Genomic DNA, 67358 nt, shown 5'->3' on the forward strand with positions numbered 1-67358 from the left:
CGAACTTCGCACTTGCTTACGTCACTGTCATGAGACATTCTCGCAAAAAAACCACGGTTTTAGTAACGCAGTAACGCAGCGTTCCTACGGGAAAGTAACGGTAATCTAATTACCGTTTTTGCAATAGTAATCCCTTACTTTACTCGTTACTTGAATAAAGTAATCGGATTACAGTAACGCGTTACTGCCCATCTCTGTTCACAAGCCTACAAGTGACATGCCAGTAGCTAAGTCCATCTTTCATATACAGTGCATTATGAAGTACTCTGCTTTGTTTACCGGCTTGATGCCAGCATCATGTGACTGTTGTGTGGGCTAAACAGGTCCCTTGACAGTTAAGGGGAACTACAACTAGTCACGGTTATCTGTATTTTTTTAAACAGTTTTTGTAAAGTTAAAAAATTTCCCTTTTGGCAGATGTCTAAACTGTATTATATTATTTTAACTTGCCAAGGTGAGTAAATCCTGTTTTTTTTTGTATCAGTGTTGCAGACAGCCACGGCAGCTTGATTGTGGGCAGACAAAAGGGCAAAACCTTGAAACTAAAGCACCCAAACTGAGCTCATGTATGATTAACACCGTAAGTTGCCAGCTATGCTGTCTTCTCCTCTTCTTCTTCTACTACTACTATTTCACCCCATTAGGGATTGCCAAATCTCACTGTATTCCCACATCCACAAGTCTTCTCTGTGGTCTTCCTTTTTTCCTGCTTCCTGGCAGCTCTATATTCAACATCGTTTGTCCAGTATATCCACTATCCCTCCTCTGCACATATCCAAAACATCTCTGTTGGTCTTCCATGGTCTCTTGTGTTCTGGGGGCCTCTGGATGTCTGGAGTTTTGATCTCCTCCATACCCGCTTCACACCCTGGAGGACGGGGCTGTGGCCCCCCCACACTCCCTAGCAGATCATTACATGGAGAAACCTTTGGAATGCAAGCATGCTGATCCACACAGGTATGCACACATGGGTATTCACAGACGCGGACTAAAGCTTTCTTGGCTGCTGCCTCAAAGCACACTGTGCGCTGTCTATCTTGCGTGCTGCACAATATCGTTTATTATTTAGTAAATATTGATATCTATGGCTAGCTAGTTTATTGTGATGGTGCTTTGTTTTCTCTATTATTATGTTGCTCTTTGTTGTTTGCTGTCTCCTCTGTTTGTTTTTTTTGTTTGTTTGTTTTTTTTTCTCCATACAGGTGACCCAGGAGTTCTTTTTTTTTTTTTCTCTCTCTTCCCCCCCCTTCTCACCGTCTCTTCTCCCCTTTGGTTTTCTTTCTTTCTCTCCCCCTCTTTCTCTCATTCATTCCCCCTGTCCTATTTATTAAAAAAAAAAAAAAAAAAATGACAAAGGATGAACTGAAGCTCTGCCATCACGTAATGTCGCATACTGCTGTTTCTGATGTCATTTAAAAAAAACAAAAAACAAAAAAAAAAACATCTCCGCCTTTCCTCTTTAATTGTGCCTTCAAACCATTAAACTTGAACTGTCTCCCTGATGTACTAATTTTTAATCTTGTCCATTCTGGTCACTCCCAATGAAAATATTAGCATGTTCAGCTCTGGAAGCTCCATCGACTTCCTGTCTTTTTGTCAGTGTCACCGTCTCTCAACCATGCATCACAGCAGGTCTCACTACTATCTTGTAAACCTTCCTTTTCACTCTTGCTGCTATCCTTCTCTCACAAATCACCCCTGATATTCATCTCCACACATTCCTGCCTGTAATCTCCTCTCTTGTGCATTGTCCGTTAGTTTGGATGTTTGATCCCAGGTATTTAAACTCATGTATGTTCACCTTTCCAACTATCTGCCTTTTTATTCCTTTCAAATGACTTTCATTCCTCTTCTCTCCAGACGATACCTCCACCTCTCCAGGCTCCCTTTCACTTACTCTCTACAGATCACAATGTTGCAAAAATCACAGTCCACAGAGACTTCATCAGTCAACCTGTCCATCACCATCACAAACAGGAAGTGACTCAGAGCAGATCCCTGATGTAATCCACTCCCACTTTGACCCCATCTATCACTCCAACCACACACCTCACTGCTCTTTCTTGGCATGAAGAAATACTGTTACTGTTACTCATCAGCCTTATCCCTCTGTAGCTTCTATAGCTCTGCACATCACCCTTATTCATGTAGCCATGCAACCTCATCAATATATTTATTAATCTTCAGGCACTGGCTAAGCTAACTTTAAACCTAAACCTAACCGAATGTATTCGTTGACATATACATATATACATACATACACATAAACGGAAGACTGACCTTCCCATTTAAGTGTTATGCAGCCGCCCCAACTTACTGCTGGGCTTCACTGTCACCAAATCATTTAGGGTGGATTAGGAGCAATGTAGCAATGAGAGGCGAGGAGACACAGTCAAGGATAAGTCAGGCAGGGAGTTTGGATCCCTGCAGTCTGCCTCCAAAAGCCGTCACCTCACCAGAGGCTCCAAACTGCGACATGTCACACCACATGACACAGAGACAAAGACGTGAAAGAGCAAGAGGAACAAATCATGAGGAACATATCGTGATGGAGGGAAAAGAACGAGGTGATTACAAAAGAAATATATAGTGAGGTGCAAAAAGAAGTTACACAATTGTAACGACAGCTTGACAAAAATACTCCCACCTAACCTTGAGTGTTCAACAAGGGCAGCCTGTCTGTGTGACATTGTGAAGGAGTCAGCGCAGTGTGTGTGTGCGTGTCACCCACATGTGTCAGTGGTAGTTAGCGATGTGGAATTGTGTGCCTGTGTGTGGGGCACAGCAGTGGAAATGACACATCACTCCATCAGCAAAGTGCTACTTTGCAACAATCACCATTAAAGAGATGATGCTCAGCAAAACAGAGACGGTAGAGGAGAGTTAAGAGGAGGACGGGGACCAGCAGACAAAGACTTTCCTACTGACCCACAACAGGAGGAGCTTTGTCATTGCTGTCCATCTACCACGCTGTGAGACACAAATAAAGGTACTGAGTGGCAGCTGTTGTACATATAATGCACAAGCCTCTGCTGCTCATTTACATTTCTCTGCATTAGTAGTCCAGACTAGACACAAGTCTTACAGAAAGAAACACTGACAAAGATGGCGGATAGCTGACGTGAATAGAAGCAACACTGCACTGAGGACAAATGCTCATAAGGCAAATACTGAACCAGGATCTTCTTTTAAAGCTGCACCTCGTGTCCACTCCACCAAATAATGTGTCCATTATGTTCCCTGTGATAATTGACATATTATCTATCTTTAATGCTTTTTTTTTTTTCATTTTCGTTGGCAGGTGTTGGTAGAAGAAAATAGCTTGTGTATGAAACTGCTCATAACATGATTTCTGGAAAGAGACGTTTCATTTTGTTTCTGTTTTTCAATTTTTATTTTTTGGGAGTTTTGAGCACCATAAGGCAGGTGTCATTTGGTTTCATTACATTTAAGATGTGAAGGTTCTCAGTCATCCAGGTCATCGTAGTCTACTAAGGAGTTTGGAAAGAAAAGCATCTGGACTTCTTTACATTTATTGAACTTAAAGAAGATGATGCAGACATTTCTTTGCCCAGCATCTTCAAAATTATGCAACTCCTGGGGTGTATGATTAGGATCTAACAAAAAAAGGGTTATGCAGTTGCCACTTGCTTCACCCTATTACGCACAAGTTATCCTTTGGCACTGGCTGACTTACTGGCTACTGTAATCTGGTTGCAATGAGGGAAAAATTGAATTTTAGAGATCTACAAAGTCCCAGTTAGGAGGTCAGATTGATGGTAGCTTATATTGCTATTTAGACACTGTAGGTTTGCATCTTGTGATAACCTTTCTGTTTTGTGAAGTTTTTTTTCTTCCACTTTTCATTTCTTTAGTTTTCCTTGAATCCATTCATACCTTTGCTTCTTCCCTGCTTTAGATTAGGCAAAAGCAGGACATGGTTAGGCTCAGGAGAAGACACCACGAAACTAACCACACACACTGAAAAAATCACAAGTCAGGAGTGAGTCCCATCTCACTAATGTTACAGTCAGGTGCATTAAAAGCTACCTTTTGTTTAAATGAGGCAGTTCTGTCACTCACACAAAGCAGCAATAATTGCATTGAGAGCGAGAACAGGCTGGCAATGCACACCAAAAACAATAATAATAGACAAACAGTGCAACAGAGAGACAGAGAGATAATATGAATATTTAATTCTGGAACAAAGTGTGCACATCATATCATAAAACAGATTTATATTTCAACAGTTCTTAACATGAACACACTTTTGCTTTGTTCCACAGGAAACTGAACAAATCAGTTTTGGACTTCTACTTTGTGATGCAGCGAGTGATTGGTGCATATTTACATTTCTGCATTGCCTTCTGTTTTTTACAGCACAGCAGGTTTGAAAGTGCTGACAGGAAAATTCCCCGAAACGTCCTTTCCATCCACTTTTTTTCCTCTAAACTGCTCTATGAAAACGAAGACAGCAACCAGAAATAAAACACCGTCTCGCACATCTGAAAGCATGCGAGGCATCTTCTGCTTCCTGTGCTGAAATTCAAGCGAAGGCCATTCTCAATTAAAATTTCAGCAGACACAAAGAGCCATAGAAGCATTCACATACAAGTCTGGCTGGTAATAAAAGAGACTTTATGGCAGAAAGTGATGCATGATCATTTCTTCTGTGTTATTAAATCGATGACTGATCTGATTATGTCCACCAGCCACGATCCCACTTTAACGAGGTTTTCACTGGTGAGACGGAAAGCAGCTGTCACTTCTCGTTTTGATTTCTGTTGGCAAGGCCCGATGGTTTCTGAAGTACCTGCTGAATTGCTAAAAAAAAGAAGAAGAAGAAGCTTCAGTGTAGTGTTTCTCATGTTTGGCTGTTAGTGAGACAGAATCAGGTTAGAGGTAACAAAGCCCTTCTGGGGTTTGCAATAAAAGAGAATTCCCATTTGCAGTTTCTTCACTGAAGGTGCAAATAAACCTTAAATGGAAGTAAATTTCCTTCAAGAAGAAACTGCCTTACAGACAGTTCACATCTTCTCAGACATTTCCATCTGTTAAGCATAAAGTTTATTTATCTTTAAGTCTCTGAGTTATTTAGTTGCTCCACCCCTGCTCTGAAACTTTTTTTTTCACATTTATTACCTCTACTCCATGAGGCTATGTGATCCGTTTGGTTTGTCTGGTTGTTAGCAAACAAAAGAGTTCATAAGTTATGGGTTTTCATCGTTTTCTTTACCAGAGCTAGCAATTAGCCTAGCTTCCAAGCAGACGAGTGATTCTTTTTTAAGAGCTGATCCAGATCTGTGTTGACATGTGGCATTTTAAAAAATTGCAGGAGATAAACGGTGCTGAAAATTTAGCTTGGTTCACAGGATTCACAGCCTTTCTTGACTCCTGTTCAGCCACGGTTCAGAAATCTATCCACTCTCCCTCTCAGTGTGTCAAAGCTTCTTTTCATCCCACAGATTCATCTACCTGATCAACAAACTCTTAGCGAGATTCTCCGTGACACCTTTTGAAGATTTCATTTGTCTGGCTGACTCACAGGTCACAACGCACAAATTTTCCATTCAGGCTTTTCACAGTACTTTGGCTGAGGACCGAAAAGACTGGACTACGTGAGCTGAGGGAAGGACCTACGTGCCTGCTGGGTCTCCTAATCCTGATGGCATGAATAAACCCACAGCAGAGACACAGAGAGAGCGAGAGAGAAAGGGGCTTGTCGTGATTGGGTGCCCTGAAGCCTGGTCGGGGCATGACGTCGACCTGCCTCGAAACCAGTCCTTCTCCCTGCAACTACAATTTCCCTCGCTGTCTGTCAAACGGATGTCACAGACACTCTGCTGCACACACACACACATCTGTCTCCTTATTATAGCGCACCTCAGGTCTTGACTGCATGCCTCAGAGATATGATGCATAATTTGTTTTGCTATCAGCCCCCTGCTGCCTCATCCATCAGCTGTGAAAGACATTTGTGGGGAATTGCGTTCCTCCTCTGATAAGGCTGCTGTGATGTCAGAAGCCCAAGCGCTGTGGGGATGATGACTCATGCTCATCACCGGAGGAACCCCTCTGCAACCCCACCCCCAACATATCTCCACACACTCAGCCCCGATGGCCTTCTTGCTTTTACCTCCTCATAATCCCCCATGGACTCCCACTGGTGCTCTCTCAGTGCAGTAATTGGTGGCCTGGGTTTGCTTCTCAGCAATGGAAGAGGGGGTGGGGGGGTGAAGAACAACTACAATATGGAGATGAGGTCCAGAGTATGAGTCATGAGGGGAGTGAAAGTAGAGCAGAGCCCCTCCTTTGATATTCCTCACTACAACCCTTCTCTCTTATGTCTTGCCACAAAATTTAAGGACCTCTGGTGTTATGGGAGTAAGATGTGACCTTGACTGAAGTGCAAGCCACTTGGAAATAAAATCACGGCTTCCAAAAGTCACACTTTTATTTATTTTTTTAATTCACAAGCGTATGGTTCACACGTTAGACAAACTGGCGTTAATGGCTGAAAATAAGATTCCAGCATCTGTCTCTGGGATATTTGCTTCATTTCAACAGACTCTTTAAACTCAGTTTCAGCTCCAGAACGACAGAAAACTGTCGGCACCAGCGGCTCTTTTACGTGGTGACTCAGGTATAATCAGTCTCTGGCCAATCATCCAGCGCTACTACGTCAGATGATGAAATCCGTTAAATCTGATGCACCATCTAGATTCAAGTGCAGCACATAATGACTAAGTCGTGATATCCTTCATCACTGCTGAACCCTCATCTTAGTGGAAAGTCAGCTTTTTGATATTCGTTCAATGGCGGGCTGAGAACTACTGAGTTCTAATTCTTGATTCACAAGTTTTTTTTGTCTTTTTAAGTAAAGTTTAGGTTTTTGATTGTCAGCTTAGAGGACTGAACTGTTTTTAAAGTGTTTTTTACAAGCAGCCACTAAACATAAAAAATATGACTGTTAATAGGACCGTGTTATCGTTCGCAAAGGTATCACTTTGCTTTTGATAAACAAAAATTATTGTGAAAATTGTGTAGGATGAAATTGTTTCAGTTTTATTATGAAGTAGACTGATTTTCTGGTTTTCTGAGGAAGAAGTTCAATTCAGAAATGCTCTAATCTGTGATTTTTACTGCAGATCAGACCGGAAAACACAACACACTGCCCTATCATACACAGTAAAAGAACATCTTTGTAGCCCTCGGCTCACGTAGTGGCTCAAAGTGTTTATTTGTGAAATATCTAATACTTGAGTGCAGCCCAGTGGTTCAAAAGAGGAAAATCGACGTGTTGATTCAGTACTATAGGCTCACTGCAGGCTCTCTCTGGGTCCTGTTTTTAGTTTAGATTCAAAAGAAAGTTAAACTCTAAAGCCTGAAATGCTGAATTTGTAAGAAGTATGAACGTTGCCTTTAGATACACAAGGACTAAATGACATTACAAACATCACTGTTATAGGTAGGTCAAGGTCAAAGTCAAATGTATTTATATAGCACATTTCCAGACAGACCATGCTGCACAAAGTGCTTAACAATAAGAAAATAAATGCCATTGAAACAGAAACAATGTATATAAAAAAAAGTACAACAATAAAAGTAAAAGGACAATAAGAGCACAAGAGACAATAGTTAAGTAAAGATGACCTTTAACCTTAGTGGATGGTGTTTAAGAAGCTGGGAAAGTTAAGAACATTTATACCAGAAGACTTGCAAAAGCCTCACTAATATTCTAATAACGACAGCTAATGACTTAGTAGCTAAAGGTTATTAAAAATTTGCTATTTTATTAACCTAAAAGCAAGGGTAAATGCACGGCGGTGCAAAAAAAGAACCAAGGTTTTTTTCATTGAAGTCACAGGCAGGAAATCAAACAGAGAGCAGCAGAGGCAGATTCAGGCCATACCAGGGTCCAGAGAAATAACAAAAGCCAGAAAGTAGCGTAACAGGATATAAAATAGTTCTTTCTTTGATACACTTATTTGTTAAAAGAAGGGACAATGCACATTTATTAACACACATATTAAATCCACTCTGCAACCACAGGTTACAGTGCTGCAATTTCACCCCTTCCATGTTTTTGCTTATTTTCAAGCCTCTTGTGCCACCAGGTGGTTGGTGCTATGCTAGACTTCACTGAATTCAAAATCGCTGTTTTTTCCATGCTTCTATTTGACCATAATATAATAAACAACATCTGGGTCTTCTTTCTTCTGATTGGCTGCCCCTCACAAACACAGAGTTTAAACAGCATCATAAATATCCAAGATTAGAAAATAGTGCCTAAAGAGTCTGTATAGCCCAAGATTATGTCTCACTGTGATCTCTAGGCTGACTTCATTTATCACTGTAACCTCTGTAATGCGTACATGAGATAAATGCTTAGATTTAGAGAATTGTGGGGGGGTTTTTTGTTTGTTTTTTTACCTGATTTGCCCATAGTGTCTGTCGGGCATTATCATCCTATTTTTCTTTAATATGTTGTAAACATTTAAAGCAAAACACCCTGAATGAAAGCTGAAAGTCTTCACTTCAGTCACATCTTGACTGTGTGGTTTCAAATCCACTGTGTACGCACGTCTAATTATTTAAAAAAGAAAAGAAGTTTAAATGTAAAAAAGTCTTAGTTAGTAGATAATACTGTTCATTGGATGTTGGATGTTTTTAGTGTACGTGCTGATATGTAATGTCATATAAATATGTAGCACTGGCGTTGTCTCACAAAATTATATATTCAATCGGTGCGTGTAATGAAAGGATCAGAAAGATGAACTTGAAATTTTATTTATTTTTGAGCTTTTATCCTCTAGGTGGCAGCATTTTGCACAGTATGAAACTGATAAGAGCTCCCTATTAGATACCACACTGACAACAAAATGGCTTTATCATAATGTTCCAGATTAGTTCAAAAGGAGGACAGAAAGGACGTTCTGTCTTTCAAAAGATGGGCAGAAACACGAGTCTTCTCTTTTTTTGCAATTTCATTCTTGTGACACACGCTGTGCCCGATAACTGTGAGATTTACTGCGATGCAAGACCAGCTGAAAGGCATTATATTCATTATATTTTCAACATGCATTCACAAAAGCCATTTAAAAAAATGAGAGTAAACCTGCAAGCGAAGAGTTTGTATTTTACTACTTTGTCAAATACATATAAAGACAAGCTTGTCCTTTCATCATCAACAGTTTCCAGGTTGTTGTTTGACTTTAAAATATCTTTTATAGTTTATAACAGTCATCGCTGCCGATGGGAGTAAATGCTGATGTGGAGTTCTAATCAAAACCCAGATTATCTGTAGCTACAGAGACTTTCTCATGAGAACATCTTCTTATCACACTTACACAGTGCTTTTGTACATCTTGGGAAGTCGTGCTTCGGAATAGTTTCTTACAGGCTCTAATCTCCTAAGAATAATAATACATGCAGCAGATGTTAGTGCAGTGTGTTACAGATGGGGGGCATAATCTATTTCTCCCTGCCAGAGTCCTGTGAAACCATGGACATCGTGTCACAGATTTATAACACATGTACGCTGCTGGCTCTACAGTTTAGAAAAACACGGCCCCTAAAAGAGATGCTGAGCAGCATCACTGAACTGGATCACTTTCTGACAGTTATTGTTAAAAATCACTTTGCATGATGAGAGTTCATATTAATATTGTCGCACAGGGACGTGCAGAGAGGTTTAAAGGGGCGGGTGCTCAAAGTTAAAAAGGGGCACATTGAACCAGGCTGAATAACAACAACACACATTCATCAAGAATCTAATATGGGAAGGGCAGGGCTGTGTTGATCTGAGACTGTAGACATTAAAAAGTCCACAGGAGAGATGGTAGCTGATTAAACAAGTGTCATGAGATAATAACAAAATGCAAAGATTGGTGACAGCGCTTGGAACCATAAGGCAACGAAAAACTGTGACATAAACTCGGCTCTGCCTGTGAATCACTCTTTGCTTCTCTTCTTCCTTCCTTCCCATCATTTCATATATCACTCTCCACTTGCTGTCTATCTGAGAACAAGGCACAACTTGTTATTGCAATAAACTATAATCTAATTATCCACACCTAACAACTCTTGCACTTAATCTATAATAAAATGATGACAGAAAAATGTTATAGCACTGCCTTTAGTAGCCTCACACAGCTCCTACTGTTTCCTCCTCATGTCCTTACCAGCCATGTCTGGACAAGGTTATATCATGAGTAATATTTTTTTAAATCCAGCTAAATAAAACACACACATGCACACACAGTGACATTTTAGACCTTCTTCAGAATACTGTATATACTATGGGCATCCTTACATTATTATTCATTACTAGAGCTACAATAATAAAGCAATGAGGAGGGGGTAATAAATATGAAATAATGTATTTATGATGATTCCATTTGTTTCACTATCCACTCTGTGCAGGGCAAAGCTTATTACATTTTAAACTGTAGAGATACAATAATTTTACTGCTGTAAAATCCAAATTTTGTCTTATTTAAAATATAAATCTAATATAATCTGCTTCTTAATGTATGTTCTTTAAAATACAGCGTGTGTTTTTTAATATATTATAATTATAATAATTATTATGTGGACATGCATATTAGATCGTTTTTTAGTGAAATATAATCCCTCCAGAAAGGCAGGAAATGCCCAGAAACTTTAAAACTAAATATGTTCCCTAAAACGGTGACAGAGCTACAGACCCATGACAGCCTTACACAGGTAGCCAGCAGCTATGACCAGCACTACTTGTGCAGTTAATAAAAGGACAGGTAATGTTTGTCGCGCTGTTGCACACACGCACGCTCGTTTGTTTCAGTTCGTCAAATTGCCACAAGACAGCTTACCAACGTGTACATAATAAGCCAATACTCCTGGGTGCTACACACTACAGTGCACGCTGTACACCTACTTACTGGTTTTGTCGCATCAGTCTGTGTCTCTGAATTAACTTGTGTTTCTCCTACAGCTCCGGACCGCAAAAAATGCGCGTGCTCTTTGTGAGCTCGTTCCCGGCTCGTAACCAGCGCGTTCTGCCGTCGAGGGCGATCATTGGTTAAATGTGATCATGTGACTGATGCAAGCCAGATCCTTTCATTTAGCAAAACTGTGATTAATAGTTAAATATTATTGTTGAGGGGCACAGACAGGACTCCGCACGCACACACACATAAAAAAATAAATAAATAAATAAAAAAAATTTAAAAGTTGCCTCAACATAAGGGCACTTTGGGCACTCATCAGGAAAGGGGCGGGTGCTCAAGCCCCTCTAGCCCCCCCCTCTGCACGTCCCTGTTGTCGCACATTTCAAGACATCCAGTTTGACGTGGTTTATAAAAGGCTTTATGAAGGATGTATATAAACAGAAGCAGTCAAGTTACAAATTAGACTATTTATCAAGGAAAATAATCAACCTGAAGGTCGGAAATTTCAGGTGGGGGGGTGGGGAGGCCTCTGATTTTGATTTGGATGATTATGAGACAACATAATCTAGTTCGGCTTAACAGAAGTACTCAGGGTTCAGCTGGTCTCAAAGCAGATGAATGAGCTGTGTCAGTTTCGGCTTGTGACTCATTAAACTGTAGACTAATCTTCTTGCAACCTTTTCCCAAAGGATTCCTGTTTGCCTGTCAGCTATAAACAGTTCGAGCAGAGTTATCATTGCTTCTTATGATGTTTGATTAATATTTAAATTAATGGAAGAGAGATAAAAATTAGAGAAATCTAAAAGAAATGCTTTTTAGTAGAAGACCTTTTCGTTTTTATGAGCTGCTACAATTATCTTCTGACTCCTGTGATTCATCAAGCCACCCAATAAAGGGCTTCAGACATTTATGTTCTTAGTCACATCTAAGAGACACGCTTTCATTATGAAAATGACACATCACTTGTGGAAAAAAAATTGCTGCTTTGTCGAGATTTGTGCACATGTGGTAAATGGGAATCATGTGATTAACAGGTGACTTGTATTTAACTTGGCGTAAGCCATTTGCTTTACAATACATTCAGCAGTGACACACTTCACAGTATTAAAAGCTCGGTTCAGTCCTTCAGGTTTGAAAATCTTGGTGTTTTTATTTTAAGTATTGCATCATCAACTTACACAGCTAGAATCGTCATCAGAGTGCATGTTTTACAAAGGATGGCCACAGGTTCAGAACAACAGGAGGGCTCCCTACTGCACTTGGGACTGCTTGTTTGGTTGGGCTAACTTGACTTCGTGGACCCGTTTGCTCAAATCAACCCCCTGAGAGAGACTGACACCAGAGTGGAGTGGGGTTTTACAAAGGACACTGCAACTTCCACTTCACGGGGCTGGTGCACTTCTGGCCAAGCTGTCCCCTAACCACCACTGAAACCTTAAACACAGGTAAAAATACAACTTTGTGATGAGGATATGCTAATGAATTTTGCAGCATGGCCAGAAATGTTTTGTCAGACCTCTCAATCAGCTGATCCAGGACTATTCTGCACTGGACTGAACATCTTTTGTTTTTGCATCGTACGCTGGAGAGCTTGTCTTTTTTTAAAAATGACAAACAGCCTTCAGAAGTGTGATATTTACTGAGTATCAAAGTGGCAAACAGCCCACTGACATCTGTGCAGACTAGTCATGGACTAGGTGCCTTTCTAAAGCTCAGCTTTAGTAAGAACACAGAGATCACACACATACATACACCCATGCACACACACATAGTAGACTCACATGAGTGAGGACAGACCTGGCCTCAGTAAAACCAGTTCTTTTAGTGTTGTTTTTGTTTTTAACCCGTCCTGGAATCATCTCGCATCTCAGCATTTTACAACGTGGGACAAAATGACACACATTTTGTGATAAACACTCAGTTTGTCCCATCATAGTAAAACACAACATTGTGTACTGTGTGAGCAGGTTAAAACACTGCAAAGAACTGATCGAGGTCTGAACAAGAAGAGAAATTCATTTGTCGCAGAACACTGAGACCTTTGTCGTGTCAGCAGTGCAGTTTCATAAAACCAACATAAGAAGAAAGCAGAAACAAAGATCAGATAAAGGTAATAACTTAAAACGGGGCAGAATAAATGTAAACTGTCCTCCACAGAGAGAGAGAAAGAGATAAAGAGAGAGGACACTGAGGTGTTCTGAGGTGGTTTTGGCTTTTTTTTTTTTTTTTTTAAATATCTGAGCACCAAAAGTGGTGACTTTCTGATTTAGTGCCAAGTCCAACAACCTCAACAGAGCTCCGCAAAGAGCGTACATGTCGAACTCTACACTGTAACGATGTCCATCAGAGAAACCGAAAGGTTTTGTTCTTTTGTGTTTTTATTTCTTTAAATCCTCAGTCGGAGGAGTTGTAAATGTAAGACACATTTTGTCAACTAAAACAAGTCTAATAGAGACTACAATCCTCCTAATAGAGGAAAGCGGAGTTTTAGACCCCTTTTATTTCATAGCAGCCGGCTCAATATTTGCCAGTAAAGTCTTGGCTATGGGTGAGTCTTGTGCAGAATTAGCTCCCCTCAGCACAGACCCAGAAACAAAGTCGAGAGCATTTCACCTTGCGACAGCAGAATGGGTATAAAGGTTCAGCCTGTGCTCCTGTTTCAGGTCTGTGATGCTCCTCACAGGCCTGGTGTGTGGCTGGGGAGTCAGCCCCGAACAAGGCTGGTGACTCTAAACAGGCGAGGCTCAGCACTAGGAGCAGCTTACGGGCCAATTACATTTCAAGTGTCCATTGAATAAAACAGCAAAAAAATGAAAATGAAAAAAATGGCTACATTTTCTTAACCACTCTCCCACCCACCCGGCAAAAAATAGAAAGAAAAAAAAACAAACCTTAACAATAATCCATAAAATATACATTTTTTTAAAATAAGGAGTGAGGAATAAACATCAAAGAGAAGAGTAAAATAAGACAGAAACAAAATAAGTTAACCTTCTCCCCATTGTGTGTTCTTTGAGGGATTGCAGAATAAATATTCATCATATTCTTAGTTTTTTTTCTCTCACACACAAAATAATGGTTGGCAGCGCAACACGACAGTGGTAAAGAAAAACAAAGCGAACTGCAGCCGAAGTGCAATTCTTAATGCCGGTGGAGTAGGGATGGAGTACATTGACATCATACAACCCGTTTTCTTTTTCCAACACTTCAAACTTTCCCTCCACAGATCACCTGACCACCATTGGAATGCCATATAATATATTTTTTTTCTTTTTACTTAAACCGCCATTCACAAACAAGAGAATAAAAACTGTCTAATTGATTAAAAAAAAACAAACAAACAAAAAACAAAAACAAAAAGAAAACAGTGAGAAACAAAGTCTGCATTTTCCAACAAATGCCATTTTAGATCACTGTTTACAACTGGATGGAAAGTCGTTCTACTGTTTCTATCGAGGATATCGTTCCTTTTACCTCCTCGGGGCGGGGAGCGGGGACAGAGAGGGTAGCGTTTGAACGTTTCCATCAGCAAATTTTATCGGAGGATAAAAATTGTTCTAAACTTTCAATTTAAAAATGCACAATAAACACAGGTCAAACAGCAACAGAGGCAATAGTTCTATCTGTAAGCACTACTTTTTTTGAACTCATTTTTAAAGTTTTATTTATTAAGCTATCTGTATGTACAAAAAAAAAAAAAAAAAAAAATGTGGACGGTCACATGAGTCTTGAGGGAGAAAAAAAAACAAACAAAAAACGGGAAGGAGTTCAAACTGACGAAACAAAAAACTGCACGAGTTATTGCTTGTTACTGCTGGAGAGAAGTTGGACATCTGTTCCAAAGCTTGTAGTTTGGATTTTTTTCCCTTGTTGCTGTTGTTTTTGTGTGTGTGTGTTTCTTCCTTCTTGGTTTGTGCCATTTCTATGGACAGCTCTAAAGTAGATAAGTGCAGGATAGCTTGTAGTAGCTGCTTGTCGAGGGGAAAGAAACCAAAACAAAACACACGCACACGCACACACAAAGTTACAATTTCCACTCTTTGAAAATGCACTGAGCACCCACATCCGACAGGAATGTTTTCTTATTTTTTTCCCTCCGTTTTTGTGGCTTGTTTTCCTCCGTGTGTGGTCGGAAACAATCACGACAGATGCGCTTTGTTCGCTTTAAAAGCTTAGTGGTGGATCTGATCTGCTTCCCCCATTGGTTGGTTGGTGGGTTTATTTCACAATAGCACCAATTCAAGGGTCAGAGCTTCTGTGGTGTAGAGCACAGGTAATATGAAAAGAAAAGAAAAACCTCGATAAGACGAGGAAGAAATTCAGGGCTGCGGGGACGAGCTGTGTAGATATGGCAAAGTTCAGCCTCAATCCAGTCCAGATTTAGCCAGGCCCAACGCCAGAATAATAAGATATAGGCAAACACCCACATTAGACAGAACCAAACAGACAATTATATTAATTAAAGAGCATTTTAGTCATATTTGGGGCTGTGTAATTTGAAATACATTTGGGGATTTTAAAGGTGTGTGGAAATAGCAGATAAAAATCAACAGTTAATTTTATGTTGTGGCTTCAAACTTCAAGATGATGTCTACGTCTCTGCTCCTCCTTTTAAAATAAGATTTGAACCAATTGGCAGTCTGTGTCTGGGTCCCTGGTGTCAGTGTTGGTCGGAGCGGTTCAAAGTTCAGAGGCGAGAAAGAGCTCTCACTGGAACGCCTCCGAAAGTGGGTTGAGCAGCGTGGAGGGGAAGCGTGGGGCAAAAAAAAGAAAAAAAAAAAAAAAAAAGGCTGGGAGCAAAGGGGGGACACTATTAGCTGGGTGCGTGCCAGTCATCGGAGATGAGACTGGATGTGTGTGTTTCATAGGCATGGCTGGATGGATATAACAGATGGGAGGGCAGGCGAGTTTGGCAGGAATGTGATGGTCACGTCGGTGGGGCGGGGCTCTAGGAGGAGAAGGCAAGTTTGACGCTGCAGGAGGAGTAGCCCTCATCACTGGCCATGCTCTGGAGGCTGCTGTGGTCGTCCAGGTCGCTGGTGCTGGCTGTGCTCACACTGTCCAGCTCTCCATGGGAGAACTCCGTGCTTTCCACGTCCACCTCAATCTCCTCTGTAGGATGGAAAAATGATGAAAGGGGAGAAGAACAGATCAATTTAACATATTTCCACTTTCATTGAGGATTATTAAGAAAACTATTCTCTGCTGATACTTTATTTCTGGATATTTTAAGAAACTTCCTACGTTTTATATTGTTTGCCATGTTGTTTTCTCCTTTGGATAAAAGCGGTGCCAGAAATTTGTTTGTTTTGGAGTTTTTTAAAGATACAATATCTTAGAGAAAAGCCTTACTTATACAGCAACATGCTGTACTGTATGATGACACAGTATCTTACACAGTATCTGGCTTGTGCCACAGCACTTTATGAAAACAAAAATACAGAATATGAAAAGAAAGGAGATTGTAGTCAGTTTCATTTTCAGTGGTTAAAATTGTCACCTCACAACCAGGGTGACACACTAATGATGGCTTTAATGCTTCTCTGTTAGGTTAGAGTCATTTTAACATAAAATACAAAGGAAAACATGTCCCTCATACTTGACATCGTTACAAACAAACAGACACCATGTTGGTTTTGCTTCAGTTCAGGAAACATTTTGCATTTTAAATCTGATGTCCTTCATCAGCACCTCGACATGCAGTCTCAGAGGAGCTCTGACCAACCCAACCTCAGTGCTATAAAATTAGACCGACAGCAGCTGGAGGCTCTAGCTGTTTTCACACATGCACTGCAGTCATGACAGAGGTGCATGTGAGAGCACAAATGTCCAGGGTACTCATACTAGAAATGAGCTGTTTTTTAACCTGCTGGCCCCCTATTGTAAAGTCCTTGTGATGGCAGATAGCGGAGCGCAGCTAATACCCTTGTGAATTTATCCATGTGTGAAAACATGTTTTGATAGCCGTGTAGATGCTTAATTAAAAATCATGCATGCCACCTTACATACCTTGATCAGAGTCAGAGCGGTCGGAGCAGAGGGTGGAGCCCACACTGTCCATGCGTATCCTCTCTCCCTCCCCTGGGCTGTTCTGGGCTGCAGCACCACTGCCTCCACTCAGCAACTCCAGCTGACGCTGAAGGTGCCTCTGCTCGCGCTCCAGAGACTCCAGCTGGTACTGGCTCTTCCTGTCCGCCTCTTCAAGTTTCTGGTGAGGTGAAAGAGAAGAGGAGAGGAGTCTTCACCAAAAGATATTATAGACATTGTGTTGTGCTAAATAATCATATTCATGACTTGTAGGGATCATTAGTTATAAAAAACTTTACTGTCTATGACAGGGAGGAAGAAAGACATTCAGCTGCTTTGCAAAAGAAACTCGATCCTTGTTAATACTTTCTGAAGTCTTACTAGCTTGTAAATGAATTCATTGCTTTTCAAGGCTTGCCAATATCCTGGAGAACGCACAGGAGGGTTAAGTGTGTAAGCAAGAGGAAAGCCTCATAAAAATAATGCTGAGAAAAGAGGTTAGACAAATGAATAGCCAGCAAAGAAACAGGCCTTTTTCATACATTCATGTGAGAACACAAATGTCTGAATCAATGGGCTCAGACTAAACGGACTTTTCTCCGCCAGCTCCCCACAAACTCTGGTGTCAGATTGAGCCCATGTGAGAACAGAAAAGGTAATTGTCCAGAGAATTCACAGCCATCGAGCCTCCAGAAAAGGGTGTGAACAAACACATGGACAATGCCCCAGAAGCTCTTTAGTATTCAGCAAATTAAACAAGTTTGTCCCCTCGGATTTTCCTGCTGTCAGCGACGACACCCCTAAATGATTTTCCTCACCTGTCTTGTTTACACCGTGTCGGCTTGTTTACGCCTTGCACCATTATGATACAAATGAAGGCCGTGGCAGGGCCCGATACAGCCACATTGTGATGTAACCTTGCAGCCTTATGTCATGGGTGCCAACATTAATGAGCGTGACTCCCAGCGACAGACCAAAACAATAGGCCATCAATAAGCGATGAAGAGACTCAAGTTGACAGCAGCAGCAGAAGTGCGAGCGGCAGAGCTGGCGGAGGCCCACCTCAACAACAATATCGCCTTTGTACATGTCCTGTCTGTTACGTGAGTGCATGCTATGCCTCGCTTTCCCCTTACAGACTGCTCACTCTCAGGCAGTCACATGCCTGCTTTTAAAGTGGATAACAAAGTGTGAAGTGTTACACTGCCTGCACAATTACTGTGGATTCATTTTATCATAAAGGTAAACACGAGTTTGGTCTTTCCAAGCAAAATATTTTTTCATGTGTGACGAATGACATGACACACCATGTCCTAATACTTTCACCTTTCAAATTATTCAGTGATCTATCTAACAACCCTTCATTTGAATAACTGGCACAAAGCCTTGTTTTCTTTTGGGGGGGGGAGAAGTTCTCCAGTCCACAAGTTCTGAACAGAATTTTACATCAGGTGAATATTCGGTCATTTTCTGAGGCCCTTTGCAGGTGAAAGTGTGTGATGGTGTATTTTCCTTCATGATCATGGCATTCTTCAAACAGCAGACGTCTTTCTGAGCCAATGCTTAAAGAAAATATGTCCCAGAAAATAGCAGTGGGTTTCAGGCTTAATTTTAAGTGCATCTCCAAATGGAAAAAAGTCCTTTCTGGCACCTGCTTTGAATACCTTTTTCCCACTGATCTGTAATTGAGTGCCCAGTCTAGAACCAGTTACACCACAAGAAGCCTGATGTTGAACCCAAGACAACATCAAATTACTCGGGCCAAAATACTTAACGGACTGACCGTTCTCAGGCAAGTTCAACTGAAATGCTTTGCCACACAACACTATCTAACATCTCATTCAGAAATCTGTCTAAATGGGGGCTGGTTCTCAGAGGACACCAACAGGACTGGCTCTGCATGAGCACTGATGCTCATTAACCTTTGAAAAATCTCTCTTCGCATATTTTTAACCCAATCATGAGGCACCAACTTGTGAGTCTTTGGTAATTTGCACCCTTTCTTTTCCTCATTTTTTTTTTCTGACCAAATGAATAATAAGGTTTTCATAGTCAGCTGGTAACCACTCAGTTTAAAAACCTTCAGAAAGGCATCGTCATTAATATCATTATCATTAAAGCTTGCAGTTTCTTTGTTCTGTTTATCACAAAAAAAAAGAAAAAGAAAAAACAGGACCAGCTTTAGCTAAGAGCTGGGTAATCATATGTACCTTTATGTGTGCTTTGGCTTTGTTGAGCAGGCCCAAGGTAGTGTGACGGCTGCAGTCAGGTCCTAGGGGTATGAGGGCCTTCAACCGCTCCAGACACAGCCGCAGGTGAGCTCGTCTACAAAGGAAAAAGTAACAAAGAGGAAACAAAAGCATAATTAGATAAATAAAAAAGGAACAATAGGGCAGGGTGGCTGTGTATACAGCAAAACATGAAATACAGTGTGGTAGTTGTTTGTCTTGTTCAATAGCCTCAGGCAAGTTCATGCAGATTGGGGGAGTTCTTTAAACAAAGCATTGAATGTGTAGCCCATTGTAACTATGTATCAAAGGTCTAAAGGCTCTTAGAGGAGCAGTGCACCCTAACAAATAAAATATGGCATCTCTCTTTACTTGTGATGTCAAGCTATTTAAATTATTCGATTTAAATTATTATTTCGTCTGTAACACCCTTGCTTCAGTAGCTAGATGTAGGCAGTATTCTGTTGTCTTTGGGGTGCTGGCCTCCACCCGTGACAGATTTGGCTTGAGTCTTGATCATCTCAAAATTACGGGTCAACAACGAGGAGGTTTATCATCTGCATGTATTTAATAAATCTAGGTATGGATACTTGTCTCGCCTACATTACAATAAGTTTCATCTGGCGATAAAAGGCATGGTGGTGGTATAATGGCATTTCCAGGACCTCTCTCAGCTCATGTAGTCCATCATCCTGACAGTACCTTATTCTGTGACTGAAGACAAGCCCCAGGTACTATCTATCCTGCTAATGGACCAGAGTTGAGAGGTAAAAAGAGATAATTGTGGCTATAACACAATCACTGCTCCATTAGCAGGGGCTGTCTTTCAGCTAGCCTGGAGGGAAAGGTGGAGAGACATTAGGAGGCAGTAGACTTAGTGGAGCAACCAAGACTCAGAAACGTTCTCTTGGGACGCTTACAGGAGACAAACTCAAGGGACCAGAGCAGGGCTTCACTGCACCAAGTTGCAAGATGGGCTAGACAGCTCTCTGCTATGCTCTTTAAGACTGTTGGATACATGTAAGTGCTGCATAGAGTATATCTGTCTGTGTGCATATGTGTAGGGGTGGGGGTCAGTGTGGATGGTGTTGATAAGAACATAAGAGCAAGCCATTACAGCCATTATGCCAGTAATGTGTGCGTGAGTGTGTGCTTCAACAAACACTGCATGTTTGGGGAGGGAACTAGGAGGAGCCCTGATTCAGGCTGCGTGAGTAAAAGTTAGGAAGTCACAACACACAGACACACACAGCCTTTTATTCTGGGAGTTTGCATGATGACTATCAGGACATCTGTCCATTTAATCAGTTCTATTCACAGGACAAAGCAGAGCCCCCCCGCCCCCTTTTCCTCTTTATCTGCGTAATGTATATCTGCGTGTCTCATCTCAAACCCTCGTCTACACATACATCAGTTGTCACTTATTCACATGCTACTCGTTTACAGCAGCCTTGAGCGATACACGCAGCTGCACCTGGGAGACGTCGAGGACGTACAACAAAGCACAACATGGCCGAATATTTCTGAGAGTGATTAGAGTTCAGTGTATTCTGTTAAAAGCTATAATCAGGATTATTACTGGATTATGTGGAAATAAGGCATTAAGCGTAATTTGCCATGTTTGCAGTCCAACCATTTTGAAATCAACTGAGCTATGCACGTAGTGTGTTTTCAGCTCTGCTGATATGCCAATATATTATTTATCAGGGAGCTGTTGCTGAAGAGCTGGCACAAATATTAATTCGCGTTACACCAACCTCATGCATGTACACACAAGTCTCATTCACTGCTTTTTTCTAGTCTATATGCAAGCATTTTTCCACAGATGGCCATCGGCTGTCTGGTAAAAAAGCGGTGAGGGCAGAGCGGGACACAGTGCTGATGTGTGGGTCTGTCTGTCTGGCTTGTTAGGCATTTAGTTAACAAACTCCAGACATCGGAGACCACAGCTTTCTCCTCCAGTCCCAGAGAGATAAATGTAAATATCTTAGCAGACAACCCCAGATAACCCTCCACTTAAAACCACTCCTCTACTCCTTCCATCCTTCTCTCATCCTGACCCACTGACATGGACCCCCCCCCCTCCCCCCAAAAAAACAAAAAACAAACAAAAAGAAACAAAACAGAAAAAACAAAAAAAACCAAACCATGAACTGTTCTGTTGACCACTATCACCACATTTCTATCACTGGATATTACTGAACTTGTGCTTCTCGGCATGTAAACCAGTTTGTCACTGGTCTGGCTGCTAAATCAATTTTTTTCTTAAACAGCATAAAACCTCAAACACCAAAGGAAGAGATTATGATGATGATAAATAGTTTGTCACCTATTTTATCACTGTCCTTTCCTGCTTCTGACCTTTTTATAACCACCTTTGGTAATGTACTCAACACGAGCTACAGTAATTGTTAGTAGCGTTCAAAACCCTCTCTGTGCCTCTTATTGATAGACAGGCATGTGAAACGCCTGTGTGGCATGCGTTCTTATCTCTGGGTGGATGACATGCTTTACCGTGTAGCACTCCGATAACTATAAATGGCAAAGAAGTCCAAAAAGCATAACAAGGAGCGTCAGAAGAGCAGTATGTAACTGTGAAAATCAAAACTGAGAAGGGTTATTGTTGTGTAATTCTTCACTATCACATTGGACAGGCTGGTAATAGGAAGCCAAACTGGAGGTGTTATCCTCGACAGGGCAGTGTGTCAAAAATGATCGTGTAGTATGTCCCTAAAGCTACAGGCAAGCAAAGATAATGTCAGACACGTTCACCATGTTAGTCACCAACATTAACTCGAACACCAGGCAGCAGATGTGCATATGGTGCAGTCCCTGCACAAGGTGTTCAATTCAGAGCTAAATGACCTTTGAATGTCAGTGTGATCAACTTATTTCCAATCCTGATTGCAATGACCAGCCCTGTTGAAGAGGCTGGTCTTGAAGAAGGGTACAATAATGTGGCTTGAGCCACACAGAAAGACCTCTACATCACTGTGTCAATCTAGATAAAGTATAACTGTCTTACTTAGAGGCTAAAGGTCATAAGTTCCTGGCTACTGTTGATGCCTAACAGAGCAGGTCTCTAATCCCTAAAAAAGGCTTGTTTATCATGTAGACCAGCAGCCAAAGAGCTTAAGCCCTTTACAGCTTACAATATGAGTGCAGGCTTGTGACCATAAATACCTGCTTGCTGCAGGCAGTATCACCTCCACCCTGTTGTAGCTATGTAACCAGCAATAGAGCCTTCTGTTCCCAGAGTTCTTAGAAAAGGCCGGTGCCAGTTACATAAACAGCTATGGATTTACTGTGTAGCCCCATAACTTCATGTCCTCTGCTGCTAATGCTAAGGACTGCTTAAACATATTTGGTTAAAGGATATGACATCACAGGATCACAGGGTGATTCAGTGGTGACTGATGTGGAGTCAATTTCAGTGGAGTTAAATAACAAGAAGTTGATTCTGTTCATCTGGACGTAGCGTTTTCTGTGAGAGAAACGTTTGGTCACTCATCCAAGTGACTTCTTCAGTCTCAGCTGACTGCAGGTTTCCCCAACCTTATAATTGGCTGTGAGGTCAGTTTCTTGATCATTAATATGCAATCACTGGTCAAAGATTATGGGGTTTAAATAGCTCTCCTGAGAGGAACGACCACTTGTTGAGTTCATTTTTTTGTATGTATGAGTAATATTTTTAAAGAAGATTTTATAATGTTAAGGTGAGATGAACATAAAGTCAAGGCTTCCATATCTGTACAGAAGACTGAGTGAGTGCTTGTTTTTGTTACATGGACTAATCAAGCTATGATATTAATAAATCCAATTGAACAAAAAATAATCATCTCATTCATCAAACAACAGATGAACAACGACTAACAAGATCTACTGTGTGACTGGGAATCTTTCCAGATATCTGTTAAGTGACAAAATGTCTAAGTAGACTAAAACCAGCGAAGAAAATAATTCCCTACTTTGCACTTCCAGAGTTTAATGAATGGCATGGCGATGTAGGTTGAATGAAGAGTTCTCCATCTGTGGCGGATTAGATGGCTACCCGTGGCTACCAGGACCTGTGCTACCAACTGTCACGCAGAGGACAGATCACTCAGTGACAGTAAGCAAAACAGCCTAGTTCTGTTCAGTAGAGGGAAATAACTGACAGTTAGGTAGTGAGTTTTCCCCCACACTCTCTTATAAAAATCATCAACAACAACAAGAAATATATATCCTCTAATGCATATGCACATTTATATGAATGCACTCCCATGATGAATCCTAAAAGACAAAGCTTACAGGTTGAACACTTAGAAAGCCAGCCTTTCCTTTTCCTCAGGAGACAGTGATGCACTTCCATGGAATGTATGCATGCAAGTTTGTCATGCTTGGAAGTCTGGGTGTATGAACTGTGTCTTGTGTTCCTGAAGGACCCCAGATGGGTAAGCAGGCAAGCACGAGCTCTGCCTTTTGGCTTTGGCATGTGACCGAGCCGCCAGGCAGCCCTGGGTCACTGCACTGCACTTTTCTTTCATATGCACCCCTCAAAATCTAGCTTCTCTGTGAGTCATGTGCACAACATTGCCTTTTTATTCTAATAATCACATTTCTTTTTTTGGTACTTGCTTTAGTTCAGTTTAATACAGACTTACCTTTTATGTATAAGGGCTAACAACACTTCCGAGTGTAATTTAAATGCTTCTCATCGTTGCAAATGAACAATTAAATTCATGATTGATAAGATGAGAATTTATACTTTAAAATTCTGCACTGCTCTCCTTATATGCCTCTAGCTGTTTCGCATGTTGTCAAAATGCGTCAAACTGCCTCCAATGTGACTGAAGCAGAGTTCTTTTTAAAGAACCACTTTGAAGCGCTCCCCGTTGGTATGGAGGAGCTGCCCACCATTACTCTGACAGAACCTACGCACATCCTATGTACAGCAGCTCAGCACTCGCCTCCCTTTTTCTTGTATCATCCATGCAGGAACACACGTGCAGAAAAGGCTTGCCTTTGGAACAGCAATGAAGGGCACAAACACTGCAGCGCATCCATGCTTTCCTACGTATTCTGACATGTTGCTGTTATTCCCACACGATTAACACGACAAGTGAAATGTGAGGAAATCAGAACTGCAGTGTCTTGGAAATGTTTCAACAATGTATGAGAGAAGTGTGAAGATATTATGACTATGATCTGCAAGTAAAAATTCTCATTTAAACACATCCTCAGTTCCAGCAGAGACTGGCATGTGAATTAAATAACAGGCTTTGTATTAACCACATGGATTCCTCAATAAACACAGGAATCCTTAATGAAACCTTAAATGTTCACATCTTTAACTAGGATCTTCAAGGACTGAACACCTGAATGCAAAGAGTTATAATATGACATCTCAAAGGCACACTTTTGGTTCTGATTATTTCTCATTTAAAGTCCTCTGGAACCAACACAGTTACTCAAAGTGTGACTTATGGAGGGGAAAATGTAGCTGCCCTAGATTCTAAACTTGTGAATACGTAAATAATGGATCACTTCTCGGGCCATCTACGTTGTCTGACATAATTATTGTACATGCTTTTAAAGGAAGTCTCAGATTTCCAGCCCAGATACCAGTCAATGCACTTCTCTTTTGCAAATTCCCCACTCTCTGAAACCCACTTAACACACACATACAGAGACAGACACACACACAAAATCTGACCTACTTCTAGTGCATGTGGAGGGAGAGGATGTGACCCTTCGCTCAGTTATTACACTAATTACACGTCGCCACTGACTGTCTCAGTGGCAAATCTTTTAACGTGACATAAGAAAGGAAATTAAGACATCATTAAACACCCTATTAGGGAGGGGGAAGAATATGACTTAGAGGCAGTTCTTTTGTTCCTTCCTCCATCTGCGGTGTCAAAACTCATTTAAAGAAAATCGTGATTCACATGATGTCAACGATTACTGAAGTGATTACAGTATTTTATAATGCAAAGCCTCATTTAAAGTAGACTAAGCCATGTTCATTGAGGAGCTACATCAACTTCAACAGTAAATGATCTATTTTGAGGGGGAGTGCAATTAAATCGAAACAAACAAAAAAAAAAAAAAAAAAATGTGGCCACAGATGTTTTTTTTTTCCTTCCTGTGCTTTGGACATTATTTTCCAGAACATTCCAAATCCATTACTTCGTGGTTAAAAATAGCAAATGTGAGATGCTTACTGCTTAAGCTACCCAAGCCCAGCCACTACGGCAAATCACACGCAAGGCTCCTTCTCACAGAGGATACAGAGTGAAACCACATGTGGCACCGTGGTCCACACCACAGATGGTGACATGTAATATAAATGAACAGGGCGCTAATCAAATGGAAGTACCTACATTTGTCCCATGATACTTTTGGTGTAACTATAAGAACTGAACAGTTTTAAACAACTAATGCAAAGATTGTAACACTTTAGCCAAAGCCTGATGCAGGTACAGATCATTTTCATTTAGGTTTTTTGTAATTTATTCCTTTCTTTGTGTAAAAGAAACAAATAACTTTTCATTATCAACAATTAACTGTCTTTTAGCCCTTCATTTTACTAGTTTTGAACATTTGCCCAGTGCTTAACTGATGTTACACAGCAGAGGAACAAGGTGTCCAAACAGTGGTAAATGTCATCACCACCACTGGAACAGTCAGTTAGGTCGATTATTGACACTACGGTCACCTGTATATGTTACTGATATATTGGTTCCATTTGGAGTTTACCTTAAAAATGAATAGATATAAACAATATATCACATTAACATGTACATTAATAACTGTGTCCTGCGTAGCTCAACAGCACGAGCATTTCTAATGTTATACAAACAGATACACACAAAACAGTAAGGGAACAACAGTTCTCTGCTGTTCTCCGTGTTTGTTCACCACCTTTCTTTGTTGGGTTTTACTACAAAGGCCACGGTTGTGTTTTCTGCTAAAGTTACCTCTTCTAGTACTCTCTGTCTATTATGCCATCTATGGCTTTCTCTCTTTTTTTGTTTGTTCAGGTGGGATCATCTGTCCCTCCCACATGACTGCTGTCAAGCTGAAGCCAAGGTCAGATGTCTGACCCTACAGAGCAGGGCACCTTACGAAATACCAGTATTTACTAGTTTAACTACTGGAACAGTAATCAAAGAGGCACCAGCCTGGCTGCAAAACTGGAGCCTGTTGTATGTGCTTTAGCCAATTACAGGTTTATTATCTGAGCTATAAATGGCAAGTTAAGGAAATGAGAAGTGCAGATGGAGATGAGCTTACATTTAAGGTTTTACTTAAATGTAAAACAACTAAAATAAAAAACTTGTGTTGATTCATGATTTTACAGATGGTTCAAACATTTGCCCATGGCTCGTCCATAACGTGCTACGAAGTCATTAACAGCTACTGACAATGCACGGGTGCCACAAATTTTTGAAAGCTATATGATTGTGAGATTATAACAAAGCTAAAAAGCTGCACAACTGACAAATTAAGATCCGTGAAAGTTATATTTTACCCATCGCTGATGTGTGCGCTTGTTCGCCACATTTCTACACGAACATGGCACGCACAAGATTAGAGCAATCCTTGCTCTGAAGCAACTGTAGGCTTTTTTTCTCCATTCTTTCTTTCTGAAAGCCTGATGCCTTCCTCATCTCCTCTATGAAACATGGACAGATGGGATGAATGTAGAGAGTCAGAGTGAGATAGCAAGGGTGAGGGATATAAAGAGTGAGGGGGGAAGGGGAGGGTTCTGCCTGTGTAATCTGCCCAGAAACTGGCCATGGGCACAAACGAGCGGCGGTCTACGTGGAATTCAACTGCGCTTAGTGATGGCAGAAGTTCTTTAAAAAAAAAACAAAAAACACATCCTTAGCCCAAAATTCATCATGAACATACATATTGCATGCACATGTGGCATCAAGAGCTGAACCCGCATATTAGTTAACCGAATTAATATTTGGATTTGTAAGTTATTTTTCTGTTAACCAGCGAATAAGCTGTTGGGAAAGGAGCTATGCTGCTCTTGTGGTCTGTTATCCAGGAGGGTGCACACCGTCTATGTTGCTTCCAACTTTCTCTCTGGGTGATCATTATTGTTATGTAAATTTAGACAAAAAAATAAATAAATCACAGCATGCCAATAATCTCTGATGCATTATGTCAGCCAAAATTAGTTAGAAAAATACTCTAACTGATCTTAGCCCGTTAGTATTAGAAAAGTTTGTTTGCCCAGTTGGACAGTGACAGTAGGTGAGGGCTCATAAAGTCACTTCCAGTTTTAATGGCAGGAAAATCTGGAGGCGTTTCTTTTTCACAAGACAGGGAATATATAAAAAGCACAGCTGCCACAAGGAACAGAATTTTGAGTGTACTGATATATATCTAACTAGAAAAGTTTCTTACATGGTCAGTGCCTTACGAGCAAACGTGATTTTTCACAGATTTTTACTGCATTTGATAAACAGAAAGGGATTGCGTCACATTTCCACATACAGCAGGATCCTTCTTGGCTAAGGAGTTAAATAATAATTAAAAAGTATTGGTACGCTACACAAACTATGCCAAATGAGGACAGTCTGGTTAGATGACAGGGAACACAACAAAACAAAAAAATAAAAAATAAAAAATGCAAAGGGTGTGAAAATGCATTGCCACATGTGGGTGGGTGGGAATGAAACTACTGAGCATTCAGGCAGTTTTGACCTCAATCCCAAAAAAAGAGATTCAGTGTGTGGAAAAGAGAGACAATTTTTCCAATGGCAGTAAGCTCACAATAAAAATGTATATATGGATATGAATTCGGAGCTAAAACGAGACTGGAAACCGAGGGCAATAAAATGCAAATGGAAGTTTTAAAAAAATAAAATAAAGAAAGAAATCACTGTAGACCTGCAGAATCCCTGCCACAAATCTAAAGGACACAACTGGTAAATAAAATAGAACACAGTTGACCAGGCCACAGCTGGTGTCATGCTAAACTTGCTGAAACACATTCATGACACATGGCAAAGGAGAGATGGAGGACAGGCTGAAACGAATGAAAACAGATGATACAAAACAAATCACTTTGAGAGAACTGGGATGAAAGCAAAAATGCGTCAATTTACCCTTTTCGAGCAGCAACCACAGACATAAACACGTGCTCACGCACAAATACACACACGTGCAGAGCGTGCTGGAATAGAGAGAGGGCGATGCGCTCTTTGTGTGGCTGGGCCAAGAGACTCTGGGGCTGAAACCCATCACTAACGCACGGATTAGTTCACACGTGCACACTGCCTTTTAATCTGGTCCACTGACAAAGGTTGGACGAGAGAGAGAGAGAAACAGAAAGAAGGAAACTGACAAATAGATGGCCTGAACAAAAAAGAAGGCCACAGAAACAGAGCCAGAGTTGGAGGGCAAAGGAGGAATGGGGGGTGTAATTGACGGGTCGGAGGTGACGAGAGATGGAGGGCAGGGCACTTTAAAAGAGTGATACCACCTGATCTAAAATACTACCAATACATGTGTCTTTGGCAAATGGCCTAAATCCCACAGATTAGATCACGTGACTGTATACCTACACTACTCAAAACACATTCATTTCTTCTTTTAGGGAGCAACCTCTTTTTCCATTTGTCTGCTCTTCAGCTTGAGGACACAATGGCACACACAGTCACTGACCCATCGGCAACCCTCAGTTTCCCTTCAGCCTTCTGTCAGTGGAGGGGTGAGGGCAAAAGCTTTGGATTAAAACTCCAGTATGGCTTTTCTCCAAAAATGGGCCTAGTGTAAAGCCAGGGACATCCAACCAGATGTTGGCTCTGGGGGCAGGTTGGGTCCTGTCAAACAACAACCCCCTTAGTTGTTCATGTGCTTTAATACATCCAATTGAGAGTGGGGGAAGGCATGTCAGCCGAATGCTCTACATCAACCTTTAATGCGCAAAATGTACACGATTCTCTCTCTAAATTTACTTAAAGTCACTGAATCCAGCTGGTGGCATGCAATTCTACTGAAGTTATGCATTAGTTTTAAACATGTGCATTTCATATGACTTTCAGTGCAGGTTTGATGATGAGAAAGTACACGAGGCAGTAAAGGGTGGAGACTTTTTTTTCCTATGCATCTCCATCACACTGCTCTCATTGGTGAAAAATTAACCTCTGTGATTGGTCAGAAGACAGTGGTGTTTTCCCCCTTTTTCCCCAGCTGTGAGGCTAAAAATAGAAGCAATAGTCAGATTTAGCCTAACTGAGTGTGTCTTGCACTTTCAGCTAGCATCCCCTTTTACCTCTTTCTATCCTAAGTCACCAGGCAGATCATTTAACAAGCTTCTTCAGGAAAAAGGAAGGGACGCAGGAACATTTCTTCCTGGAACATTATGTAACCCCAGCGTCACCCATTTTCTCCAAAGTGGCCTAATCAAGCAGCCCCACACAGTTTTGTTAATGGCACAGGTCAAAAAACCCAATGTGTAGGAGGAACATTTTGCAGAGTATTATGGTACAGACTGTGTGTACAGCCTGTACCCTAACAAGACCGAACACCTACAAACTAATAAAAAGAAAATGTTTCTATTTTAATCAGTGAAAATTTAACCAGGTTTTGAGTCAGAGAGGGGATTGTTTGATGGCTTAAACCTGCTGACTAAGCTTCTATAGCCATTCAGCTTTATTCCTTTTGGTCACACCATCCTTCCACAGAGTGCTGTGTAGATGTACTCTTGCAGGATAAAAGCACAACAAGAAGAAGCCCAGACAAGGGGTTAAGGGTCAGAAGAGCCGAGACAAGATGTGAGTGATGAGGAAGCCTTCAAGTGCCTACATATAATCCTCTGTATGGGTCTTCTTTACACCTGTCTACAGAACATTTGTGTCGGGACGAAACAAAGATCTACGGTCTTATCTGACGGCAAACCAGTGAGGATTGCCAGAACATGCTATGTCCATGACACCTTACAGACCTGTTTTCAATCAAGCAGTATTTGATACTGAAATTACAGATAGTAATAAAGGTGTGAGATAATTATAGCACCCCATGTAATAAGATGATTCAAACTGATCATTCATTTGACCAGGAAGTCTTTTAAAGAAGCAGTTACAACAGTTATTGAGCTTACATTGGCAGCATGCCAGTGATAACAAATGTTTGCAAACTTTTTTTTTCAGATTTTAACAGTACTTTATTCCATTGTTGTTTCCTTCTCAGTAAAAAGGTTCTATTTGTCTATTTAAAAAAAAACAACAAAAAACACAATCTGGAGGCTTATGTGGATTTTTCACATTTTTGATGTTAAAAGGTAAGTGCTCCCCGAAAAGATGTATGTGACTGGCCTGCTAAGAATGCCAAACTACAAAAAGGCGTTACTGTCAGAACCCTCAGAAACCCAGCAGCAGGTGCGATTGATATGCAAATCAGAAAAGGCTAATCCAGTTTCCCTCCACTTGACTCAGAATAGTTCACTTATGCTACCAATGTGGCACAAGTGAAATGCAAACGTCTCAGCCTGTCTTATACTTGGCTGAAAACAATACACACATTCCAGAACACACAATTTAAGTGTGAAGATTCTTTCACCATGTTATGAGTGAACTATAATTTTAAAAAGAGAAAATAACGTCTTCATTGCAGCTGGGAACCCTCCACACTAGTCGGTAGAGCAGGTAGACTTCTAGCCAGAGCTACAAATTGACTGTTTGCCAACTGAGTACAGGCTTATGTCCTACTGACAGGGCAGAAATGCTCATTGTACACACACTGAGAGTTTATATAAGGCTTGCGTGCTTCTTAAGGCTCCCTTAATTAGGTGTGTTTGACCAATCTCTCTACTCATCCCATCAGCATCTCAATAACTTCCTTGTACTGAGATACCATCGTTGGCTAAATCAAAGCTTAGCTCGACTATTCAGAACTGGGTCTGAGTGGTTTCAGAGAGAGGGTAGGTGACATGCCTCAGCACATGTGAATGCTCTAGCTGGGCTCACCAGACCAAAGATCAAGTCTCTTAAGCTGCTTTTCTGAGCCAAGAAAAGCTTACAAGTCGTCACGTTGGTCAGAACAAATGGTCCCAGTTTTAGACCCTGCAGCAGGGCCTGAGAATGGGCAGCACTCCCTGGACTCGAGAAGCAGTATTGCTTTCTTCAAGAAACATCAACACAGTCAGAGTAACCCAGGCTTATTCATGTTCGACTGCTCATTCAACCCAAAGGCTGGAACAGCAGTGCAGTGTTTTAAGCCCACTGGTTAGAAAGAGCAGAAATGAATGAGGGCAGTCAGTGGCAACAAAGTAATGTGCCATTTAAAAAATGTGCCACCCTTCTTTAGTGATATTTAGCTTAGACTTACTGGAAAATTAAGAAAAGCTTTCAAAAGTCTGAACACATAAAGAAAAATATTGCTGTATGGGTTGTGACTAGCTGAATCACAGTTAATTTTGTGTCACGCATGCATGCGTGTTATTGCGTGTTATCCACTTTTTACATTTTGGACTGGATTTATGCCCAGACATGAGCAGATGAATATGATTTGGTATGTTTGCAGTTTGCTTTAAGACCTTCAATGTCAGTGGTGTCCTCCTGATAAAATTTACAGCAGAGATAGCAAAGGTGTTTTTTCACATGACTGTCATTGATCAAGCAGTTTTTTTTGTTGGCCAGTAACGGTCTGCATATTCTGAAAAGAAAGTGGGCTTTAAAAGCAGGGACTAAACTAGGTAACTGCATTAATAAAAACCTTCTTTGAACTCTGAAATATGTGATCCCACTCAGCTGGAGACTATATATTGGCCTGAAAATTGTCATAATAGGTGTTGTTTATATAACAGCTAAAGGTAAATCCGACCAAGTTCATGTCAAGTTCATACACTTCACACATACACAAACAAAAGGTGACTGCAAATGAGGCATTACATGTTTAGACAAAAAATAAATAAATAAAAATCAGGACTTCACAAACACTCCTTACATGCCAGGCAGGCCAACCTCTAATGGCTAAGGGTGTTTCTGATAAACATATCCACAGAATCACTCTCAGAGGTGTTTAGCTCATTCTTTGAGGTGCTAAAATACCCTGTGCAGTGGTCGCTTTGCTCACCGCTGTGCCATCATTGCACAGATGGAGCCATTTATAACTGCAATTAAGTTGTAAGAAGCCGTTGCAGTATTCTCCAAAACGATAGGTTTCTCCACTCAGACAATATCACGTCATACACACTGATAAGGAGGAGAAGATGTCAAAACCGGAAGCCAAGAGTTGGCAAGTGTTTTTTGCAACGTTCTTTCCAAAAACTCAAGTTTTTCAAATTACTCCAACATTTGTATTTGTATGTGTCCGAGCTTCTGTGCAGGATTACCATTATAATGGCTGTAAAAACCGACATGATTAGTGAAAGACTGTTCCACAAAGATTGTGTCTTGCAATACAGGATGTGATGTGAAACTTGTCACCAGAGACCCGCGACACGAGCCACATGGCGAGCATAAAAACGGCCTTAGGCAGCTCCTCCGTGTCAAATCAAAAAGAAAAGCTAACATTGGTTTTACTACCTGGGAAAATTTTCTGACTGCATTACAGACCTGGCCTCAACGAACTATATTAAAAATGGATGAGTGGCAGTTCAGGAGGAACTCAGATGATAAGCAATGGTTCTTGTTTTGTTACCTTTTGATTGATGGCTTTATTATTAATCAATAAAACAAGCTTTTACTAGCTATAATAAATCCACAACTGCTCGAGCCCCTACAGATTCAACTCCGAGCCATAAAAAAACCTCTTAATTGTTTAATGTTATGCACATGCTTTACACAACGCGCAACAATAAATCACCAACTAACCTGAGCACTCTGAATTTATAATCAACACGGTTTAAAGAAAATGACTAATAACCATAAGGCCGTGAGATCAAAGCAGTCGAACCACAACATGCAGTCATACAAGCCTTTTACTGTTAAATCCTACTAAGGGAGTGTAATTTAGCAGTGACATGTGGAGGTGAAATAAGGCTGTTAGAAGGTACATGATCAAAGCGGCAGATGACTACGTTATCTGGTCCCACGGTAAGTATCTGGAATGTGTGTGGGGATTTTTTCCCCCCCTTTCGGTGCCTTTTATCCGTGTCCTAACGTCTCTGCTGTCACACTGAGTCTACAAGCCTCAGAGGTTATCAAGAGCTGCGGTAGCCATGCAATGCAAATCATCTTGCCTGCAGTAGATACACAAGTTTGATAAGTGTTGGAAAAAGCTCCACCCAGGCTGGACCATAAAGGAGCTGCTTCCAATTTACAGGACTTGGAATTCTGCTGACATGGAACGAAAGCTGCTTCTGTTGCACGATCATGGTATAAGCCTGACACACTTGGATGAACAACTATGCTCGAAACATATGACTTACATTGGGGCATGTGCTTAAAGGGAATTGGATTAGCTTCTGGCAAAAAGAGAGATTATAAATGATTCTGACTTTGAGTGTGCTCTAAAAGGATTGATTACCATTTCAATTTTTACTCTTTCTTTGCAAATGGAAATGTGAATTAGTCTCTTATTCGCCTGCTACTAAGCTGCAACACCAAGCTAACTGTGTCAAGCTGAAAACAAAGACAAGAGTGAAGAGAAGAGTGGTGTCAGTATCCAGACTTGGTACAGGACAGCTTATTCCTGGCCTGCTCTGCTGCTGCATGTCTCTCTAAGACTGCAAAGTGCAGCCAGGAAAAAGAGGAGGGACGGGATAGAAAGTTTCACTGGACATTATGCACGTATTGCGAATGAAAACACACTGACACTAAACTAACGCACAAATGAATGGTCAGTCGTTTTTAACATTTAAACAAGTTAGCTTATTTCTGAACTTCTTCAAACCATCTCTAGTGATTTAGTGCTTTGCAGAAAGTAGGCTGTTTTTCAGGGGATTCTACAGACTGTGCCATTTAATTAAAGGAAGCAAAAACAGCACAGTCAGAAGATTCCTGTTCATACAAACTAAGCATTATTGTGACACAATTAGGATGCTTACTTTATGAAGTAATCATTTTTTGGAGGAGTAATATATGATGCAAACAGAAGATAGCATGGAGTATAAAACATCAGAGCAAATGGACAAACAAAACTCACACAGATATAGATCACCAAATCTAATTCAAACTTTTAAAAAAAAGCATTAGAGCAAAAAGGGTAGGAAAGTACACCTATTCTGCATCTCCTGTTATAGTTAGCAGTGATTCCCACATATAGGCTTTATACAAATCTACTCTGAATGACCATGGCCATAAAAACAAGCCTTACTACAAGATCAGCCCAAAGAATGAACAAATCCATCCTTCACACTGTGTTTTAGGAACAAACAACTGAGTTGGCACATTTTTTTTCCCCTTTGAAATGTATTTGCTGGGGTGGAACGCTGAAAGAAAAAAAAATGCAACTCCGCATGGGTGCTGCAATCTGCTGAGGCCATTCAGTCGACCAGCCGGCCTTGTGTGGCTTTGTATATGAGCACCAAGATGAGACATCAACTCTTGTCTATATTTAGATCACTGGACGGCTCTCCTTCCAATGTTCCCATCCTTTCAGAAAAGGCTGCCAGGGAGAATGGCGAGAAAAAACAGGCTGAGGTGATATGTAATTACACTGAATGGTTCCAGCCTCTCGCATCCTTTCATTGTACCCACACGCTCAGAGATAATGAAATGGAAGGCATGCGTTTTTTCATATATTTACCATAAATCCTGCAAGTCGGGCCATTCTTATTTATGGTGTCAAAGAAAAGGCTCTAGTGCTTGACTGTGCATGGAATAAAGAGCATAAACACCAGCAAGTACCCTAGTAGTGAACTCAGTCTGATAAGGGCTTCCAAGGTGCTGTTGCTCTTAGCAATAAAACCATCCCAAACCAAAGTCTGGTTAAATGCACCACTTCCTACACTGCAGATACCAACTTGAATGCAGACATAATTCAGTACAGAAACATAAGAAACTTTAGATGCAGATACAGTGCTGAAATTTATGCTGCTTCTACATACTACATTGATTTAATGTCATTTCACTTTAAGTTTTTAAATCATACCCTAGGACAAACGTATGTCTGCTACACACTAAAATTGCAGGCGTGTACACAAACTGGACACAACCATTGGACTGCAAACAGAAAAGCACCCGTATTTTATTTGACTGAACAAAATAGGCTTAAAATAATTAACATGATAGTCCAAAGATCTAAGCCTAGCCAGAGATGCAGCTTCAAAATCACGCCTCTCTGTTAGTAACAAACAAGTTGGAAAGTAAAATCATAACCCTGCTAACCAGTGCAGTTCTGCTATACTTTGATCTGGAAAATGAATGGATCTATGCTGTGCCAGAGTAAAATGGCATATAATCACTTGAACGGAGCAGTACGTATCCACAATCGGGACGAGGGTGTAGACATAAACGTGCAAGGAAAAAAAAAGCCTGCCAGTACTAACAAATGCTTATGTTACAACCTCAGTAAGATGTAACTTACCACAAAAGAATGTGGCTCAAACATGCCCAATATCGTTATACGGCAACTTCATTCATTCGATTTTAACCCTTTTCTGACTGCTAGACTGGTCAACCATTACTGAATATCAACTAAGAGCTCAGACAGAAGTTTATGTCACACATACCCACAGAGTTATATGCAAAAACGTGGAGAAGGAAACTGCATATGATTCACTGTTACACAAAAAGGTGGAAGGATTATGCATATTAGAGGTGGAAATGGGTAAGGTGAAACGAAAAGGAGGAATTCATGAACCCAACTGGGCCACCCAAGTACTTTTATCTTTAAAGACCTGTTGAAAAATAAGCGTTTACTTAAAAGGCCATAACCTTGTAGGGGAAATGAAGAAGTAGGTCATAACAGACTTGATATATGTGGGTAGGGCATGTATGAGCCTGCAGTCTGTGGTCTGTGGTCTGATTAAATCCGAAATGTGTTTTAAAGATGCACTGCCAACTCACCTATTCTTTTCCAGCTCGTTATGTGTCGACCTGCAAACAAAAAAACAAAAAGCAGAAGCTGTTAAAAAAAAAAGAAAAGAGAACAAATGTACAATTTTGCCTTAATGAGCAAGCAAAATAAAAGGTACAGGGCGTCTTTATCAGAAAAAAAACAATTTACTTTACATGGGTAGTATTAGAATACTAAGTATGTATGAGCTAGAAAACCACGGGCTGAGACGTGAATGGTGAATTGGAGTGTCAAATTTGATTAACAGATTTATTAATTAATCTCAAACTAGACCAATTCTAGGCTCAGTGCACTGAAGCCTTTACACAAACAAATGTCAACGTGACATCCAGGAATGCACTGTGGCACAGTGCCTCTTCCTCAATAATGCAAGGGAGGATGTGACACTGCAGACACTTCCATTCACACTGTGCATGTGTGTGCGACTGGTAAAGTAGGAACGTGCGCACACAAATACACAAAAGCAGCCAGGATTCAGTGCTCTGTTAATAATCTAAAGTGAATCAGCTCGTCCCTAAGAGTGTCTGTGTGTGGAAACATACTGAAAGGAGACAAGGCCTCCCCCAGATTTTTTAAATGGCCAAGTTCCCTTTCACACAAACTGCACTCTACCTCCTCCCAGGGGGCAAAATGGGGGTAGGGGAGTGCTGCTGGATGCAACCTGGTCAAGCACTTTTCTATAGCGTGGGTTATCAATACTGCAGTATGCTTTTTTTCTTGCCATCTTGGTAATAAGCATGCAGGAAATATGGACGAAGCAAGAGGTAAGAACAGAACAGAGGGAATGCTGCGGTTCCATCTGTAAAAATTGGCCCAGACTCAGAGGAATTCATTTTTTAATGAATAGATTACTGTTTATTTAGTTGGATATGCTAGACAGTATGGTAAGTCAACTGTGGCAGTATATTTGATTTGACATGACAAGGTCTATGACCAGGCTGAGTAGCTACTATTACAACAAAACCCAGGCACATTTCAGACACTGCAGGCTATTTGCTTAAAACCTGAAGGAGCCTACATGCTCACGTGGATGCCTTCATCTTTTATATACATTATATAAGCACTGAAATCATGTATGGCTGTGCTCTTCACCAGGCCAGCCACACAAACTAAAATCATATGAATGGTGCATTTAAAACAGCATAATCTCTTTTTGTTTAATGGTGATCTCCATAAATGTCATAAAAAATGAGCTAACAGCCACACATTTAGTTCTTTATTGGGAAAATGAATAGCCACAGTCTTGTGTTGAACGCTGACTTCTTTGCACACATGTAATTATTTTCATTGTCTCCAACTCCGCTTATTTCTGTAACTGTCTGATCTGTAAAGTCAGATCAATAGTTGTGCTAACAGAAGATTAATACGTTGGAGTGCATAATTTGCGTCATCTGCTGTCACAGTGGTTTCACTGAGTCTGTGTTGCTTGGTAACCAACATCCTGCTTTGTAACCTTTCCAAACTCTGAATGTTTTACCAAAATGTGAACCTTCATTTGGTTCCCTTTAAAAGCGCATTTAGGGAACAATGTTAAAATTCAGGATTCCAAGGAACTTGTGTGAAACCAAACTTCTTTTTTTACATTTGGGAAATTTCTTCAGCTGCTCTATTTCACTATACTGAAAAATGGCCTTTCATTTGGCCTAAGTCAACTTACGTGGGTTTTATCATCACAATCCTTTTTCCCTGCCTCCTGAAACCCATATCTGCATGTCTGGACAGTGACAGCAAGGCCACACAGAACAGCAGCATGCTTCCTTCTGCAGGCAGGCATGCATGTATGTGTACGCGTATGTGTGCGCATGTATATGCATGCAGGGAGTGGGTCAGCGAGATAAAGCTGCCCTGCTATAAACGGTAGGCAAGAGAGGACAGATTCAGATAAGCCCATCACTTTAAGCCTCAACACGCTACTGAGAAGGCAGATATAACTGGAGCAAGCAACTAAGAGTGTGTTAAAATAAAATGTAATATTAATGTAAATATGATAATGAATAAATTAGCATATTCTCTAAGATGTCGGCTTAACATTAATTTTAAAAGGGTCCTTGGAGTGTTTATAAGTAAGGAATAAACAAGAACATGTTTGAGACTGAAGCTTAGGTATATATGATGTTCTTTTTGTCATTAAAAATGCAGACACAGAAGATGGCTGCATTGTAGATCTCTTTGGCTAATGCACCATGCCTTTAATTTGCTCACTTGGCTTCTGTCATACACAGGATCTCTGAATGAAAAAGGCCCATCGAATGATCTTATTTTTTTAGTTTGCCAGATGCCCATCTCCCCATGGGAGTAAACGAAACCACATCACAATATGAAGCTGTGAATGGGTGTTTAATACAAAATGTGTTAACGCAATAGGCGAGTTGTAAACATAGCTCTATGAATAGAAACAACAAGCATTATCCCTGCACAGTTTTATTGGTAGTGCTTCTTCACATCTCGAAGCATTTAAAAACCAAATCTTTTCTCTTTGCCACTTGCTTCCATTTTCTCTCCTGCATACATAAACAGTTTGATTACAGACTCTCAAAGTTGTCCCACTTTAGAAGCAGATTTCAGAAAAAGCATGCATTGTGAAAGCTTACAGCTTTTCTAGCATTTAACTTTACATTAAGCATCATTAATGTGTCCTTATGGATATTCTCACAAGACTAAATGCTATGAAGAGTTATGAATATGGTGTCAGACTAACAATATATCTGATCGTGACTGTTGCCATGCAGAACTAGGCAGCATTGTGCGCTCATGATGAGTAATGCGCAGTTCCTGTTTGGTGGCCTTCTCTTACATTAATATTAAAAAGCTCTTCAAGAGTACGAGTGGGCTTTGTGTTTGATGTATGACTGTCGATGGAAAGATTAATGTAAGCAGCCTAACTTAAAAAAAAAAACAAACAAACAAAAAACCCACACAAATCCAGTGGATCCTCCCAACTCCTGTTACTAAATACAAGTGTCTGCCATCAGTGAAAGTAATGTGTTTGACAAGGGCCTTAATCTATGTGACAGTCATTATCAGCGAGTGTTACTAAGCATATGTTCCATAACAATCACCAGTAGCTTTGAAATTATGCAAACTGTGAACCCATGTTTTTTTTTATAGAATATGAAGGTAAAGATGAAATAGCAAGTCAGTGATTATACAAAACATAAGTCCTATAAATGGCTCCACATATTCGTCTTTTGGTGTCTGCAAACAAAACATGCCATAAATAGCAGCGTTTCCTCTTTAGGGGATAAGACTAAATATCCCTTTCTCCCACAGTGAAGTGGAGAATGCATACTAGGGGGAAATACAGAAAGTCAACCACAAAAAAAGAAATTACTAAATTTAAAAATCACGGGAAAATGTTTCTGCATTGTTTAGGCAATAAATAGAAGAAGTAGAAGATGTTGCTGCAACATTTTTTTTCTTAAGCGACATTTTTCGTTTTAAAGTCTTTACTTTCACCATGATCCCTAACCTTGACCACTGCAGTCCGTTTGACAATCAGCTGATGAAAAGCCAGCAGAGCACCTGTTGCTGCCACCCCCCGTCAAATCCACCGAACCAGCGGTGTTGACGGTCAAACGTGCACGTAGCTACTATAGATGTCTCTACAAGTTCGAGGATCGATCTTTTGTTATTCAAATGTCAGTGTCTCTTTACCTAGAAAGCCCCTTTATCTGAAAAGCGTAAACGCTGCAATAACCAGCTGGCAGCAGTTTAGGATCACATGCTATCTGCAGCAGTGTCATCCATCCCAGAACTTCACTTTCATTACTGGCATATAAATAGCAAGACGAAGAAGAAAACAGACACTTTTCCCCAGCAATCACAAAAATGACTGAGAATAGTGTCTTACCTATTGTGGTTACTGCTGAACTTCTTATTTCGGAATTTCCTTTGCCTCTGGTAGTTTGTGTTCTGATTTGATGGAAACGTCGAGGCATATCCATGTTCACACTCTGTTGGGAAAAAAACTGGTGGTTAACTGACTAGCCACTTTTTTCTTTTGGGGGACACTTTCTACTTCGAAAATCACCCTTTTTGAGCCGACAACCAGTACAGGGTTGTCACTGCCAACTGAGACATTTGGAAATGTTATTACCTCTTTCTCTCCTTTCTATGTATTCTGCTGCTTCCAGCAACCGCTGGATATTTATTAGCTGAACAGCCGTCATTCTTTCCTGAGGCTGGCTGTGTTGGACGTTGCAATCTAGCTTTGCAAGCAGCAGCAACGACCGCTTTTTAATTACAGGGAAGACAGTGCATTGGTTATTATTAAAACTGACGTGTTATATCCTTGTTCCGTGCCTTTGCTGGCTCATGAACAGCCTTCGCCAAAAGGGAAGGAAAGAAAAAAAAAATCCAGTGTTCGCAAGCTAGCAAGCTACAGCCAATCCTCGCCAGAATTCACTGTTAGAAAAAGAAAGCGTATCAAAATATTTAAAAGTTTCTACGAAACACGATATCAAATTTTTACAAAATTGGATAAAAACAATATAAAACGTCCCCGAGGGAACCATGAACCAGCAATGCGCGTGCTGCAGCTCGTTTCCTCTCCTTTCCTGTTTGTTTACTTAGCTGCTCAGCTGAGAGGCGGGGATCCAGCGGCGGGAGAGGCCGGCCTAAGTGCAATGCATTCTGGGAAATCGAGTATTTTGGTGAATATGGTCCATTTTACCTCAAACGCAAACATTCCATTAAGTTCACAATTTAGCCCACCTTTACTGAGATATATATCGATTGGAAAATCATTCACGATTGTAATAATGTTTCAACTGCAACTACAACAGGTCAGTGTAAATTAATACATACATCTGGCAGAGTTCCAGTGCACAGATCAGCAGAAATTATTTTAAAAAATGGTGTGTTTACTATTGTTCTTGCAAAGTTTAGGAACGTTGTTGCTTCTTTTCATGACAACGTCATAAATGCATGACAAAAAATAATAAAGCATTAATTAGGGCTGCTTTTCATATTTAAATTACTAAATATCCATGTAATTCCATATTCTTGCCAGACTACGAGTCCTATAGAAAAGCCCTACAAATCCCATCCTTCACTGGGACAGTAGGCGTGTCTTGGTCGGTTGTAGCCAGGCCCAGCAACACGTGACGTTGCTATCGAGCGTAACTTCGATTGGCGAAAGGCTTTGACAGGCGGCGAGGGTTGAGCTCGCCTCTAGCCAACCGCAGGAACCTTGCGCCATGTGGAAGCCAGTGCGACACGCCCCCCAAAATAGCAGGAAGCAAACAATCGAGAGGACTGCTTTCTGTAGAAAATTTCCCACGTTGCATTATTATAGTCGATATCACTTCAAAGGCTTTCGCAGCGCGTTTCACCCAACGTGACTGACCTTTCTGCACGAAAAATGCCGTGCACAGAAAAATGCATATATAAATTCGTCTTTTCGGTCTTTTAAAGTCACGAGTTAGATGAAAGCGAAGCCATGAAAATGATCATAAAGAGTCGTTTTTAGTAGTGCATTGCCCAGATAACATGTCATTACATTGGATACGTGCCAATCCAATACCCATCTGAATGATCGTGCTTTCTGCAATCAGCCAACTTATCTATAATTACATCATTTCTTATAACGTGATAAACAAGAAAATCATGCAAGGTCGGATATTTTCTAAAAGGTCGAGTCAACGCCGCGAGCTATAGCCGTGGCGTTTATCTATAAAGTTTCAGTTTGTTTCACCGATCGAGTCTGCGGGGGCACAATGACATCATCCTAAACTGAGTTGGAGGGCGCTGCAATGTGGTCAGATTTATTATAACGGAATCGTAGCCAACATTCACACCCACACACCTAATCATTATGTCATATTGCTTTGTCTATGCAGCAGGGAGGTACAAAAATTATAGATCCCTGTGTTGGGAGTTGTGGAGAGTGACATAGCTCTACACGAAGATAATGCGGATAATGCAGGTAAAAATAGTCCGTAAAATTACGAAAGCTTATATTTTTCTCCCCTCCCGTAACTGCAATAAGTAAGGTCACCTAAATCAGTCTGGTGCTCTTTCATATTCTGTGTTTACTGCAGGCAGCGGTGCTTAGTTGAATGAACTCAACCCTTTGTTGTCTGAATCTGTTGACAGTGAAGTCTTTTTTTTTCCTTCCTGAAATTCAGATGCAAAGGGGGAAAAAGATCAAACGCAGCACACAAATAAAACTCACTTCCGTCCTTCCTCTCGGCGCTCTCAAGAAACCTAGCAGCCTCCAGCAAAACTTGTACATTTTTCAGAAAAGTGTTGATCTGCTCCATGTGGGAGTCTTTGGAGTTGAAGACGTCATTGAAAGGACAACTAGACATCTCGAAATCTTGCTGATCCAAGAGAGACGCATCGGAATCAAAAAAGAACTCCTCACTCTTCAAACTTCTTCTTTGCCTCTCACTTTTGGCCATTTCCCCCCCTCTTAGTTTCCGAGCTTTCTGGCGACGGGCTGAGCGCAATTCGCAGTGAGGCAGCTTCTGGGGGACGCTGCTCTTGTCAGATGGTGTCTCTTTTCTTTCTTTCTTTTCTTTTTTTTTTATGAATGCAGGGTGTTTAATGTGGAGCAGTGGCCAATGTCAGTAGATGATGGTGCATGGGAAAACAGGGAGCCCGGCCCCTTAGAGTCTAAGGATTCCGCATGGTCCCTGTGCCCGCCCTTGAAGAGAATACAGAATCGTGCATGCATGGACACTATACCAATGAATCATATTTACATGTTAACATTACATAAGAGTTTCATAATTCTGTTTTACGTGGCATCACATTAAACAAAAATAAGCATAACTTGAGTTTAAACAGCAATGGCAGGTTTGGGACTAACAGCTTTTATTGTATTCTACTGCTGTTTACAGAAGTCAAGCTATGAGAAAGGCATTTAAAACTTGATTTGAAGGTAAAAATAGTTTTTGTTGTTTTAATTTGTTACAAAGAAGTAGGAAGTTATTATTTTCTTCACTGACCACGCTATTTGAGCAAATAAAAAGGTTAAAAAAAATAAAATAAACGAGGCTCTGTGCATGTTTATCATGCCTATACTGTTTTCTCACCAGCATTTTTTCCAGATCTTTATGCCATAGTATACTCCAAACTGAACCTCCCACTGAAAGTTACCATCTGTAAATCCAAACAAAGATCAGTACTGGAGATTACTGGGCTACAAACATGTCTAGTCATGTTCCTGGGTCAATGGCCTAGGATTTCAGAACTCAGACTTTTTATTAAATATGTTATTATTTATTCCTTTGTATGCTTGTTTCTTTTATAATCAATTGTGTTGTTTAGCTGCAGTTGCTTTTTGTAGTTGAGTTTAGTTAATTTAGTTGTATCTCCAGGTTTAATTTCCTCTTATTCATTAGTCTCTATGGTATCTTAGCTCTAGGTGTCAATTGTTTCAGTATTTTCTTGTATTTTGCCTCTTCTGTTCCCATTGGGTTTTGAGTCTTGATTACAGTTTGTTTTCTATAAGCTCTTGTTTTCCCTTTTATATAAAGTTTTCTATATTCTTTTCAGTAACTCACTTCCTGTTTTACTTTGACAGTAAACTAGCTTTTGTATTTAGTTTTACTTTCTGGTCTTGTTTTAATTAGCTTCAGCTGTGTCCCCACACCCTCACATGTCCACGTTTCTTGATTACCTCATGTGTATTTAAGGCTTCAGTTTGACTCAGTTCTTTGTTGCATCATACTGTTTACTTGCTCAGTTTCCTTAGCATATTCGCTGTGTGGCTATTGTAGTCATTCCTGAAATCTGTAGTGTTCTGTGCCCTTTGTTCTTACAAGTTTGCTTCTAAAGTTTGCATTTGAGTCCCTCACTGCATATGTTTGCAGCATTGTAGGCCTGCAAGAAGACAAGCCTAAGATGAATTTACTATAAAAACACACACAAATTCCCAAATCTGAGCTTTAAAGAGAGGTGAGAAAGAGGAGCTTGAAGAACTGTGTTAGTATAAGACTGATCCCACTGAAATGACAGAAAGGGTAACTGAGAGATAAGTTCTTAGCCTTGATCTTGTGCCATTTTCAGTAGACCTTTAGTTAAGATGTTTTTATACTGCCGCAGAGTCCATTTTGAACCAGAACATGTCGAGGCAGAAGCCTGTATGAAGCCCTGATACACCCCCTCACTTTGCCACTTCAAAGAGCCAGCAGCAGCCCGTGATCGTTTGATGTAAAGTTCACAGAAGCAGAAACTTTAATCCGACACAAGGGGGAATCTCTGAAGGTCCCTCCTTCCCCTGCCCCACCACCTCTTTACCCTCTGTGAGGGGTAGCTATGGACGAAGGAAAGCCATTTCAGAGGGATCCCGATTGGACTTTGAAAGGTGCCAGCGCCAGCACATGACAAAATGCGTGGATTTTCAAAAGGGCTTGGCAAAACCTCTTTGGGATTTCAGGACAGAGTTGAACATTATAGGTTACTGGGCCTACTTTTGTAGGCTCTGCTTTTCATGCTGTCTTTGCTTCCTGAAGTGCATAGCTCCAGGGCAACTTTTTTTGTCAGTGAGCAAAGTGTTTATATAGCAATAGACATGAAAAGTATAGCATGAAAAGCTCTAGACGCAATAATAATATTTTCCTCCTCCTGAAGGTTTGGGCCATTCAGGTCACGTGCATTAGGAGGGATAAGAGCTGCTAAGCAGAAGGGAGTCATGTGTCCCAGCAGGAAACACTGGTAACAGTGAGACGGTACAGACTGAAAGAGACTATTGCTTAGGGGTACGTATGTCCTGTGACATACTGTTTGAAGCTCCCCACACACAGACACTCAAACCACTCATCTTCTGGCTATTATTCTGATTAAAGGCTACCCCGTGATCTTTACTTTAAAGGTAAAACCTATGACCAAACAAGACGTAGTGAACTATAAACATCAAGAGAGGAGACAGGAACAGAGGTCAGGCATTTTCAAGGAGACACGCTCATTTTTACGAGCCTAAGGAACAAACCACAGCTCATAAATTAGGGGCATTAGGAGAGGCAAGGGACTGTGATAGGAAGTTACTAGTTTCATATAATGGAGATAAAGTTGCTAAGAAAAAATATGTAATTAAATTACAGTTACTTACTTACATAGAGACCCCCCCGAGAGAGCATTTAAAGATAGGGCATTATCTCATCATTGGTATTGTCTTTCTCCTATTTTAGGGTCGTTATCTTACAAGATAAAGATATATATATATATATAATAAACAAAGTTAAATGGAAAAAGCAGAATTGTCAAAATGTTAGTGATTACAAAATGATAAGATGCCATTATATTCTGCATGGTAAAAGGCTTATTGAATAAAATACTCATTTTGTTGCTTTCCACTTGAATGTGAACTGCCTCTGCCAGTCAAGAGTGCATTTCTCCAAGCAACATGAGTCTGCCGTGGCCTGCGACCGGCCAGAGCAGGTGGGTGGGCATGTCGGTGTACAAGAACGTCTTTCAGTACGAGACATTCAATAGTATCTTCCTCCTCAGAACAGGAAAATGCTCTGAAATGACTCTACGGTGCACAGCTTGTTTACCAGGTGCGAAAATGCTGTTAAATCTGTAACCTTTAGAAGATAGCTCTGCTCCATCGCCTAGTTTAAAACTTCTGCTAGTGTAGGAATGCAAATTGACTGAAATATACTAAGTTAGACAACTCAATACTGGAACAATTATTCATTATTTTTTTTCATCTTTCACAGAATGACAAAATAACACATTTTAAAAGGCTGAGACAGGAAGAGAGCATTCTGGCAATGTGCCCAAGGATCAAAACAACTTCTTCAGTGTCTCCTTTGGTTTTTTCTTTCCCTATCCCACCATCGCCATACACTGATGAGACAGCAGCATGAGATAGTGCGGTATCCCGACCTTTGCTTCAATGACAGAAAGCTATCACTTTAACAGATTGATGAAGCCAGCAATATTACACATTCGAGGTCTTAAAAGGCCTTAAGATGGCAAATTCAGGGAGCATGTTAGCATGCTGACGTTAGCATTAAAAGCTTAAAGTGCCACTGTGAGCCTCAAAGAGCTGCTAGCTAAGTTTTACCTGAGAAATTACTTATGAAGTGTGAACTGCTGACTTTAGTTAGTTGAATGATTCAGGACTAGCATTCTGAATTTAAATGTAGAGGAGCTACAGTGATATGATGATGATGATAAAGTAAAGGCAATGATGACAATCCATGATTAAAATTTATGACAAGTAACTACGTTTTCAGAAGATGTGAAAACACTTTGAGGCATATTGAACACTGACGTAATCCTGTTTCGCCTTGGGGCAAATTTCAGAGTTTGATTTTGCAGCAGTCATTATGCATCATCTCCGAATCAACGTCATCCGCCGAGTCTCGGTGGACTGAAGTGATATTAGAACACGACCGAATGAAACTCTCAAATCTTTCAAACGCACAACACAAGGAAGCTAAATGGATTGCCACAATAAAGATGCACCATAATGGTCACTCTCACCCCTTATTGCTCCCATGAAAACTCACTGACATTTTCATAAATGTCACCAATTTACATCATTCTCGGAGGACCACTTCTGCTAGTGGTGTTCATGGGTAATTATACAACATCCACTATGTGCACCTCCGCACTCAGGAGGGAAGAGTTGGTGGAGAAGAGGGAAAAAAAACCAACATAGAGTAATATAAGGAGGAAGAAAATTGTTAAAATGACAATGTGAGAGTGGAGAGAATATAAACGAAGCTCCTCACAATGAACATGCACAGCCCTCCTGAGTGACACTTTTGTTCTAGCATTGGGGCTGAGAGATTTAAAGAGTGGCTATTCATACTGCTGACATTTTTACAGCTTTGTGTTCTTGTCTGGTTAGTTTTCCAAAACACCAGAAGCACCCCTTTGCTTCCCATTCACCAAAGGGAAGCCATTTGACCTCAACCTATGCTGTTTCCACACGAGTAAAAGTGTAAAGCAAAAGAGAACTGCTTTAGAAGACGTGTCTGTGAAGGTTCTCAGAAGACACACAGTACTCGTGCATGGCTAAAATGCAGAGTCCTGTAGGAATGTCTAATGTAAAGATACATATGAAATACTAACAATAAAAAAACATGGTATTTTCTGAGAGTGGTAGGCGACAACGTGAGTGTGAGCGGAAGTGTAACACTAATCTAAATCAGTCTTTTTTCTGTCGTTTTGGCCTGTTGCTGTGGTTAACAAGACCTCTGACAGAGCCCCTCATTCTTAACCTTTGTGTCTCCTCCTCATCACCCATGTTTGTTCTCCATGGGAGGTCAAGCCTGATCACACAAACACTAAATACATGTCGTGCCTTGCTGTCTTTTCCCCCTTCAGAGATCAATTACTGTAATTTATGGGCTCCACGTGAAACAGCTATGGTGGATCTTTACAATAACGTGCGCGCACACACAAGTCAGCAAATCCCGGGCTGAATTGTCGTAGTTACATAACAAATAGCTATCTCTGTGCTTCAGTTACATCTATTTACAAAACTCACTGTGCAAACAGAAAGCCAGCTAGCACAGGTGTCCGTTTATAATTGCTGCCTGCACAAAACATCGTCCATCAGATAGAGCAAGTGCTTGTTCAAGGAAAATGATTGGGTGTGGGTGACAAAGCTTTTTTTTTTTTTCAGGAGCTTCTTCTACTGACCTCATGTTGACACTGCAGGCTATGCTACTGTCAGCGAGCTTATTTACCAAAGGGCCACAAGCTGTGGGGTTCTCTGCTTTGTCAGGGATTTCTAGCCAAGATACTATAGTCTTCCATCAAGATTGCAGTCAGGCCTTTCCTTTGTTTTGCTCAAACCATACGGCCACTGGGGGAAAGCTTCCTGGGTATAATCTCCATTTCAGGATATTTTCAGCCTTTCCTTGTGATACAGTATCAAAACAACACATTATACAGCCCCACCCTAACCTCTTCCTCAAATCAGCAATGCTGATGCAGCTACTACTACACCTCTCAGTCTCAATTCTCACTTCCTGTCTCAACACTCTTCCCTGGGCACATTTTCACCACATCTTAAAATGCCACTCCTAGAACACACCTGCAGCATTAACAGCACCTGTTCCCTCACAAATATGCTGATGAACTGACAACTAGAACGTAAACCTAACAGGCGACAGACTAGTGTCTCCCCTCCCAGGGGCAGTTGCCCTTTACCTCCCGATGACCATTGTTCGCCTCCGTTCCCAGGCACTGACAACCGGTGACAATAGCCACAGCAGGAAAGTCAGGAAAGTGGAAAGCAAGTGCCCACGTGAGAAAATGCATACAAGAAAACATGTTTACGCATACATCCAAAGATGCATTGTTGCACATTTTACAGGCAGCATAACAACAGAGTGAAACAAACAAACTCGGCTGCACAAAGAACTGAAACAAAGGGCAAAATCGGAGTTGTGTGCAAAAACACGCAAAGATGAGGAAGCAACGAAAAACACGGCACAGACATGAATTCAAGCGATGGGAGGGGTGAGGTACACAGAATGGCATAGACACTGTTACAAACCGTCCCGTGCAACGCCCTATAAAGTATAGCAGAGAGAAGTCTGATGGTAAATGCTCATTAAGAGTTTAAGGGAATCACATAAAACCTGCACAGAGAGTACATACACATGCTCACAGATCTTTTTACCCAGTTAAGTAGAAAGATAGACAAAGAGGCAGATAGGGGGGAAAGACACACTTCCAACATGTTCATTCTCTGCTGTCAGTGAGAACAGTAATGAAGACCAGTGAGAAAATACTTCACATGCTAAGCTGTCATTTATCCACAGGGGCCTCAGACTGCTGTCTCTGCAACTCCACTGGAGGTGCAGCATCGTACGCCCCTGAAGATATTAAAACAACCTTCCCTATAGCCACCCGCCTTTACAGTGCTTCTCTGATGTGGGATGTTGCCAAATTATCCAGGGGGACCTTGGGGCAGTGTGTCTCCTCTGCAAATTAGAGAGTAGAGACAGCTAAGGAAGATCAGAAAAAGAGGGTGTGCGCGGGACAGAGAGAGAATGAGAAAGAGACTGCGGAATCAAAGAGCTAATGACTTGCATAGGAGGGGGGACATAATGGGACTCGAGCAAAACAAGTCGATGGAAAAACAGGACGAGAAACAGGAAGAGACATGACCTCATCCTATGTTCCTTGTTTAGCCTGATTATACTAGTAAATGGCAAAATAGCATTCATTTGTGCTCTCCAGCAGGTGCTACTGGAATCGTAGTAGTGATGACTCCCTCCTGGTCACTTCCTAGAAAACATCTGTGGGTTTCTAGGGACTGCCAAGTACATTCTGTTTCTTATGGGTTATATAAAGTTAACACAGAAAAAAGGATTTTTTTCTTCCACTTTTGTTCAAATTTAAACAATCATAAAAATTCAGTTTATTCCAGAAATGAACCTAACAGTGTTTAAATTGATAATTATACTTTTACTGACGATGCAAAGCCCACTCTTTGTGTATTGGTTTATTAGTTTCTTTATGTGTTACTCAAACAGTAGGTTGATTACAGATTCTTTGTCACAGTGGTAACCAGTGACTTCTCACCCACATTATCCTTTAAATACAGAATTTTCCTTTCCAGTGATCCTCCAACTTTGGCGATTTATTTAAGCTCCAAAATGTTCTTATGTCTCCTTCTGAGATCCACCTGTTGGCTCAGGGGGGATGTTTTACTCAACGCTCCCTGATCTGTAATTGGGTCATGTATTATGACGTGTTTTTTGTTACCGTTTCTTTATCAATGTGTAATTGAAAAAGCGTTTTTGTTGCATATGGCAAGTAAATTATCATCCACGAAAAACGTTCTAGCGTCGTTGATTATCTAAAATGTTGCCTGCAGATTATGTCAAGCAGAAACCTTTATTCCGGTTGTTGTTTTAAGTCATTAGTTTATATATTAAAACACTACGAACGCCACACGCATTGTCTAATCCCTCCAAAACGGGAGGAGCAGTTAACACCATTGCTCTCATCTTTCCTGCAGCTGTAGATGAGTGACCTCACATCCCTGGAGAAACCAGACGATGGCGCGCACTCAAAGATGCTAAAGGAGAGGTGAGAAAAGGAGCCAGAGGAGAGAAGAAAACAGTGAAGGAGGCAGGGGAAGGCATGCTGTGGGAATCCTCTTTCTGTCATTTTCACACTGATTTCCTGTTGTCACTGCTCTTGTGTCCTGTCCCAGAGGAAATCCTCGATTCCTCTTCTTGCACACCCACAATTCTCATCTTCGGTTGTGTTTATTTCCCTTCCTGGTCTGCTAAATGCATCTTTCTTTTGGGTTTAATACCTGTGGTAGTTTCGTCTAAATTCATATCTGGCATTCTCAGGTTCTGTGTCAGACGAGCCAGCTTCATTTATTGAGCGCATTTCCAACAGGGAAGCTGAAGAGATATAAGCATATCCAATGTAGGGGTGAAAAGAAAAAGGGAAAAGGGTTGACATTGATTATTACATGTGTATGCTAAATCTGACCTTTCTGTTTATAAAATCCATCTCACGTTTACTGATCAGATGAGCTGTCCATGCTTGAACAAGTGACTGGTCTGATAGCATCAGCACAGCATCTCTTCTCTTCACATACTTACCCTTATTTTTCATTTTTTGTGTTTTCCTTTCTTTTCTTCGTACTTCTCCACCTTCCTCCCCCCGGGGTCTGTCTGTGAATCTCCTCCACTCCCTCCCCTCTCGTCTGTTTTTTGAGGCTGTTGGAGGGTGGGGAGGGGGTGCCGTCTGGCTGGGTGTGCTGCCTGCGAGAGGAGCAGCAACCTTACTTTGGGTCTTTGCTGATTTCATTATTTTCATTATTGGGAGACTTCCACCATGGCAATCCCATTAGGATAAGACGGAGCCCAGCAGGAGAGGGCACGCTGCCTGGGGGTGTCAGTCTGTGTGTGTGTGTGTGTGTGTTGTGCGTGTCCCACAGGATAAAACACAGCACTTAAGCATGGCTGTATTTAGCCAAATTGCCAGGGGTTTAAAATGGTAAATGTTTTAGTTTTGAAATTTGTCAGTTCAGTTCCTTCGTATAAAAGATAAACTGCTTTTGTTATTCTTTCAAATTAGCTACACAAATATGTAATAACTTAGGATTTGAATTACTGAGTTCAGTCAGACATGGTGAAGCCCAAAGTTAGCAGGCAATTTTCAGTGAGTTGACATAAATGAGCATCACTATATTTACTGTCATTTTGTTATACTGTCAGCTCACAAACAGTTAAATGATGTTTTCAAACTGAACTGGCCAAGTAAGGCTGGAACTATAAAAGTGATGCAGACAGTTTGCATGAATTTGCTATGCAGTTCTATATGAATTAATTAAAAGCAACAGTTGCCTCAAGGTGCTTTATATTGTAAGGTAAAAATCCTATAATATCAGAGAGCAACCAGATGATTTGCTATGACCAAGCACTTGGTGACAGTGGGAAGGAGAAACTCCCCATTAACAGGAAGAAAATTCCACCAGAATCATCTGCTGTGCGGAGAAAGAAAAGAGAAAAAAGGAGAGCAAAGGGAGATAGGACAAAGTACAGGCTATAGTTAAGAAAAGATGCAATTCACTGAATTGCAGTAATGCCGTATAAACGCCTGAGCTGGGGAATGAAGAGGTGAGTGGAAAAGAAGTGCTTATTAGTCTATTGCAGTGTAAACTGAGGCCTGATTTAGAATTCTTTGTAGATCTTCGTAGAGCCTATAATGTAACCTGTGATGACATTTATGCTTTTCTGGTTTATTACGTATTAATTACCATGTCATCCTGTGCCAGTGTTTTATATGCAGTACCAGCTGACAGAAAAAAAAATTGCTGGGACCTTTTTCCTTATTGGTCTATATCCAGACAGGAGAGGGACCTGATAGACAAAGGCTCTGCCTCCTACTCCGCTTTTACACACTCTAAAAGAACCACAAGTCAGCCTGTAAGCAGAGCCCTCTGTTGGGATGATGCTATCATTGAATTCTGTTCACATGAAATAATCATAAAAATACACCTATATTTATATATATCTGCATATACTATATCAAGCTCTTAATCATCATTCTATGTTCTGTCATTTCATGGTAATAGCTAATTATATATATAGTTTTTAAATTTCATTTATTTATTATATTTTTTTCAGTCTGTTCACTATGCCTTTTTTAAGATAAGAGATAAGATAAGATAGAACTTTATTAATCCCTCGGGTGGGTTCCTCTGGGAAATTCGACTTCCAAAAAAAAGCACAGCAACGACCGAAGTTACAGTTACAGAATTGTTATATATATATATATATATATATATATATATATATATATATATATATATATATATATATATATATATATATATATATATATATATATATATATACACACACACACACACACACATATATAAATACAGAGACAAATATAAATAAAATATACAAAGGGGATAAATAGAATAAATAGGAATAAAAAATAAAAATACAAGTGAATTGCACATTTCAAGTATTGAGTCTATTGCACTGTTGACTATTTACAAAAAGTATTGCACAAGGTATTGTACAGTGAGGTGAAGAGGCACTACAGCTTAGTTGTTCCCCCCTCCTTTGTCCTCCTGTTTCCCCTCCCTCTCCCCTCCAGAGAGGAGTTAAACAGTCTGATGGCGTGTGGGACAAAGGAGTTTTTAAGTCTGTTAGTTCTTGTCTTGGGGAGAAGCAACCTGTCACTGAACAGACTCTTCTGGTTGTTAATGGCCGTGTGCAGAGGATGCCCAGCATTGTTCATAATGTCCATCAGTTTCTTTAATGTCCTTTTCTCTGCCACTGTCACCAGAGTGTCCAGCTTCATGCCGACCACAGAGCCAGCCTTCCTGATCAGTTTCTCCAGCCTGGATGAGTCCTTCTTTGCTGTGCTGCTCCCCCAGCACACCACAGCATAGAAAAGTACTCCAGCAACCACCGACTGGTAAAACATCCTCAGGAGCTTCCTGCAGATGTTAAAAGACCTCAGCCTCCTGAGGAAGTACAGTCGGCTTTGGGCTTTTTTATACAGGTGCTCTGTGTTGCATGACCAGTCCAGTTTATTGTCCACCCACAGCCCGAGGTACTTGTACTTGTTGACCACCTCCACCTCCTCCCCCTCTATCTGAACCGGCAGTGGACCTTCTCTGGACCTCCCGAAGTCCACAACCAGTTCCTTAGTCTTTGAGGTGTTGAGTTGCAGGTGTTTTGTGTGACTCCATGCGACAAAGTTCCTCACCAGACTTCTGTACTCCTCTTCCTGATCATCCCAGATACACCCCATGATGGCCGTGTCATCTGCAAACTTCTGAATATGGCATAATTCAGAGTTGTAGCAGAAGTCAGAGGTGTACAGGGTGAAGAGAAGAGGGGACAGCACAGTTCCCTGTGGTGCTCCTGTGCTGCTGACCACAGTGTCAGACGTGATGTCCTTCAGCCTGACGTACTGTGGTCTGTCGGTGAGGTAGTCGGAGATCCAAGCCACCAGGCAGGGGTCCACCTCCATCCTGTTCAGTTTTTCTTGAAGCATACAGGGCCGGATGGTATTAAAGGCACTGGAAAAGTCAAGAAACAGTATCCTGACCGTGCCTTTTCCCCCATCCAGGTGTGAGTGGGCTCTGTGTAGGAGGTACAGGATGGCATCCTCCACTCCGACACCCGCCTTGTATGCAAACTGTAGTGGGTCCTGGGCATGTTGTACCTGTGGTCGGAGGAAGTTGAGGAAGAGCCGCTCTAGAGTCTTCATAAGATGTGACGTCAGTGCCACCGGTCGGAAGTCATTCAGCTCATTGGGCCGGTTCTTTTTGGGGACCGGGACGATGCAGGATGTCTTCCATAGGGCGGGCACTCTCCCCAGTCGCAGACTGAGGTTGAAGACTCGTTGTAGCGGCTCCCCAAGTTCAGCAGCACACGCCTTAAGCATCCTAGGACACACCTTGTCTGGGCCTGCTGCCTTTCTGGGGCGAAGCTTCCTCAGTTGCCTCCTGACCTGATCCACTGTGACACTGGGAGATGTTTGGGAGGAGGGGAGGGGGGGAGATGTCTTGCTGCTGAGAGAGGGATTGGAGGAGGGGGGTGTCATGGTGTCAGGAAGGGGGGGAAGCGAGGGAGGCAGGAGAGTGGGGAGAGGACTCTGTAGTGAAGGTGAGGGTGAGGGTGAGGGTGGGGGGGGTTGGACAAAAATTACTTTTTGTGCCCTAATATACGTACGACATACATAAATTCATCAGATTTAATTTTGTGTTTTCTCTGCACGTGACTTATTTGTATGTAAACAAATCTGTAAAACAATTCTATGCAGAAGTCCGATACAGGGATACAGAGCCAAAACATTTTAGTTGCTGGAACATCTCTCAATAAAATCCAGTATTTGATTTTGAAAGATGACACATGAAGGTACCAAGTGAGAGTGAGAGCTTCTACAACTCCAGTGATTTTGTCACGCTGCATTCTTATGTAAATCACAGAGATACACAGACTTGCACATTCAAAAAATGTGTTACTGGAATCCTATAGATTGCACTTCCTACTATTATTGTGCATTTAAATGGAATGGAAGAACAAGGAAGCAAAATACTGCTGAAATGTTCAGCCATCTCTTTTGTTCCCTTGCCTTTTTACTAAGCCGTTCATATTTCAGACTTGTTTTACAAATCCATCAATCATCTGGGCATGAACTGGAGGGGGACAACAGGGGTTTTCGTCCAATGATTAGATAAAACTCTCAGTCTGTTCAATATGATGCCTAAAGAAACACTAATCAGAGTTTTCTCTTCAGTGCAAAGCAATACTTTTTGTTTTGCTTTTTCTTTAGCGGATGACTGAATTACTCCTGGCTGGCGCAGTAGCTGAGGGGTAGCTCAGTGTTTTTAATACTTCTGTGAAAACTGCAGACACTTGGCTACAATCTCTGTAAGAAGCAGTGCTTCCATCTCTATCTCTAAGTCTAAATGAGGCCCTTAAGAACCATAAGATGACAGAAAACAACACACATACTTATATGGCTTAAAGAATGGTCTGAATACATGTGACCAAGTGTAAGGCTAACGCAATGAACACAGTGAACTTTCACCTGGAGTAACACCAAAAGGTGAGGGCTATGATTTTCCTGCCATGTCTCAGATGCCTACAGTCAGGAGGAGTCCCCCCAAAACTCTCCAGTACTACTCCACTTCTACAACGATTATTTTTTAGGGGTCAATGGCTGCAGTTAACTTGCTACATCAGTAAAAGGCCTCTGATAATGATCAATCCATATTATATACAGTAGCACTGTATCTGGACTGAAACTGCTTTATTCTATTGCTTTGATCATTAATTTTTAGTTTATAAATATAATTAATGGTAGAAATCCAGTTGATCATGTGCCTTATTGTCCAATTAGTTTCAGAAACAGTGTGCATGTTTGAATAACATACAGCTAGGTCTGCAAACATTTGGACAATGACACAAGATTTGCAGTTTTTTTCACAGAACATTACAACAGTAGACAGCCATTTTTACATGCCCATGCTCTGCCTGGCCTTTACTGGAGTCACGTCCCATTGTTGCAAGTTTACGGCTCTTTCTGCATTATTTTTGTCTTTTCTAAGTGAAGACATGCTCTACTGGGTTGAAATAGGATGACTGACTTGACCATGGACCCATTTCTTTGCCGTAAGAAACTTTGGGGTTTCACAGCAGTTACAAAATCTTGGTGTCCAAATACTTATGAACCTAACTGTAAAGTCTACTTAATGTAGAAATGAATAACTGTACTCCATAGTACTGCACAGGTTTCAAAGGGGTGTGGTGAGTTGGATCTGCTGATACATAAGATTTCTTACTACATTGTAAATTAAAACGCTGACTTCACAAATCCTATTGGGATTATTTAACAGTTGTTACCAAGCGTCTAGAAACAACTGATTACAGTCTGTGGCTCTTACAGTTTTTTAGCTTGATGTGCAAAAAAAACGAATTATTCTTCAAGTAGTTTGTATAATCTTACAAAATCTGGTCACACAATGCACTAATCTCAAAACAGGATCACTGGGACTTTACAGCTAGATAAAATGTTGCAAGTCTTGGTTAGATCAGTTGTAATGGCCTTTGGCACAAACAGACCCTTGAACGCATGACTGCAGCTTCCAAATTCTAAAATAAGTCTAACATTTCAGTGTCACCCTAAGTAAAATACATGACCTTCTTGCCATAAATTTGGTGTTAAACGAAACCTGGATCACGCAGGTTATCAGAGATGTATTTACCATTATTGCTGTGCTACTCCAGCCTTAGAAAACTTACGATTGCATGGACTTGAAAACAAGCTGATGAAAGAGGAGTAATGCATGAGGTTTTTTTTTCATTCCCGTAGGGTTAGGTAATATGTTTAACTGATACTTAATTTTGCCCAGCAAGACCTGACATCAAAAAGCTTTTATAGATGTTCCAAATCATTTGATTAATATACTGACACATTTTAATTTTATACTTAGAATTTAAACTCAGAAATGAAAGTGTCCTATGTATCATTGCTTGCTCCTCAGTCTGAGTATCACTAGAAAAACGGCTAAATTTGATTAAAACAAAAAAAACAAACAAAAAAACCTTGTCTTCAAAAAGTTGGAACCACTCATGTTTAGAGTGTATTTTAGAGTCTTTTTGGTCCCTGTTTTGGTTTAATGTCTCAGAAAAAATGTTTGAAAACTTTTAGCTGGGTGACAACATCTATAGTCTTTGCTTTTTCACTTGGTAGCAACAGATGTTTTGTTATCTCATAGGTACCTGTATACTGATAGGCCTTCAAATTAGCAGGGAAAGCTACATTAAGGACAAATGCCAACTTACATGCTGTTGTCTGTTTACATTTTTTGCAGTACTCGGCACTGCTTTACATGTTTGATTGTACTGATTGGTTGAACTGAGAAGTTAAAGGCTAATTCACATTTTCACATTTGTCCTGCAGTGCCAGACTGTATTATATTCACACCTGACTGAGATTCAGCCAAAATGCAAAGCACCTCTAAACATTATCATTCTGAGGTGATCGCTTTTTCACATTCCCAGTGTAATTTCCACATGACACAAACAAGGTTTTTCCTTAAGCAGATAACATATGCAGATACAGATTGCATTTTAATGCCAGGTGTAAATTAAGCAGTGTATTTTGGCAAGTGCGCCATGAGGAGATACGTCATTCTTAGGTTGCAGGTTTGTTCCAACTACACCCACTAAGCAAAATTTCACTTTGCTGTGCTGCTGCTAATGACTCAGTATTGAGCATTGTGGTTTTCAAATGCATATGTTTGCGAAATATAGTGTCAACAAGGCCATCGGGGTGCAATAGATGTGGTTGCAGAAAGACTTTCTGTCCTACAGAAGTCTATGGGAAAGCTTCCTCTTTCCTGTGTCCTGTGTAAACACTTTGCTACTGAGTTTGTGGTATCAATACCGTGCAAAACATTAAGTCCATTTATACAATTTTGGTCTACATGTGAAAAAGGAGGATTATATTATATAAAAAGGAGGAAATTATTATGAGCCAATATGCTCATTGGCTACTTGTGATTTCCAAGTCATCAGCCAACGGTTTACAAATCAGATCTACAGAGAAGAGGCTGTGAAAATGCTCATCTTGAGACCTCACTTCCCAAGACAAATCAGTACCTTCAGCCATCCTTTGTGCTGCCTATGACATATGTTCTTCCACATTCTAGTTTGGCAAATCACACATTGTTTTTTAAGTCTGCTAATGTTAAAGCTTCTGTACTAGCATTGAACTTCTATGATCTTGCCAAGTTCTTCACAAAACTTGGGTAAACCCCCAGAACTATCTCAATAACTCATTGGAAAACTGAAATCTGACACTAAAATAGTCCCCTTTCTCCCTTTGACCAGCAATGGAAATAGGGTGACCTTAGCAGTTGGTTGTTTCTGGGTAAGTAGGTCCAGGATGGGCCTCAAGCAAGGCAGAGGCCCAGCCAAACAATAGGAGCCAAAGGGAAAGAGCAGTGGAGGGGGTCCTCCAACCTCTACAGCCAAAACTAGGTCTTCCATTCACTGAGTTGTTGTCCACAGACAATGGGGCCGTATGGGGGTGAGGGAGAAGTGAGTCAGAACTTTAGGGCCATGTTTAGCTTGTTGGTGCCAGGCAAGCATATTTAGGTGTGTGTGTTTATGTGCTGTGCTTATTTTTAAATGACAAACCCATCTACATAAGCAAAACAGAGAGCACAGACAGAAAGAGGCCTTATAGATTAGCAGTCCCATTGTGGCTCCTCAGCAGTCTAAATATGTCTCCCCATTGGACATCTGCGCCTTACCAAAAGCAAACGGCTCGCCTCTATTCTTCTCCCACTCTTATAGCTTCTGAATGGTGATTTGATGTGTATTGTTCAGCTCTCTGGTCATGAACCATGCTCTGTGATATTTTACTCCCAAAGAGGTTTTAAAAAAAGTTGAATGGGCCCTTTAGTATCCCATTTCCATTGCTGATTACATGTCAGATGTCACGTTTTTTCCTCTGTTTTGCCCATTCTGCCTCTCGCTGGATATTAAAATGAATTATGGGTTAAGGTGCAGCTGTCACTATATGGAAGTTTTAGTTTACTTTCTTCGTTTTGCCTTTACGTTTGATGTTTAAATTTGTGAGTCTTGATTCACTTTTCGGTGAAAATTGACTTTAATGGAAAGTTATTGCTCCACTGATTAATTCAAACATTATCTTTGAGGAGGGGTGTCTGGTCTTTTTCTCTCAAAAGTCTGGGCAGAGACACTGAGCTATGTGAACAATTTCGGCAAGTCAATCGGCAACTCCCAGGCAAACACAGCCTGCCATTGTGTGCCAGTGTGATGGGAGAAACTGCGGAGAAGAAAGAAGAGGGAAAAGTTGATATGCCATACTGTGTAACTGAGAGGAGGGACAGAGCTGAACAGAGCCAGCTGCAGAGGAAAAGAAATGACTGTTTCTAATTCTTTCTTTCTTTCTTTCTTTCTTTCTTTCTTTCTTTCTTTCTTTCTTTCTTTCTTTCTTTCTTTCTTTCTGCAAGATGGCAAAGGATGAGTAGAATTTACTGATAAACAGAAAGGGGTCGAATTGCCTCCACCTTGAAGAAAATCTTTAATTCGGCCCCTCTTTTGCGGGCTGTTCTAATTGTGGTTGTATACGTGTGTGTGAAGGGGTGTGCAGAGAAGAAATGGGTAGCTATCCCCCCTTCTTAGACAAAGGCGCAGATGGCTGGCCCTTCTCAGCTTTGGGGTGGGGTGGTGCAAGCAGACGCCCGCAATGGAGCTCCATGCCCTCCCATGGAGTTCATTTCAGTTCCCCACTGAAAGAGACAGCAGACGGGGGCGGGGGGGTTGCCTATAACAAGAAGGTTTTAGAGATCCTGACCTCACCTCCTCTTCAGCACCCCAATGCCCACTCACCACTGGCCCACTAGCCTTACCACTCAATATGTCACATAGGAAGGTGGGAGGAATGCCAAAGCACAGAGGGGGGATAGGACCAGACTGAGCCAACCTGGCCATACCCAAAAAAGGGTGGTTTAAGTTAAAGAGATCAGACTGTGCTCAGTTTGGTTTAACAGAGATTAGCTATCTTAATTTTGCACTGTAATGTAAAGGGAAAAAATGGACAAAATGAGTATAGCATATCCACTGTCCTTATCTTCAGGAAGATGGGGAGACATCTGGGCGTGCAATTTTACAAAGCAGCAACCTCCATGGCTTTAAAAAGGAAGCTGACTTGGAAGTGAAGATAACTGCTGTTCCTAGAGTGGCCACTTGAAGCTGGCTTCTAAAAGCCATATTTCGATATTAAAAGGGCTCTTGTGTTTGGCCACGAGAAGCTTCTCCAAAGATGTCAGTCATGACATTGACCCTCTCACCCTCATCAGTATCAAATCATCTGCTAAGAACCCCTGGAATTATTATTTTCTGACATCTACTATTTGGAACTTTTAGTACACATTTTAATTTTAATTCCACCTTAATTTATAACTCATTTTGCATGTACTCAAAAAAGGGCTCCAGGGCTTGTCTCAGTCATCCGTAACCCATCTTCAGTGGGTCTGCAACATAGCAGCTAGGCTGCTAACAAAAACTAGCTTGTGCTAGCAGTTCACCTGTTCACTAGCTTCCAGATCTTTTTTAAAAATGTTGTTAATAACAAATAAATGCCTAATGACCAGGCTTCTGCTGACACCTGATGTGATCAGGGTCTCTTAACTGTTCCACACTCTCAATTTTAAAATCAGTCTCAAATCCTGTTTTTGAGATTCTAATGCCTAGTCTATCATCTCAGCTGAATCTGTGGCTTGTTTTAAATGAACACAAGCTGAAAACTCATTTTTTAAAGGTTAGCATTTTCTTAACTGACCACATGTTTGACTGTTTGTCTAAATGCTTGAACATGTATTCTTATCCTTAACATGCAATTTATTCAACTGTGAAGCACTCTGTAATGTAATGCATGTTTTAAAAGATCTCTATAGTTCATTTTCCCCTTTAATAAAAAATGTATGCATGCAAGTAACTGTAACTGTTGGGCAGCTGGGTTTTTTAAACTCTTCCATGTGCAGGTCTCTCCCAGGACTGGCTCCAAGATGGAGTGCTGGTCACACCAAACCAGGTGAGGTAACACAATCCATTGGTGTTTCCTTCATAGAGGTGTTGTGAATTGCACTTTATCAAGCTACTCACCCAGGACCAGTTTGCCTTGGGAGACCACACCAGGGGAAATTGCTCCTGGGATCACATAAACCCCTCCGACATGAAAAGGTGTCGGTGTTCCAAATAGAGCTACCACTGCTAGTGTGCTGTGAGCTATTTTGCATAGCTGGGAGAATGCCCCGGTGTTTACCCGGGACACATCAGAATACATCTTTCGGGCTCTCACCTGGTTTGGAAATGCCGCTGTTGTGTCACTGGAAGACCTGGAAGAGGTGATCGTGAATGGATGAATGGGATAGATGGGAAGACTTTTTGCTACATCTTACTTAGTCAGCTTTGGGCCAAGGCATGCTTGCTGCGTTGCCAGTTTTCCATTCATTATACACAGCTAAGCTAAGCTGGTTTTAGAGTCGACGTGATGCATGTGGTAAGCATCTTTTCATCTAACCCTCACAAGACAGCAAATCAGAATAATAATCAAAATGTTGACCTATTTCTTTAAAAACTGACGCCAACCTCCAGAAGAGATAACGTATCACAAAAATCAAGAGCTACACGGTTAGCTAAACACAGATAGTGACAAAGACAGAGATGAAGCGATAGAGAAAGAAAAAGGGGGACTATTTAAGCCAAAGTTATCATTCCCTCACTCTTATCTCACATACTTGTTTTATCTTTTGAAGGAGGTTGTTTTCATGTTTATTCATGTCACAGTCACCCACATTAACTTGACCCAAAGTAGGCTGCCTTGTTTTGTTCATTTAATCCACCTCAGACATCTTGTTCGGTTCACAGAGCTCTCAATCTTCCCACTCATGTTTAGGCTACACAAAAACATGTCAACATATATTGTCTACTTTCCCTAAGAGGGGTTAAGGGCAGGATTCGGTGAGAGATAATCTGCAGGTGATTATCTGTGGTAGATAGGAACGAGGAGTGGGAGGCAAATTCATAATTCCTATGTAATACACAGCACTTAGTCCCTTTGACCCAATGACCCATATCCTGCCTTGTTAAGGGGGAGCCTATATTGTGATACTGAAAGGCTTACAATGGCTTAACTGGAGAGACCTCAGGCACAGAGTGGCGCTTGTCAGCCCACTCCTGATCCAGGGGGATTTCACCACAATGTGTGCATTATAATGGATAGTGGGGTGTATGCAGGGGCTATGGCAGCTGTCCCATACACTGTACACAAAGTATAGTAGATATGTGAGTGTTAATGGAAGAAGAAGGGAGGGAGATAAGATTGTTGGCAAGTCAAGAAATTGTTTATTGGTCAAAGGATGAACCATGTTGTGTAAATGTCTGCCTGTGAGTGTGTGGTTTAAGATATTTTAAGCCATATTTAAAAGGGATGTTTGAGAGTTTAGACTTAGTTCTTAGTTTCAGATTAGAATGATTTTTAGATTAGGGTTAGAACAGGCATTGAGGTTTAGGATACAGTATGTTAACAATTATCCTCAAAAGTATAAAAATACTAGAGTATGCCTAAGTGCATGCATGCCTTTCTGATAGTCCTTTAAATCAGCTACTGAGACAAGAGTAAGACGTGCCCTTTTAGATTAAACATTTATGCATACTTAACCAGATTTCTGAGTATGTGCTATCCAGTTTGTGTCGATTCGGTATGCATTTGTGCACATGAATGTGCGCATTGCAGAGTGAGAGAGATAAAGGGTGGATTGTTTTTCAGTCTGTACGCATGAAGACATTGTGTGTATAATGGGACAAAGGACAAGAAATGCACGAGACAAGGTTTTACGTTATAGTCGTGTAGTGTGTGTAGAGTCGCCGAGTGTAGCCTGACAGCGAGAAGTCGCAGAGCCCTCGTTAGTAGCCAGTGAATGGAGGCCAGTGTGACCCGAGTAGCAGTGCGCAGAGAGGAAAACATGACAGAAACATTTTTTCCCTCACGCTTTTTACTTTTTGACAACTTACAGCAACACAACACCAACAGTAGAGGAGTAGTGTTCTGTAACCAGCTGCAGCAGCTACATGTGTGTTTGTTGCTTCGTGAATGTAAATCAGACTAATTGTTTTTTTTGCAGTTAAGTGATGTGACGATGAACAGTTGCAATAACTGTAGTGCATTGTAAGCACTGCACAACAGCATGATATACCAGCAATTACACATCTTAAAGTCTGGTTAAAACAATGTAAAAGTAAACATGCAGACTCTGACTCCACTTTTAGGTCACAGCAGTGACGAGGGTGTTGGTATGAGGGTCAACATCTAAAGTGACCTGTGACTGTGCTCCACGCTGAGTTTAATGTGTGTCATAAACCGCTCGGAGTGAACAGAGCGGACGATAGGTCAGATGTGAGTTGAAAGCTTGCGCATGAGCCCACATCAAACACAGTGGTTTTTGTGTGGAGAGGTTCTAGTCTCATCGGCAAATGAAAATAATTTCCCTTGTGGGAAGCGTGAAATTGGGAAAATTCTGCCAGCAAATGTGATTACCATAATTTCTTTTTCTATTCAATACAATAGACAATGAACGTCGCACATATTAATCTAACATCTGGATGATGGTGATTAACCTTTTATCGTATGGTGGCTTTTTATTTTAGCGTAAAGTCTTCCCACGTGAAAAAAGAATCAATAAAAATAGATTTTAAATTGTAAATCTATATGTACACATAAATTAAGAATTAGACTATTGGTGTTTAATTCAAAATTTAAACTTATGTGATAAAATATGAAAGCGGCTACTCACAAGGAAATCATATTGTGAGACATACAAATATTAAAATTGACACAATAAATACAGAAATCACAAACAGTTCTTTTTTTACAGCAGCTGACCTTTAGAGTGATTTATATGCAAATGTACCAAGTACGATATTGCGTTTTTAATTTTTAAGAGCCAGACTTTTATGCCCTTCCCCTATTTCAAGCAAAACTTCAAACTCCGTTCTAGCGTGAAGATACAACTGGACAGAAGGTTTATCTTGATTCACAGTCTCCTCTGTCTGCAGTCTTTCACCTCTCTCCACCTCTCATATCTTCCCTCTGTCTGCAACACCATTTCCTCCCCTCTGCCCTTCATCCTCACCCTCCTTTTTTTCCCCTTCTTCCTTCTTGGCAGAGAGTGGTTCGCTGGGGAGTCACACTTCTGTCCCTCCTCCCTTCGATATCACCCACTGTTGCTGTTGTTGCCCTCCAAATCTCTGCTGGCAGACTACGGATGGGATGAGTGAGGCAGATAGAAAGAAATAGACTTGTACCTCTCCACTAAACTCACCTCGTCATCCCCCACTACTGTTGTTGTCACCCCTCCAAATCTCTGCTGGCAAGCTACAGACACATAGAGATAGAGAGGGGAGGTAGGAGGCAGGAGGGAGGAGAGTTGAGTCTTCTCAACAGGGGGATAGTTCTCAGGACGGCAGGAAATTGCCCATGTTGTTTTTCGGTAATCCTTTTTTAATATCAGGTTTTGGGACCAAGGGGGTGGGAGAGGGTACGAGTGCGTGAGTGTAGAGAGAGACACAATAGAGGGATCCAGGCCAGACAAAACGATTGGCGGCTCCCAGGGGGATGATATCGTGTCTGTGTGTACACACATCTCAAGTGCTGGAAATGAATAGCATTATGAAACCATCACAGTTTCTGTTTCTCAGTAATGCCACCATTGATATTCACTGAGATGAATAACACGAACAAGCTTTTTTACTCTTACAAAGCTCCTTTCACAAAGTTCCAGTGAGACAAATGAGCCGTTCCTCAGCCCTGAAATGTAAAGATAAGCTGCACCGATTGGTTGGATGACTCGGTGTAATGTCAGGTGTGTCTTTTGACTTACAAAGTCACATCACTTGAGTTGAGTGCTCCTCATCTCTATGGAGGGTTTCACCATTGTTCAGCCCATTGTTTCTGCTTTATAGTCCAAGACTTTATTGGTTTAGATCGCTCTGATTCCTGTCATCAACCTGCTGAAGGCCAGCAGACAGCTCTGATTCCTGATAAAGTTTAGAAACCTGGCCAACCATAGTTAGAAACAAGCCGGTGAAAAAAGATGAAGCATTTTGCAGAAATTGTAGGTGACAGATTGCAGATATTATCCTCAGGAGCTGAATGCAAAACTATACCTAACTGTCCTAAAATGTGAACAACTACTGAAACAACATTCACCAGGTGGCCAGAAGCTGAACGTCAAACGAATGCTAATGCTGCTTTATCACTGTTACGTGTGTAAATGTGCAGATGTTTGCTCTCAGGATCACTAAAAACTTAACAGTGACAGTTTTATAACCTTTTACAGCTAGTTTCCTCTTCTTTGGTTTGTTTTTTTTTTTTTTACTCAGCTTCTAAAAACCCAAAACATTCCTCCAGATTTACTTCACTTCATACTTCAAGGCTAGATAAGTATGGGCTCATACTGATAAGGGGGAGAAGGATCTGTGCCTGCTTTCTCAGCCATTAATCAGTGTCACTTAGGGAAATCCAAGCCTCCCATTAGTGCTCCATTGTGAAGATAGTAGCTGACACAAAGGAGGAGGATCAGGCCACAAGACACAACTCACAGTAGCCTGGTTGCACCATATTGACCCTCTGCATGGAAGATGCATCCCTTTTGTAGAGCACTCTTGTTCTCCTCCCCCAGACCTTTCTCTCGACTGGGCTGTGGCACATAGAGAAAGAAGAAAGGAAAGATGGGAGAAAAAGGAGGAAAAAAAGAAAATGATGCAGTGTCTCCATTAAGGCATTGTCAGAAACATGTATATCACTGTCTTTCCAGGATGCCTTTTAACCCTGTTGTTTAGCACAGAGGTGATATATCCCTGTCGACGAACAACATGTACGCTGCACATGTTCAAATTATCTAGGAGGAGCAGTCTAATTTCTAGAATATCTGGGTATGAAAGGAGAGAAAGGGTTGAAACAGAATGTAAAAGTAAAATCTAGTAAATCTTAGTCCACACAGATCATTAGAAGATATTCCTCAAAGTTCTTGCAGGGAAAACTTTCCTTGAAGTTACATCAGAAGCTCAGAAACTTCTAGTTTAAGGAGACTTTATGTCCAAAACATATTATCAAACTACATCTGGAATATGTTTAAATCTAGGTTTAAAATGTACTTTCTTACACTAATTTCTTGGAACGATTATTAACAATCATTTGTGCTGTTTACACATAATTTGTTGTTTATGTTTCAAACATACAGTGGGGCAAAAAAGTATTTAGTCAGCCACCGATTGTGCAAGTTCCCCCACTTAAAATGATGACAGAGGTCAGTAATTTGCACCAGAGGTACACTTCAACTGTGAGAGACAGAATGTGAAAAAAAAATCCATGAATTCACATGGTAGGATTTGTAAAGAATTTATTCGTACACCCCACAGAGAGCCAGCTTTAAGAAGCTCTTAACAGCTTCTGCACTATTTCTTTAAAGTGCTACTTTGGAAAATGCTTTAGATTTTAGAGAACATGTAATAAAAAAACATGTTAAAAAAATCTTTCCTTTTATTTAGAAACAATTTTCTAGATTTGGCAGTTACTTATTGTGGGAGAAAGTGCATAATTATACAAAAAAAATTCTTGAGTCATCAAATAAAAAGGCATTTTTAAAAGATGCTGATCGTGTGATTTAAAGAGAATCTTAAACATTGTAGCTGTGATCATAGCATCATTGAAAGGCTGTCCCTCTTGGTGTAATAAGTAAGTAAAATGTAGTTATTAAGTGCTTTTCACAGACAAACAGTCACATAGTGAAAAAAGAGTCAAATGAATTAGAATATTAAGTGTATTAAGAATATTAACATAGCTGGTTAAAAAGATACAGGTATGGATAATACAATTAACAGGTAGCTTTAAAATAAATAAGTAATAATTCAATAAACTAACAGTAAGCTTTTCATTCCCAGGGCAGTAGTCCTGTCCAGCCCAGTTAAGCAGCATTTACTCCAGTCCACCGCCCCCTCAGGGTCAGTTTGACTGTCAGACTGTCAGTATGATTGGACCTTTTCCCACTTCTGTCCAACCCAGCAGTGCAGCCCAGTTAAGTTTGGGACATTTTCGATCTCCTCATCTTAACTTATATGGCGAGGCAACACTGTACCGAGCCAAGTCGAGATCAGCACATTTCTCTTCCTTCCCGTGTCCCTGGTTTCTTGTGATAAGGATGTTATGTAATGGGTGTATGTAGTTGACAAGGGAGTATAGATCAAAATGAGTAGCCCTACGCCTTCCTTTCATTTTTTGCTGAGGATGCACAAACATTCCCTCCTCTCATCCCATTTGTAAAAGTACATCGATGTTTATCGCAATATTAACGGATAGCTGAGTGCATAGCACTGCCGCTGATCAATGTACTCAGAGGTCAGCACATGGTCAAATTAATAGAAACACTATATGCTCTTTAAAGTAACACATAATGTTCGTTTTTGGCACTGAATAAAAGTTGACTTTTAAAACATACTGATCAGAAGTCCAGCCCATGTTACTATTCCTTTAAACCTTTAACAAACAAAGAGGAAAAAGATGCTATTGATCATCGATGGAGGATTAGATTTGCAGTAGGGGCAAAATGGGAGGAGCATATAAGAGAGTATCCACTTACCCTTTTATTAAATTTTTCTTTAGCAGATAGGCTGTTAACAATAACTATCTA

At 40.8% G+C, this 67358-nt stretch overlaps 1 protein-coding gene and 1 long non-coding RNA gene across 3 annotated transcripts; both read right to left on the minus strand.

Moving 5' to 3' along the window:
- Positions 1-4615: 4615 nt before the first annotated feature.
- LOC146708153 (uncharacterized) lies at positions 4616-10987 on the minus strand. Its single transcript, XR_014921104.1, has 2 exons — positions 10923-10987; positions 4616-4824 (listed from the first exon to the last, which is right to left on the minus strand). It is a non-coding gene; the product is annotated as an uncharacterized LOC146708153 (long non-coding RNA).
- Positions 10988-12055: 1068 nt separating this feature from the next.
- On the minus strand, positions 12056-42729 carry mxi1 (max interactor 1, dimerization protein). 2 transcript variants are annotated; one of them, XM_085459900.1, is made up of 6 exons: positions 42330-42729; positions 40005-40107; positions 36145-36174; positions 19169-19283; positions 16941-17139; positions 12056-16043 (listed from the first exon to the last, which is right to left on the minus strand). In XM_085459900.1, the coding sequence occupies exons 1-6, from the start codon at positions 42556-42558 to the stop codon at positions 15880-15882; spliced, it is 840 nt and encodes a 279-aa protein (XP_085316026.1). In that variant the 5' UTR covers positions 42559-42729; the 3' UTR covers positions 12056-15879. The 2 variants fall into 2 exon arrangements, with proteins under 2 accessions (XP_085316026.1, XP_085316027.1); XM_085459901.1 differs by lacking the exon at positions 42330-42729 and adding an exon at positions 40251-40817.
- Positions 42730-67358: the final 24629 nt, after the last annotated feature.

The sequence above is a fragment of the Copadichromis virginalis genome, linkage group LG6 (genome assembly GCF_057382275.1).
Source record: "Copadichromis virginalis isolate Kocher_CV1m ecotype Utaka linkage group LG6, C_Virginalis_male_GT1.1, whole genome shotgun sequence".
In the NCBI taxonomy this organism is placed as follows: domain Eukaryota; kingdom Metazoa; phylum Chordata; class Actinopteri; order Cichliformes; family Cichlidae; genus Copadichromis; species Copadichromis virginalis.

Excerpts from the sequence above, each read along its gene's own strand:
- mxi1 (XM_085459900.1), bottom strand. The coding sequence starts at position 42,558 with ATGGCCAAAAGTGAGAGGCAAAGAAGAAGTTTGAAGAGTGAGGAGTTC. Across the intron at positions 36,175-40,004 it reads TTCAGCAGTAACCACAATAG|GTCGACACATAACGAGCTGG; the intron begins GTAAGACACTAT and ends TTTTGTTTGCAG. Across the intron at positions 19,284-36,144 it reads AACGAGCTGGAAAAGAATAG|ACGAGCTCACCTGCGGCTGT; the intron begins GTGAGTTGGCAG and ends TTTCCTTTGTAG.